The sequence below is a fragment of the Camelus dromedarius genome, chromosome 13 (assembly GCF_036321535.1).
Source record: "Camelus dromedarius isolate mCamDro1 chromosome 13, mCamDro1.pat, whole genome shotgun sequence".
Lineage (NCBI taxonomy): Eukaryota > Metazoa > Chordata > Mammalia > Artiodactyla > Camelidae > Camelus > Camelus dromedarius.
This window is the reverse complement of record NC_087448.1, coordinates 45,308,445-45,380,533: the sequence shown is the minus strand read 5'-3', so window position 1 is coordinate 45,380,533 and position 72,089 is coordinate 45,308,445.

Genomic DNA, 72,089 nt, shown 5'->3' with positions numbered 1-72,089 from the left:
ATGAAACTTTCACTATTTCCTAGAACTTTGAAAACCAGAGAAGAAACAACCAGTATGAAATTTTGGTAATGAAGCCAAGAAGGACATGGCAATGTGTGACAGGCCTTTCGGGCAACATCTGCTTTTGTTTTATAAATTACATTTTCCATGTGAAATTACTCTAGAAGAGGCTACTGGCATCTTTTATTCAAGTAAATTCTATACATAATATAGTTTATGTCTACCATCTGAGGGAAAGGACCACCTAACAGTACCCTCATATCTTTATCAGATCTATCTACTCAGTGGCATGGCCCATCTGTGGGTTGACCCAACAATTTCAGTTGTCAGAGTGAACTGCTGAATCACAAGCATTTAATACGATCCCCTAACTTAGTGGATTGTATTTAATAATATCCGGTGCTTTTTTTTTTTCTTTTTGCATTCCTAACATACAAGATTTAGCCCATTGCTTAGTAATTGAATGGAAGAATAAATCAATTATTATATGATAATTCTGGTGACAGTATTTTGTAATTCAGCAGGATGATGGGGAAATAAGGGACGTCTGTCTTCTTATTTTATTCAAAGTCAATAAAGACAAGATGATGAGTAAAAAGGGCAAAGTTTATTACTATGAACATTCATCAGGTACATTGTAATTTTTACTTCATTCATGGGAATAGGCATATACAGTTGTATTTTGAACTGACCAATGATGTACCATTATGGGTGTAACTATGAGAATGTATTCCATTCTGCATTCTGATTTCATAACATTAGGAAGCTCTTATTTGAATCAGTCCCCACAGCAATTTGGAATGACAACAATCCATTTAAAAACAACCTGTTATCCTCCTCGAAATAACACGATTATGTAATTTTGTTGTGCAGAGCTAGTCCTTTTCTGTCTTAGAAAACGTGAACGTTCTAATTACCCCACTCATCTTGGTTCAAAGCCTATTGTAATTCTTTAAATTGGATTCTTCTACAGAATACAGAGGTTGGGAAATTATTTCCTGATTGAAAAAATGAGAAAAGTCAATTTACCGACTTTACACTCTTTCTTTGATGTCTAAATATTTATAGTAAGTTTGAATGCTTCTCAGTAAAGTACTTAATATTAACAGTGTTTAATAATTCTGTGGAATTCTAGTCATTGTAAAGTGTTTAGAAATTGCAGGTATTTTTTGTACAGCATCGCTCTTAAATAAGTCAATATTCAGGCCCCATCTTTATGCATCCCAGAAAAATAAACCAAATGAGGAAAGCCTGTCAGTGCAGCTTACCATGGTCTATCTTCAAAATGGATATGAATTGCTCCTGCCTTACTAAGTATGTGCAATCTATCCAGATCTTTAAAACTGCTGCAGTTAGCAACACTGACTGATTTGCAAGTTCTGTGATCTTTTTTCCTCCAGTATCTATATAGCATAGCTAAGGTTTCCAAGATAAGATTCTAGAGGTCAGGGGACACCAAAAACACATCATCATGCTCTGGTGTCTTGTGCCAATTCATTCCCAAGTTGTGCCCCCAGAAAATGTAAGTTTAATGAATGAATAAATGTTATTAAGACCATTTTTACATGGAGTGGCCAAAGCAAAATCAGTTCCAGAAGCTCTAATTTAATCTGACAAACCCATCCTGTCCACACCAATCCAGTCTAGGGAAAATCAGAACTTTTAGGCTTGGCTGACATCATTGGCACCATGTTCTGTAAGCCAGTGCGTGTTTATGCTGAAAGCGCTTTCCACTGGAAGAACTGAGCAGATTATAGGAAAAGTATCTCTTCTAATTTCATACCAGTAGCATTTAACGTAGTGCTTCAATAGCCAACACTGAGGGGCCAAGGGATAAGAAACTTTCCCAAATAGTTTTTGCCTAGGATGGCAATTAAGTGACCATAGCCTATAATGACCTGTTCAAGAGTAGAAAAATAAGAAGAAAATAAAGAAAATAATATAAATGAGATGAAATAGAAGGAAGGAGAGAAAAACAGATAAAGGAAGACATGAACTGAATAAAATAATTCTATTATTACATGATTTTGGTAGCATTCTGGTCGCAGGTTAACTACTATACTTTTAAGATATGTTCCACAGAGCCTTGGTGTTCAGAGAACAAACAGAAAGAGGGGGATTTGCCAGATGAGATTTACGGCTCCTTTCCCCACTTCCTCTTTCAAATAAGATTGCTCTACCCTTCTATATAGTTTCATATTTCTACAAGATATTTCATGTGAAGAAGGAGTCCTGATATCTTTCAAAAACGTGTTATCATTACTCTTTTTATAGTCTCTCTGTCTAGGGGAAAAATAATATGTAAGGAGGTAAAGAGGCAATTATCTTCATTCTATACTTGACACAGCGTACATTTCAGTCTGCAATCCACCACCCATTAGCTACTGAAAACAAATCTTCAGGAAGATCTTTTATGGTTCCCATTTTTAGCTGCAAAATCATCTCCTTCTGTGTCCCCTGCTTAACTTAGACTCTTCCTAAGGTAGCAACTTCATTTGTCTCCTGACATGCCCTATGTTTTCTCTCTTCCATAACCTTGTGCATCTATTCTCTCCCCTACCTAAAATACTCTGACACTTTAGCCTGTCTTCATACTTTCAAAGCCCTCCTCAAATGGAAGTATATTTCAATGCCCTATTTACAATTCCTATCTGGATGGGAACTTTTCTTTCTCTGCATTTTATACTCCAAACATGTATTATGCATTATATATTTACTTCTAGTTTCTGTTTGGATCAGATATAAAAGTAGCAGCACAGTATACTGGTGAAGAGAGAATGTTCTGGGATTAGGGTGCTTCAGCCAAGTCTGTTTTGCCACTTTCTAGGCATCTGAACCCAAACTAGTTACTTAAGCACTTCGTGCCTTAGTTTCCTTATATGCAAAATAGGGAAGATAAATGTTTCCCATTTCGTAGGCATTTTGTGAAGTTTAAATAAAACAGGCAAAAATAGTATTTTGTACATAGTAGGTGCTCCATGTAGCTACTTATTAAGATCTTTATTATTTATGAATATGCATTGCTTCCCCAAAAGACTACAGGAACTTTGCACTTGGTTTAATGTTACTTATACATTATAGATTATACCAAGGTGCTTGATATGAAATAGGTAAAAATTACTTTTAACTGAATTGAAATAAATTAAATCAATGTCCCTTTTATAGTTCCTCAATAATAGAATCTGGCTTTTTTTTTTCTCTGTCTCTTTCTCTGTCTTTTTTCTGGGTTTCCTAGTATAGCTCCAACTTTGGTGATTACATTTGGTTTATAACATTCTTGGTGTGCTTTAATTGGAAATGTGCTTCTCTTGTCTCCCAGAAGGGTAGAACAAAGAGGAAACATACAGTAATTTAACCCATAAATGGCAACATTTCACCATGATCTGAAGGAGACTAATTCCTTTTACCCATGCGTTCAAGAGCTCTATGGAGGCACCCTACATATCTTGTAAATGAGGACGCTTCATGAGATGCCTTCATGAAGCACAATGGCTAACATGCATTAGGAGTTTCCTGTGCTCATGTCTGTATGATACATTTCTCAGATGTGTTATATATAAATATATCCCTTCAACAAACCTAAGAGAGTAGTATGATTAGTCCCCTTTATCCACTTAAGACAATGAGTTCAAAATATTTACATGATGTGGTCAAAGTTTCACAGCTAATGAAATGGCATTGACACAACATTGTAAACTAACTATAACTCAATTTAAAAAAAAAAAGAGGAAAAAAAAAAGAGGAGAAAAAAAAGAAAAGAAATGGCAGAATCTGGATCCGAAGACAATTCTGATTCCAGAGAAGGTAGCTTTTTAATAGGTTGATTCTTTAAAAAAAAAATTTATTTTTTTAAATTGAAGTATAGTAAATTTAAAATGTGTTAGTTTCTGGTGTACAGCATAGTGATTCAGTTATACATATATGTACACATATATATGTATATTCCTTTTCATATTCGGTTTTATTATAGGCTATTACAAGACACTGAATATAGTTCTCTATGCTATACCATAGGACCTTGTTGTTTATCTAGTTTATATACAGTAGTTAGTATCTGCAAATCTTGAACTCCCATTTTATTCCTCCCCACCCCCTTTCTTCCCCGTAACCATAAGTTTGTTTGCTATGTCTATGCGTCTGTTTCTGTTTTGTAAATAAGTTTATTTGTGTCATTTTTCTTTTTTTTAGATTCCACATATAAGTGAAATCATATGGTATTTTTCTCTCTTTTTCTGGCTTACTTCACTTAGTCTGATAACCTCTAGGTCCATCCAGGTTGCTGCAAATGGCATTTGTCATTCTTTTTTTATGGCTTAGCAGTATTCCATTATATATATATACACACACACACATATATACACACACACACATATTATGCATTATATATACATGTATATACATATGTATGTATACATTATATATACATATATGTATATACATCAAACTCTTTATCTAATTATCTGTCAGTGGACATTTTGGTTGCTTCCATGTCTTGGCTATTGTAAATAGTACTGCTATGAAAATTGGAGTGCATGAAGCTTTTTGAATTAGGGCTTCCTCCAGATATATGCCCCGGAGTGGGACTGCTGGGTCATATGGTAAGTCTAAGGACTAGACCTTCCAGCATATGGCAAGTTTGTACTGGTTGATGGTTAGAAACTCCGCTGGGACTATTTGGGCAGAAATCTTGATTTTTCTCCATACAATATCTTAATGGGTCTAGATTGCATTTGCAAGATACAGTTTCCTGATACTAGGATTTCTTACCTGAGGGATGGCTTCCACCAAGGATAAAAAGACAACTGCAAAAGTTAACAGGCATTCTTGCATATTCGGCTCAGAAGTTTACAGCATTAGTTCTAAAACAATTTATTGATTACAAATCCAAGGGGAGTGGCTGCACAAGTTCATGACTAGCAATGACTAACAAGATATGGTTGGTTGTGAGTTGTTGGGGCAATAATGGGGCAATGCATATCAAACAGATTGGCATGCCTTTCTGTCATGTAAATCCCCAAACTCTCAGGTATTTTAAAAATGCATCCATTACTTTAATGTTTTTGTTGCCCGAAAAGGGGAAGGGAAAACATCCCAGTTCTTGTCATACCCAAAAGATAAGAATTCAGATGGGGGAAGGAAGCATTGTGTAGCAAAAGATTTTAAAGGTTTTATGAGCAAAGGGAAAACATATCTCCAAGACCAAGAGGTGGGTTGATCCAAGGGCAGATAGCAATGGTCTTTATTTGTCCCCTTCTTTTATACCCTCACTTAGAGTTGGTCTCTTGATTAATTAAAAGCTCTTGCCCATGGAGTGCTTAGTCATGCTTGTCCCCTTCTGTACATGTCCTTACCCATGATGCATATAGAGAAAACCATGGGAGGTGGGGCTAAACCACAATGCTAATTATATCACAATGAGCATTGGGTCCTGTCCAGTTAGTCCTTGTTGCTACCATGAAGTGTGGCTGTTGGGTTCTAATCAGTTTCTTGCTGGCACTCATTTTGGGGAAGTAAAGCCCCTTTATGCTGAAGGCAGACATACTTCCATCTTCCAGACCATTCTCCCTCTATTCCATCTTATCTGCTTGATACCCCACTTATCTAACTACCTAACATTTTCATAACAAAAGATGATGACGTGGAAAGGAATAGATGTTAATCAAATAATCAATAAAATAATTATAAAATGAAAAGAAGAGAGCAAGAAAAAAAAAAAAAAGGTTTCCAAGGAAAGAGAGTAGCCTGTGCAGAGTCCCTTTGGTTATGAGGAAACACGCTAACTACAAAGAAGGCCAATGTGGCTGGAGTGCAGAGACTGAGGAGGGGCAGGATGTGAGGAGAGGCCAGAGAAAGAGATGGGCTTTGTAGGGCCTTTTGGAATGCATTAAGGGAGTTTTCCCTTCATACCAAGAAAAATGAAAACTTGTGTAAGAGTTCTAAGCTTGAAAATTACATAGTAAGATTTCCAATTAAAAAAATTGCTTTGGCTGATACACAAAGAGTTTCTCCATTTATAATATTGGAATAACATCACTTCATAATGCTTAAGTATTCAGCATAGTGTTAAGCACACATTAAACACTCAATAAACATTAGTTCTTATTATTAACTGCTGTTATTATTACTGCTGTCTGTTGTTTCTGGCAGCTTAGAACTTTATTCGTTTTCACAAAAATTAGAGAAGTTTGGCCAGACAGTCAAATGATGGGGATTGTTTGCTGGAAACACAGGAAGGGAGGAGAGCACTTCTAAAGAACTCAGCCAAGTCTGGTGCAAAAACTCAGCTGAAAGACCAATGCCCCGTTTAAAATAATACACACACCCAAGCACTGTGAGTGCTTAAAGAGCAATTAAGGTGGAACCATAGGAGGCCTAAGAGAGCCTGTCAAACAGACCTTTGTGGTGAAGTTCTATCTAGTCAGGATGAAAAGTAAAATCTCGCTAACACATGCTCTCACAGCCAAAATCCAGCCACTCAGCCTCACTGCCCAGGCCTCAACGAGCTCCCAGCATCTCCATTGAGCTCTGAGGAGACAATTCCTCCTGTAACCTCAGCTGCAGATATGCCTTGTTCCTCCAGGAGTTTCACTTTTGAGGACTTAATGGTCTTTTCTTACCATGTGCTTTAGTCAGGAGTCCTTGGTCTGCCTGTCTGGTCTCCCACAGCCAAATGAAGTGACAGTGTGAAGCAGCAGCAGTAGTGAAGGAGGCAGATTTTTATCAGACACTTTATGCCTTGCATTTATTTATAAATTCCTAAAGAGTCATTCATCAAACATTAACAAGAGCCTATTATGTGTCAGGCATTTTTCCATATTCCAACAATCTACAAAAACTGACTCTCAGGAACTTAGGTTCCAATAGCAAGGAACAGAGGTAATAAGGAAATAAATAAATGAGAGGAAAAAATAATTTCCCTAATGATAATTACCAAAACAATAATAAGATAAATTGGTATAGTGGAAAATGACTAGAATAGTGGAGTTGGAGTGTGTATGGCATATGGAGCTATATCAAGGAGCCATGCTTAGCATTCTGGGGGGTTCTAGGAAGAACAAACACTAAGTTCAAAAGTTCTAAAGGCATGAACAGTATTGGGGCATTGGAGGAACAGAAAGAAGGTTAGTGTGGTTGACTATCAATGCTAACAACAGAGAGTGGTAGGGGATGAAGTTGGAGAGGTAGACAAGGGTCATATATTGAGATTCTTATGCTCATGCTAAGGAATTTGAATGTTCTTGAAAGTGCAATGGAAAGCCATGGAAATTAGCAGTGAAAATATATGAAATGATTTATGATATGTAATGATCAGCTTGGGTACTTTGTGTTGCACAGACAAGAAAGACTTTGGGGAAATAATTTAGGATGCTGTTTCAAGAGAAAAAAATGTTGTTGGTTTGGATCATAGTGGTGACACTGAAGATAGAGACATTTGGACATCAGATGCAAAATTCTAACATCTATTAGAATAAATAAGATCTTTGAGTTTATGAATAGTTTTGGAGTGGGAAGTATTACTTGCCAAAAAAATGAAGTTTATGATGGTAAAGCATGTCAGTGCACAGAGAGTAACTGGTAAAGGAGGATGAAATAGTATGTTCACCCTGAGTTTGTGCAGTATCAAATATAGTTTTCCAATGTTTAATAAATGGTTGCTTATTGTGGAGTATCTAAAAATAAAGAAGAGTTTTAGGCATTTATTCCATGTGATTGTAGAACTTGGTCGTCTAATTGTACTCTAATTCCTCAAAAAAAAAAAAAAAACCCCACAGAGTTGCTTTTTGTCTTAAGTCTCATTTAATGTGGAAGAAGTATGGCTGTCAAGGAGGCTTACATGACACCCTGCTAGAAGTGGTGATAACCAGGAGCCCAAAACACATAGACCCTTACTGAAGTTTCCTCTTGGAATATTTGATATGGTAAAAAGTCCATCTTGGTGCAATGATGGATAATTCCTACTATTGTGCTTCTGATGTCCATTAACAGAAAGACGTTAATGAAAATAAAACCAGATTGAGAGTTAACAGATACACCTGGGGTTGGGGGGTGCGATTCACATGCAGGAAATGTTTTTAACCAGTCCTGTGATAAGTCACCTACACTGAGTGCGTCTCATTTCCCAGTTTACAGAGTGATGATGTTCCTTCTCCCTGCAAGATTCAAAGATGATCATACATACATGAAGAAGGTATTCCACCAATAAAAGGTACATTTGAAATACAACCCCTACCTAATAGTACAATCTTTAAATGTGAACTCGAGCCACTAAATGATTCAGAGACTTGCCCTAAGCATTACATTACAGGCTGAGTAGCATAGACTGAGTTTATATATTGAATTCTTATCTTAAAATCCCTCATTCATGCCAGAAGTCAATCTAATTTTTTGAAATTCATATTTTAATAACCAAAACCGAACACTCTAAATATCAAAAAGAGAAGTGCAGGTACTTTTCAAATCTAAGAGTGAATGTGATATTCCTTAAAGATTAGAATATGGGGGAAAACATAAAGTAGTTAATATAAAATTAGAGTAAAATGCATAGCATATGTTTTTCAGATTCACCTCAAATCCTTTAAGTAAGTATCAGATTGACTGAGAATAATTCTTTATTACTAGATGTACAAACTTTGTTCACATTCGAATAACCTGAAGGTAAACTACCCCAAAACAGTAAAATCAAGAATACTTAAGAATTGCTTAAATGTAATGACTGATCTTTCTTATTATCCATTATTAGTGTGTAAGTCATTAAAATGATATATGACCGTCATACACATACACATAATTTCAAACTTCTAGGACTGGTATCAGGTACATTTATTCTTACATTATTATGCAAGATATATTAACGGCCAGTTTTGATCCACTGTGCATCCTGAATCAGTTGTCACACTTCTCCATAGTGATGTATTTGGTTATACTGTGGTGGGTGTTTGTGTGAATATAATTGATGATTTAAGCAACTTGGCTCAGAGGTTCTTTTAATAACTCCTGCTGAAGAAGAGGTAATAATAGTGGACAATACTGTCATCTGTCATACAATACTTCAGAATGTTCCCATTAAGAGAGAACCACTCAGCAGTTTTTCCAGGTGTTACCTATCAGCTACAAATACCTCCTTATTTTCGGCTTCACTCTGTGTCAACATAAATTAATAGTGGTTTTACAAGTTAATTTCTTTTACTATCCAACACTTTCCCTGAGAGCGTGTAATGAATTCATGCACAGCGGTGACACATCTCTCCTATCTATAACAGCACTTTCATTTCATGTGTTTGATTTGTAAGTTAGTGAGAGATAAAATGATATAACCAAAAACAAGTAAAATCTATATAACTGTCCCTGTGCATTAATATTATGCAGAATATTAAAGCACAAGGATATGTAAGTTGATGCAGTGGGTAAGGGGTACTGCTGAAGAGGGAGTTCTTTGGAGTATGAAGGTCCTGGTTGAAATCATTTCTCACCACCACTAGCAGTAGGACCATGGGCATATTATGAACTCCCTCTAAAAATCAGTCTTCACCTTTAAGCTGAGGATCATGTGGTAGCTACCTGAGAGGATACACTATAGATGATATCCTTAATATGACTGGCATATATTAAGCATCTGAAAAATATATATATTATCAATAATGGTATTATTACTGTGATCATTAATATTAGGAATAGAAAGTAAATGACATTTTTATTTGTGATGGTTTTAAGACATACCTGCTAATTGTCTGACAACCCCTCCTACCAAAAGGTGGATTTTGATCCTCTCCCTAGTAACTATGGACTGGCCTTCGTAACTCACTTCTAACAAATAGAATGTGTTGGAAGTTGTTCTATGTCTTCTATGACCTAGTCACACATTGGGATAGAGTTCCCTTCTGGCTCTGGTTCTTTTTGGACACATGCATTTTGAGCTCTGAGTAGCCACATAAGGAAAGAAGTCCTTGAAGCCACCATGCTGTAGAAACCACACAGAGCTTGAGGGGCGGCCAGGGAGGGCCAGCTGTTCCATCCCTCAGCTGTTTGATGTCTCCAGCCCATAGCCACATACAGGATGGTTCCAGCCCCAGCAGGAGTCTGCCTGTCACTGCATGAGAGATCCCAAACATGGTGCTATTGTTCAAGCCTCCATTGGGTGGTAGCTTTCAGGCAGCAGTAGATTCCCAAAACACTATTACTAGGTCATCTCACTCTATCTTTCCGCATTTTTTGTCCTCCCTTTCAACATCTCAGTAATCTGATTGTATTTTTATGAATCATGTAGAAAAGTTTCTTTTCAAATGGTAATACTGTATTCCTCTGTGTGAAAGGAGCTAAGAGATATGGAGAGTGAAAGATGGTGGGTTACTGTCCATTGCATGGGTATGGACATAGGCATGGGTAAAGGTATGTAGGCTTTTATGCAAGAGACAATGGTTTGGTCTCTGTGGGCACACTGGGGGCACTAGACAGCTGCACCATGTCAGGTTTCTTAGGCAGTAGGGCTAGAAAAAGGACATGGATTTAGGAACATTGGACACAGAGCGGCCACCTGCCCAGCCATTGTGTTGCAGTGACAAAGTTCCACTCACAAAGCACTCCTCTCCTAAAAGTGCTCCATAATCATACATGCGGAGACCCCTGATGTCACAGGGGCTCATAATAATGAGAAGACACCTCTGAACAGGAACGACCATCTATTCTTGGGGAATGTGCTACATCATGTAGCTCACAGAACCTTAGAATATTAGATCTGATATGGACACTCTAGGCTTCCCTACAAAATAGCCCAAAGGATAAAAAGGGATGAAAATGGCCAGAACAAAGTAAGCCACTCTCCAAAGCATTATTCATTTCTTCTGATTTCCATCATCGATGTTAAGTCATTTTACTAATTAAAAGATGTAGTACATCGATGAGTTTGTTGTGTTTGTTTCACAGAATAATTATTAAACATGACACTGAATCTCCATCAAAGGACAAGATTTATCCTGCAGTTTTGCTTCAGGAAATGTCATATGAGTGACACCTCTGTAACTTTTCTCGTTCACAATTTGAACACTACCCTCTCTTAAAATCCAGTTCAGTTATGAAGCCATATAAGACTAGAAAATTGTAAGTTTGTGTCAGAAATTTGCCAAAGATGTGTTCTCAGTCTCATGCATGCTTTTTCAATGTGATTATACAGTTTCATGGGTACAGAAAAGGTGAGACACTCTGACTTTCAGGAGGAAGGTTAGTCTCCCATAAACACATGTTGAAATTTGGAGTTAATCTGCATCAAAGAAACGTTACTTTGTAAAGTTAACAGTAAAAAAACAATGACATTTAACATTCTCCTTTACCTCTTTTCTCAGTATCACATTTTCCTCTCCTAGTCTTCAATCTTGGAACTTTCAAGTATTCCCCTCTCTCCCTATTTCATCAATCTGTTTCCCTGGGAGGCAGCTAAGGCAAGAGATTTTCAAGGTTCAACTATGGAGGCGGGAAGGGGACAAAGCAGAATTTTACCTGCTCCCTGAAATATGCGACAAACCCTGCAGGAAATAACACATGTTGCATACCAAACTTTTATTGTCATGTTAATTGCCTCCATCATGACAGAGTTTGGGTTGGAGCAAGTGTCTGGGAACCTACTGGCCCCTCAAGAGCAACACGAGCCAAAAGGAAGCAGGTTTGGAGCTCCCGAAGGGGTCAGCGGAGAGTTGCTGTTATCTGCGCATGCGTGGGACTCATTACCACTGGAGTCACCGTTACATTGGTGGGGGCGTGGCTGTCAGAAAACTTGGTCTCTAAAAACTTATGAAAAATATGCATATGAATAAAACTAAAATAGGATGCAATTATATTTTCCCAGCAGGGAATTTTCACAGAACTGAATTGTCCAGTGGACTATGTTAATGCAACAGGGGGTGAAGGTGGTAGGTGGGGGACTTGAAGATAAAAGCTCAAAATGGTCTTTGAGCTTCCTTTTGTCTGAATGAACACAGTGTGGTCAGAGCAGCACATGGAGACAATCTGAACTGAGTAGACAGTAAGTAACATTTGAAGTTGAAGCAAAATCCAAAAGAAAATATCTCCTCCAACTATCATTAATCTTAAAGTAGCCTTTTTAATTAATATAATTAGAGGTTCTAATTACTGAAAGTCAGGTTAAAGATGAAAAGTACCATGTAATGAAGATGATTATTTTCCTCCTTTAAGCCCCAAAGGAAAACCAAATGTAGCGCTTTCAACTTCAGTGATATTTCCTATATTTAAATAATTATAAGAATTAAGGGAAAGAAGCAGGTTGAACAGAGTATGTGAAAAGTCTGATTAAACACAAAGAAAAGATAGCCTTGATCTCTCTTAGGTCATAAAGGAGTCTCAAAGAATTAGATTTCAATGATATCCTTATTATTATGATCAGGGTGGGATACAAATTAATGCAATCTTTTCATAAAGCAATTTATAAATAAAGGTGCTTCAATATAAAAAACACAGAATAAATTATGACATGTATACATCATGCATTATTGTAAAATGGAAATTTTGGTAAAAAATGTACTGTCTATTATAGGAATAAAGACTATTCTATTGTAATAAAGAGACTCCACATAGAGTATAGACCAGAGAGTTTACACAAAAGTCTGGCTGATAGAGAGAGTGGCATAGCTCCAGGCTGTGAGATTATTTGGAGACTCGGGCTCTTTCCATCTTATTTCAATTCCATCTCCACGTGGAATTTCTTTCTATAGTTGAGTCACTCCCAGTTCTGGCTTCCAGCCTTAGGACAATGGAAAAGAAAGAGCAGGAGCAGTAAGTAATTGCATTTTTAAATTTGGGAGTTTGAGATTTGCAAATGTTAACAACTATATACAAAAATGGATAAAAAACAAATCACTTCTGTGTAGCACAGGGATCTATATTCAATATCTGTAATAATCTTTAATGAAAAAGAATATGAAAATAAATATATGTATATATATATGCATGACTGGGACATTTTGCTATACACCAGAAACTGACACATTGTAACTGACTATACTGCAATTAAAAAAAAAAAAAAAAAGGATGCAGATTTGAAGGTGCATATGCTTTTTCCATTTGAATCTAGTTGGCAAAATGTAATCACCTGGAGATAACTAGCTCCAAGGGATACCAGAAATGTTAGTTTTTTAAGTGGATAGCCATGTACCCATTAAGACTTGGTGGTGCAATGGCTTTAATATTGAAAGGAAGATGCATGCACCCCAGTGTTCACAGAAGCACTACATATAACAGCCAAGACATGGTATTAATCTAAATGTCCATCGACAGATGAGTAGATAAAGAAGTTGTGGTATATTTATACAATGGAATACTACTCAGCCATAAAAAGAATAAAATAATGCCATTTGCAGCAACATGGATGGACCTAGAGATCATCATTCTAAATGAAGTAAGCCATGAAGAGAAAGAAAAATACCATTTGACATCACTCAAATGTGGAATTAAAAAAATAAAAAGGACCCTGTGAACTCATCTACAAAACAGAAACAGACTCGCAGACATAGTAAACAATCTTATGGTTACCGTGGAAAGGGAGTGGGAAAGGATAAATTTGAGAGTGTGAGATTTACAAATGTTTGCCACTATATATAAAAATAGATTTAAAGTGTTTCTTCTGTATAACACAGGGAACTAAGTTCAATATCTTGTAATAATCTTTAATGCAAAATATGAAAAGAAATATGTATGCATACACATTACTGAGACATTGTGCTGTACACCAGAAATTGACACATTGTAATTGACTATACTTCAATTAAAAAAAGAAAAAGGAAGAAAGAGGGAAATATACTGGGATTATAGGAATCCATGTCATCAGGTGTAACAGCAAAGATGTATGTAGGATATTTTGAAGCACTATTTTTATGGAATAGTGTAGCATCAATAAGTGATTTTACCAAAAAATCTGTAGCATTGAAAAACAGTGATGTCACACTTAACACACACACACACACACACAAAACATTATATATTTTACATATATATCCCATGGAATTAAAAGAAAGAAAATGAACTTCTGATTTATAGGATACTGAAGTTAATATAGATTAACCAGATAGCTTTATAGATTACAGCAATTAAGTTTTATTTTTTAATTTTTAAAAATTTGTATAGTTCTTTAAAAATTATTATTATATTTTATTAATGGATGTGGTGGAGATTGAACCCAGGACCTCCTACATGCTAAGTACTCACTCAAGCACTGAGCAATACCCACCCCCATTAAGTTTTATATATTCTGGTTTATTTTGTCCCACATAATTTATTTTGAAAATTGGAGAAATTATGAAGGCTTCATATGTCTTGTTATTTTTCCTTCTGCCTGTTTTATTTCTCATTTGACCAAGCTGCCACTGTGTAATTTGATATATAGATTTTCATAATTACTTTATTATATTTTATAAAGTGCCCTTATTTGTCACCTTTGTTGCTTTTTAGCTGGGAGCAGGTACTTGGAACAATTTTGCTCAACCTTTTCATGATATAAGTTACATGGCTGTGGGTGAGTCATCTTTATACTTCATAGCTTTAGATTTTGCCTCGTAATACAAACCAAAGCTTTTTTTTAATTTCCTTTAATGGATCGGTTATAATCATTCACAAGTATTGATAAGAATATGTTTGATCTTAATTTTAGCATATTATTTTATGTTTATCCATGTTTCAGGTTGTTTTTATTTTCCTTTTCAAATGTATTTTCTTTGTTTGTTTTCTCCCTGTTTGCTGCTTTTTCTAATAGTTATAACATTTCAATGACAGATTACCTTTATATCATGCATTAATAAGATACTACTTAGTTCTGTATTTCTATATATATTAGTTTCATCCTATAAAAAAATAATAAAATTTATTCTGTCCTTTTCCTCTCTTCTCCATCCTTCTCTTATATTCAAAGATTTAACATATGGTGTGTTTTCCCTTAGTGTTCAATTTTGTACAATTAAGTATAATTCCATTATTTGTTTTGCCAGGTTTATGATATGATGTTTTGACTCCTAACTGTGACACAGGAGATAATCCAAGTTCTCAACTTTTCCCCTCATGCCCTTCTCAATATTTTTAGTTGTTTAATCATGTTTGTACTCTATTTTGTCACTCCGGTCTACATTTTCCTTTAGAACTTACTTTTATTGTTCAATATATTTAATGCTCGTTCTTGTGGCTTTGGCTAAATTTTCAACCACCAACTCTTGGCAGACTGAATTCATTCCCTATTAAATTCCTCAGGAGATTCTTGGGGGAAAAAAACTATTTGGAGCTTTTATAATTGAAAGATCTTGGTTGGATATAAAATCTTTGGCTCAACCTTTATCTTCCTAAGAATATTTTAAGCTCAGTGTCTTTTGGAGTTGAATAATTGGGTAGAGTCTCCTGAGGAAAAACTTTCATCTTTTTTGTTCACTTTACAAGTTACTTTTTTTTTTTTTTTTTTTTTGCCTTTACTGCCAAAATGTTTATTTTAAAATTCCAATAACTTTGCTAGGCTGTATCTTAATATTAACCATTGGATTTCATTTCCCCTGGTACACAGGATAACTTTCAATATGTTGATTCAAGGCTTCCTGTTCTAATTATGTTTTGAAACACTTATTCTGTTCCATTGCTGTGACACATTCTCCTTTCACTGTCTTCTAAACCTCTCATTTGTTAGCTTTTCCTTAACTCCTTGATTATTTGTGTGGGTTTGTTTTTTTTTTTTTTTTTTTTTTTTGTAGGGAAGATTTCTCATTTCCATTTTCTGTATTCCTCATTGTGCTCCACATCGTCCCTTGTGCCTCACTCAATTTCATTGGAAATTCTAAAATCGAACGAATTTCACGTTCTCCTTCATTTCCTTCCCCGAATTTTGCTAGTTGACAATCTTGGCAGTTCCCACACTCTGCTTCTCTCAGGTCCAGGCTGTGCCTTCCCTGAGACCTTGTATTTGAGATTTGTCTTCTTTCCTGTGAATAACTCATGGTGGAATCCTTAATTAAAAATTTTCTTCTAATATTTACATATTTACTGACAAGTGTTTTTCTCTCTCCGTATGCTTTGCGGCCCTTCCCCAGAATTTGTATTACAGTCTGCTGGATTCTTTTTAGTTGCTAATAGTTGAAAAAGTTGGGCTTTTCTGAACCAGTTGCTGGTTTAGAAATAAAACTTTTTTTTGTTTTTCTTTTCCCCTAATTTTTATTTTTGGCTGGAGAGGGGCAATGACATCCTAGATTGCCCTCCAGGTTTTCTATCTCAAAGGCTGCCTCTTCTGTTGCCTAGATGAACAACTGTCCTATTAAAATATGGTGCTTCTGTAGGTTCTCATTTTGTCTTTTTGAAGACAGATAGGTTCAGGAATCCTTTTGTCCCTAGCCTGTGCCCCCTATGCTCTCACTAACTCCCATAATCAAACTTTGCTGGACTCCAAGGCAAATGATAATGCACTTAATACATGTAACTTTGCTAAAACTTCTAAGATTTTTCTACCTCTGGACTGCTACCCAATCGCTTCCCCTAGAATCCTACTAGGAACATTCTTTACCTGCCTGCATGCTCTAATATTCCTGGGTAGAAAGTTTCCTGTTCCATCTCCGCCCTCAAACATTTGCAATTCAGGATGGGTAACTGATTTTCAAGAACAGATTTTTGTAAGTTCTTTCTGGGAACTGCTGTTGCTTGGTCCCTCACAGCTCCATCGTAAAACAGCCTCCTATTTCCCTTACAAGGGGCTTTGGTGCCATAGCTCCCTGCATATCTTTGATTATTAACAAGTTCTTTGCCCATGTTGGCATTTATACATTTATTGCTCCAATCAAAGTGTAGTTTGAGGCACCATTTCAACTTCAGTAAGGAAACCAAATCCTTACTGGGTAAATTACACGCTGACATTCCCAGGGCAAGTAGTGCCAGAGAAGGTACTGGAACTCATGTTTTTAGGTTCCATTCTAAATCGCATTTGCTACACTTTATCCCTTCTGTTGCACTACACGTGACTAGGGATCATTAATGTTTTGCTTTTTATACTCAATCTAATGTTAAGGTTTTAGTGATATTACATAAATATTATTAATTTCTTATGATAATAATTGTTAAAAATTCCTTAAATTTAATTCTTTCTTGGTTGTGTTCTAGGCTGGTGGTCAGCTGTTACACACAGGGGAAGTCATACTGCTTGCTGCTTGCAGATAATCATTGTGATTATGCTGCTCTACCAATTATTAAATATGCTAATGGACAATTCATATAATTTGGGTTCAGTTGGGGGTTATCAATACAGTTGTTTATATCAGATATAAGTGTGTATATATATGATGTATATGTATATATATTTGAGATATATATATAATTGATATATAAGTATTTATACACAATTCCTGTGGTTAATGTGATTTAAAATTATTTTCTCAACTCAGAAGGAAGAAGAGAATGAGATCAGTGAGGTGGGACCACTGAGATTTCCAGCAAGGTAGGGGAGACCTTGAATTATAAGTCCTTGTATGCATTTTCCACTTATAAACAAACCCAGAGTTATGGAGAACAAAGGGAAAAATAATAGAGCATACAGACAAATTCCCATCAGATGATATTATCTGGTGCTGCAAGAAGCTTATAGAGATGAAGAAACTACCACAGAATGATTTTTATGATCAGTATTCCAAATACACATTTGCTGTTAAGTATTGCAGGAGACATTGCAGTCATCTTTAATTTCAGAGGTCACAACATCTCTGGAGAATTCAGCCATCTCAACAAATGCTCACAAAAATTATTTCCGAGGCTCTGATACCATAAAGTGAAAAAGATACAAATGATCATGAGCATGAGGTTGAATCCACGGACTTGTGCTTTATCTGTAATAGTTTAACCCACTGGAGTTTTTCATTGCTCAAACCACTTCAGTCAGAGACCGCAAGGATTCTCATTCACTAACCAATCTCTACGAGTGAGTTGCAATCTACGTGTTCGGATTTAAAAAATCTGGTGCTCTAATGAATGTGTGGCAGAAGGCGCATGACAAGATTACTGAGTAGTTCACCCCTCAGTCTCTTTTTCTCTTGGGTTTTTCTTTCCGAATAATAAGGTCTGAGAAAGCTACGTGCCACCTGAGATGGGCAATTTGTCCACAAGCCATGTTTTGCACACTTATTTAATTGGATAGTACGTAGTTTCCAAGCCAGCAAAGAGAATTTAGAAAACATTCCGATGTCTGTATCCAAAGGCTCATTAGCTATTTCCTAGAGCCAGCTCTGTTTATGCAAATAGAGTTTAGGACCAAAGATCTAACACTACGAGAAAAATCTCACTCTTCCCATAACAGAGGAACCCTTTGTGTAATATCCAGTTAATAGGACAAGCTATTTTGAATGCAAGCAGTCACTCGTGCCAAGCAAATTCCTGAAGGAACGATGCGGGCTCTGTCCTCCACAGGCTCGTTGAAGTGGTCACTGGTGTGCCAGTAGTAACGGCCTGAGTCGAATCATCCATTTATGGAAGCCAAAGAAGATCGCGCCTTGTTTCCTCTGGCTGTTTGCTGAGCTATGGCTGCTGCATCTCTAGCATTAGATATAAACAAACCACATCCTCATTTCAAGAATGGCAGAGGATTAGAGAAACACACTTACCCAGAGAGAAGAGGCAAGAGACAGATGAAGCTTCACAAAATAGAGCCGCAAGATTTGAGGTTGGTTGTTCTTACTAAGATATATTTTATTCCCTCTCAAGAAAAGTGGGTCCTCCAGCCATCCATTCACTCATTAGCATCAACAATAACAACAACAAGAAAAATGCCCATTGGCTGGGAACACACAGGTAGAAGATGAAACACAAATAATTCTCTTTGCTCATGTGCGATTCTAACTGGCAAATTTTTAGAGATTGAAGAATAGTTAAGTACTTCAGGAAGGTACCAATGCTGTCTTTCTTCATATGTTAAAAGTCTTGATGTATTGGGAGTGCCATGTATTCTAATTTTACAGATCCCAGAGGCAGCTGATTTATTATTACCCAAAGCATATAAGAGAGATCCCTTTTGCTGTAAGTACTCAGTATTAACTCATAAGACAGCCAACTTCCCACAATAAGAACTTGATTAATCTTAATGAGGTCCACACAGAGACAGGAATCTATGTTCCCAAATTGTATAGTCTAGAGGTTTTCAGAAATCTTATTTTTCTTTTTTTTCTAGACAAATTAGGGTGTTGTAATAGTCTCAGAAGGCTTAAAGTGATTTCTGACTCTCTCATTATTAACCTCTAATATTAGTCGAGTTATGGAATTACCATAATTCCATTTTCTTATCTTCAAGGTGAGACTAATAATCATGACCCTCCCACACTCAAGTGCCTTACAGAGCTCTTTTGATAAAGCAAAAGTTTATATATGAAAAAACTTAAATATAAACTAGCTTTCAAATGTTTCCTGGTTTGATATTGGTGGTGGTTGTACCAACCCTTCTGACCACTTTGAGAGGCTACAGGGAGGAAAAGTGTGAGTCTTGCACTCCTGGTTAGTTCACATATTTCATCACCAGAGGCTAAAACGTCAGACTGGGGGGTTATCATTTGCTCCTTAGACAGTCCCAAAGGATAGACATTGAATTAAATTAGCAAAATGTTTCTTCCGCTCAAATACAATGACACCTAGGATGTGATTCTCCAAAAGGTATCATTTATAAAATAGAAATGTAGATTTGCTTTTTTTTTTGTTCCAGTCTCATCTAAGTCAAGCTAATGCATACTGTCACCTTCGGTAGGCGTAGTATCTATATTTTTCATCAGCTTTCAGAAAGGTACTTGAAATATTCTGTCATCTGTTAGAGATGCCCGGTAAAGGAGCTTGATTTGCATGTGAAGATCCCCTACCCCATGTCCCTACCTCTCATTATGCCATGAAGCATGTAACATGTGGATGTTTTCCATTTGGACATTTTTCCCTGTTGGAACGATATTAGAAATGGAATGTCATTCTTAATTCTAAACAGATGTCCTTAAAATGTGAAGTGAGTTTCCCTTTGAACCCAGAATTATTTTCATACACTGGTTAAGGGACATATTCTCTCTAAAACAGGATAAAGTTTCACACTCCTTTGCCATAACAGCAAGGCAAACCTAGTTGAGAATTTTAAATAACTTCATGATCTTTTGTGCTCACTTCCTTCTCAGGAAACACAGACTGCAGAAGGAAGGGGATGCAGAACTTCCCCCCAAGTCAGCTCTTTCTGTTCTCTTCAAAACTTTCTTGTAAAGCATCTCTATGTTTTAAATGATGATGTCAGAAGAGGGTTTCAGGTTTGGGTCATTTAAACTGACTCAAGATAAAGTAAGAATACAAAATAAGTGGGAAGGAAATAATACCTGTATATAATGACAATCTCTATTTGCAAAAGGCAGGGTGAGTTCAATCCAATTTGTAGACTGTATCTTCCCTCTATATTCTCCCATTCAACAGAGACAGATTATCCTCTGCCCATAGAGGGTGTACAAAAATGCTTGTGGCTTAGATGTTTGGGCAATGAATGATTCTTAAAAAAAAAAAAAAAAAAAAAACTTAGATGTAAAATGTTCTAGCATACCTACAGGTAAAAATCAGCGTTAAAAAAAAAGCAAAGAGAAAAAGGATTTAAAGTTTAATTTTTTAAGATGTAAAACTGAAGGGTTTAAAATTAGAAAGATTATGACAGTAGCAGACTATCATCTAATATCTGACTTAGGGCAAATGTCTGAAATCGAAAATATTTAAAGCATTATTAAGCAGGCATTTGCCATTTTAGGAATGAAAAAGATCCACTGCAGAATGACTGGACCTCTGAAATGAAATTGATTTTCATTGTGTCTGTCAAAATTGAAGACAAGAAAAAAAGTCCGCAAAATAAAATAGCATTTGATACAAATGGTGCTATTATTACATATAAATTGAATATTGAGACGCCATACAATCTTCTTGCAAACTAGATATGCTGACATCTGAAAATGAAATCTGTAATAGGGAAATACAGTGAAATAGTAAAGAAAAGTAAATCTCAGCATTAAAAGCACAGACACCCCAGTGGAATACAAGAGTAAATTATATGAAGTGACTTTCATTCTTAAAGAAGGAAAGTTAGAGTTAATACTGGAATTTTCAACTGGGAAGGAACCTGGATACATTTTAGAATAAGAAAATAGCTTTTCCTCCAAAAGCTAGGGCTTATAACTTACTACAATTATTTCAACAGGTTATTTTAACTTAATTTCAAACCCACATATAATTTAGAGAAAACATAATTTATGCTGTTTAGCTTGGTTTTCTCACAGCTATTGATGTTCAGCAAACCTTTGCATTACCAATATAAGCTTTAAATGATATTGTATGAATAAATACAATTGAATCCCTGGAGTTCCACAATTAGCTCAAAAGTCAGAATCAACCTGGCAGAAAAGCTCTTGACTTTGCCACTCAAAAATGCACTTTCTTATCCCTACTGTAAGTGTGGAGAGCACCAGAATAAAAAGACATGTGCAGGTCACAGCAAAGGAAAAGATAGCGCTGAAACAACCTGAATATTCTTCTCGACGTGTTTAAATGGATTGTGATGTTTCCCTGTAACACGATGTATGCAGTGAAAAGAAAATGTAAAGGCAGTGATTCATGCAGTGAGCAGGGCACCTGTGTCACCAAAGTCGAGGCTAAAATTGCGAGTGGGACTGAATGGTGAAGCCTGACATCATTTGTTAGTCAAATGAACTTTCTGACTAGGTTCCCAGAAAAAGAAGTCAATGAAAAAAAGAGGATAACTGTTGACTTTGCAGAGAGGCAGAAGAAGAAGAAAAATTAAAAAAAAAAAAGACTAGATTAAAGAGTGTATTGCAATATTAATTTAAATGAAATAATAAGAAATATAAAATGATTTAAAGAATAAATTGGAGAGTAAAATCTCTTGTATTTTGTAAACACATATAGCACCATGGTCTGCCCATGACCCTTTGGTTATATTTTTAAAGGGTCGGGTTGGCAACTGTAGCTGAACAGGAATTAGACTGTATTTCTTCACCGTCCTCTTTTCCAAATGCTTTTTGTTCTGTCTTCAACATCTTATTCTCGACCCTTGTCCCAGTGTTTTACAACAGAAAATGAATGCTATATGAGTTGATAGAATTAAAGAATTTTAGAAATTGAAATATATTCCAAAGTCAATCATAAAACCTGGGGACTCAACGACTTGGTGGTAGAACAGGGGTTTGAAATGAGAACTCCACATCACAAGCAGAACTATCTTTGTAATCCCAACTGCTCCATGGAAGTCCTACCCCAGAGCTAGAGACAGAACACAAACACAGAAGGCAATGCGGGCTGTGTCCACCTGCCTGCCTTTGCTTTTATCATTCCTTTTAGAATGGCTCTAACTCTCCCTCTAGACCTGGAGCAATCTGAAACATCTTTCAACATTAACTTACATTTAACTTCCTCTTACTGGTGTCCTTATCTGCAATTGGTTTCCTCCCAAACACTTCTACTACTGGTCTTGTGTCTTACTGTGATTACTGCCATCTCCCTGTTTTATAATTTTTCATGTTCCTGATTAGCTCTTTACTCGGATAGAAACTCCCTGAGGACAGTCACTCTGTCACCACTTATCATTCTATAACCCAGCATAATGCTTTGAATTGTAGCTACTCAATGAATGTCTGTTAAGCACGCGCATGTGCACACACACACACACACACACACACAGGTGATGAAAAAATAGATACTTAGAACTTGTAGCCATTCAGAATATTGCTTCTGAAACGTGGTTGGAGAGCAGTCTGTATCCAAATTGGCAGTAAGACTTGACCTCCCAAATGTAAAACTTTGGGAAGTGGGTCCAGGAATTTGAATTTGTAACAAGACCCTCAATAATACTTGAGTCCCTTAAGATTTATGAAATAATATGTGTGTGGAGGGAATGAGGATGAGAGATTGTCATTGACTTCCACCATGTATACTTGTCTTCAATCACCTGTAATTAGTTATTTCACTACTCCTCTTCTCTGAGTTCTCCATAAACATCTAGCCAACTCCCTGGTTTGGGATGGTCGCCAGGGATCAAAGAATCTGACTTAGAAAGGATGTGTATTAGTTTTCTAATGCTGCTCTAACAGGTTATCCCCAAGTTAGCAGTAAAACAACACTCATTTATTATTTTACAGTTGACATGGGTTGAAAGTCTGGCCACAGCCTGGCTCATTTAGGTCTCTACTGGGGCCTCCCAGAACTGAAACCAGGATGGCAGCCATCTGTGTTCTGGTGTGGAGACTTAGATCTTGCTTCTAAAGTCATTCATGTTGTTGACAGAACCATTTCTTGCGGTTGTAGTACTAAGGCCAATGTTTTGTTGCTGGCTGTCAGATAGACACCTTCCTTGCTCTCTAGAGAACTTTCTCTCTGTATTTGGACATGGACCTGTGGTCTCAGAGCCTTAAAGGACACTTAGAATCCTTCTCAGACTTGAGACCCTCTGAGTCTCATGTCCATCTGCTGCATCCTTTCCACCTCTCTCTTCTCATGCATCTCTCTTTTACTAGAGGTGTATAAAATTCACTGTTTTGTCTTTATGTTAAGTCCTATCAGGTCCACCCTATAATTTCCCTATTTCAAGGTTATGTCTTCAAAGTTCTTTTTGCTTTTTAATATAATACTCAGTTTTCAGGGCTGCGGCATGGGTAGCTTTTGGAGGTCTTTATTTGGACTGCTATAAGATGTAAATAAAGGTCATTAGTTCAAACACCCCCATTGCTAAAGGTCCCCTCTGAAACATTTCCCTAAACTTTCATTCACTCCATGTATGCTCTAGAGGGTACACAGAAGTCAGTGTCAAATGTGATGTTATTTCAGCTTCAATCATTTCTGTGGGTCCTGCCAGAATATATTTTAATGCTGCCTGTAGGGACAGCATCATTTCATGCATCTTTATTAAAATGTAGAATCATATAGGGCTTTATGATATTTACAATTCCTAAGCCCTCTTTGCATATGTAGCCATTCAACCACCACCCCAATGGTCTTTGTATGGATGCAAACATTGGCAGCTAGGGTTTTATTCCAAATTATATATGGCTCCTTGACACTCTGATTCAGCCATGCTATGTACTTGCTCCCTTACCAGTGTCATGTCTTCCTGCCAAAGTTTAGCTTTATTTGTTCAAAGGTCAGTTTTTGAAATAGTAATTGAGAAGCATCAGTAGGTAATTAGTTAATTTTAGCATTTTTAAGAATATAAAATAAAGCCAGCTACTGGTTAAAGTGATAAATGACTATAAAGAATTGAGTCTTTCCTGAAGAGAAAAATCTTTCCAACTTTTGGTACAAAAAAAAAAAAATGAGGATGTCATATTAGTAAACATTGGCCTATTCAGATTGTTGTTGTTTTTATTTGCTTCCCCTTTGTCCATGGAAGAAACAGTTAGGACTGTAGTAGCTGACCACGCTTTAGGAAAGTTGAATTGCCTTTCCTGGTTTCCAGGAACAAGCCTATATTGTTTGTACTATTAACACCATGCTGGAGAAAGAAAAATATGTGAGCCTCAAAGCAAAGAGATTTTCCTGTGAGTCAAGGACTTCTGATATCCAAGAACCATGGAGAATTGTTCAGGATTTCACAGGGTACTAAGAACTTGACAGAATTTAATTCGTCTCATTTCACATATACATTAAAAAAAATTAAAACCTTATTTTAGATAACCAAAGAGGATGCAGTGAGGATGGGAGTTAAATACTATTTTCTGAGATCACACAATTTCTACAGAACTGTGCTTTGTACACTGAGGGTTGCACTTCAAAGCCTGTGATCTCTCTGCTGGCAAACATGATTTCCATGGAAAGCAAAATATTTAAAACTACTCTTATCAAAGCTACAGAGAAAGGTTCAATCTTCACAACCAAAAAGGATGGCAAGATTGGTTCATGAGCTGCAGTGTGTTTTCCATGCTTTAATTTCTGCCTAAAAGTTTTCATTGTTCTTTTTTATTATTATTATTATTGAAGTATAGCCAGTTACAATGTGTCAATTTCTGGTGTACAGCATAATGTCCCAATCATGCATATATATATACATATATTCATTTTCATATTTTTTCATTAAAAGTTATTACAAGATATTGAATATAGTTCCCTGTGCTATACAGAAGAAATTTGTTTTTTATCTATTTTTATATATAGTGGTTAACATCATCATTCTAAGTGAAGTAAGCAAGCAAGAAAGAAAAATACCATATGATATCACTCATTTGTGGAATCTAAAAAAAAAAAGAAAAAGAAATGGGGGCACTAATGGACTCATCTACAAAAGAAATAGACATAGTAAACAACCTTATGGTTATGGGGGAAAGAGGATGGAAAGGGATAAATTTGGGAGTTTGAGATTTGCAAAAGTTCTCATTATTCTTATTACATTTCTTCATTGAAATAGTCAAGAAATGCTAAAAGCATAATAAAGCACTAAACAACACAAGATGGAATAGTGCATAAGATCACTGTCCCTCCTGCCTTCACCCATCAGCTCTCTGTGTCCCATTCTTCAGGGCAACCACTAACATTAAGCTGTTTATTATGCATCCTCTCAGAAATGTACACACTCACACTATCTAAATGTGTATGTTTGTGTGCATGTGTGTACACAGATTCTTTCTGTGTACTTGTAGAAACAGAATTCACAGGGACGTATAACCATTTTTCCAGATGTATGACCTGTTGTCACACATACAAAAGTATCTTCAAGATGATTTTTCAATGTATATGTAAATCTGTTGATGCTATCTTTTTAATATCTACATAGTCTTTCAATATATGCCTCAATGATTAAATCAATCTGCTAGCACTGGAATTTTGTTCTAGTCTTGTAATCACAGACAGTGCAGTAATTTACATATGCATATACGCATCTTTACACACACAGTCTGCAAAATACATTCATCTAAATATAGTTTCCAGGTGAGTGTGTGTGTTTGAATTTCTGTTTCTGCATTACTTTCTAAGAGTTTTTACCTGTTTCCACTCTCATAGACAGCATATGAAATGACTTGTTTCCTCATACTCTTACCTATACAACATTATTACATATTTTTGATCTGTGCCAGTGTGGAAAGTGAAAAATGGTGTCTCATTATTTGTTTAATTTGCATTTAATTATGTGCAAAATTACATTTTCATATGTTTAAAAGCCATTTATCTTTGTTTTTATTTATTACGGTGAACAGCATCTTCATGCTGTGTCTGTTTTTCTCTTGCATTTTGGTCTTTTCTGTTGCTTACTGACTTATAAATATTCTTTTATAGTAAGGAAATTAGGCATTTGCCTATCATTTGCACTGCATTTGCCTTTCCCTCTTTATCTCTTGATGTGACTTATTAATTATTTGTCATTTAAAAAATTTTAAATTATAAGTCAAATTTATCATCAGTTTTTTTCCCTTATTGCTTCTGGCTGCTTGTGCATTATTTTAAAAGTTTGATTTCTTTCCATATTTATTTAAAAGACTATGCTGATGGCTAATTTTGATGATGGACTAACTGCATTTCTTTTTTCTATTCTAATATTTTTTCACATGGAATTTATTTTAGTGACCCAAATAGGAATCCAGTTGTCCCAATACTTTGATTTGAAACATTGAAATTATGATGTTAAATTTTATAGATAGGTGTATAGATAGATTTGGTATTTCTGTTTTGTACTATTAATCTCTCTCTCTCAATTTAAATGGCAACTCCAAATTACCTCAGTTCCAAAGACAATATATTTTAATGACTGACAGGTTAGGGTAGTGTTACTTCAACACAAAGATATATTCTCACTATTTTTTTTCCCAAGTTTAATTTTTCACGTGGAGCTTAGAATCAGCTGGTTTGTTTGTAAAGAAATAGTTGGCTATATTTTAGATATTGTATCACACTGAAAAGTGTTTAAGATTGCTAAAATATCAAGTTAAGCTCTAAAGAACAACGTGTGTCTTTCAGTGTATTTAATTTCTCTTTTTTCCCTCCATGACTGTAAGAGAGTTTTTTTTTTCCTTTTTCCACATAAATCCTAACATTCTTATTAACCTTATTAATAAGTATTTTATTTTTTATTTCCTCATCTTTAGGTGAGCATAACTGTAGGTCTTTTTGTAGATTAAATTGCATACATGCAACAAATCTTATAGCAATGATTAGCTCGTAGTAAACACTCATTGTGTATTAACTATTATTTTTATTACTTATTGACTAATTTATAATAATTTTATAATTCCACATGTTACTAGATTTAAACTATATTACTAGTTTCAATAACTTTATATAATGACAAATTTAGTAATATGTAAATATCTTGTTCACTGAAACAATGATTATTTTGCCTTTTAAAAATTTTACTTCATTTTTATGTTTCATGAAAGTACATTGATTTGTAATTACAGAAAAAATTTAAGCAATACTTGCACATGTTTTTCTGTTCCTGATCTAGTAAAAGTAACCATCTGTTATTTTTAACCAGTTAGGCACTGAGTTTTGGTACACCTTTTTAGACATTGACATTAGTGTTGCATTAGCTATTTACTGCATATTTGACTTTTCTCCTTTTAATTATTTAGATTTCTTGACATTAAATATCTTTGAATATCTGAGTTAATTCTTGTTTTTGATTTTTTAATTTTATTGTTGGACTCTACTTATATGCTGTTTAGAACTTTTTCATAAGTATTTCTGAATTAAATTGTTTTGGTTTTCTTTGTTATATGCTACAGTATCTGCATGTTTCGGGTGTATACATAGTATTATACTTGCTTTATATAAGTTTTAAAGGTGCTTCTTATTATTGTGTGCTCTAGAATTTTAAATATAATTGGATTTATCTGTTCCTTGAATGTTTAAAGGCTTCTGTTTCTATGTAATTTGTGTGTGTGTGGGATTGGGAGTTGTGAGTTCTTATGGTGAAGAGGTAGATAAGAGGGGAGTTTTATAACATTTCTTACCCTTAGCTATGGTAATTGTTTTGTAAAAAGAAGTTCTATTCCTCCCAAAGTGAGATTTTCAGCTCTTTTGATATAGAATTGATTGTATCATGCTTTTAGAATTTATTCAGTTACTTTTGTATTTGTAGTTATTTATTCAGTTTCATTTTGGAACTTTTAATTTGTCTTTTTTCTGTATTTTTGCTGTTGACTAGATGCTGAGTAATGTGTTTTATTATTGTTCTTTCAGAGACTTCTCTTGAAATTATGAGTTCTAACTTTTGTGTTTTCTCTAATTTCTTATGTTTGCTATTTACTACACCATTTTTTTTCATTTTGTCCTTATATTAGTGTTGATTTATTTTTTAATTTCCTGAGTGAATTCTTAATTAATTAATTGATGATGTCCTTTACTTAAGGCAACTCATAGTAAATGTCAATCATATATTCAAAATACTTTAACAGTAACCCCTAGATTAGGATTGTATTGAATAGCTGGCTACTATAACCCAGCCAAGCTAATGTATAAAACTAACCATCACAATGAGGGAACTCACCTAAAAAATGGAAGTCATTTCCATCACAAATGTGTCTTATTTACTTCTTCTGTTTCCTGCAGGGAAACTTTCATCATCTCACTGCTCCCCAGATTCTAATCATCTGTCTGTCCCTCAACAGATTACTTGGGGTGGTAAGGTCACCTAAACAAGTTATCAGGCTGGAATGTCACATCAAAATTTACCTGAGACACTTGATAGTCCTCCCTTTCTTAGATAATAGAGGCAGTATTACCCTAAGCAAATTATGGGGGATGGGAGGAAGGTGACAAGAGCAAAATTATGATACTGTCCATATTTTATCCCACTTACACAGTGTTGCTTAGCTTTCTTCTAACTAGCCTATAATTTCCTCCATTCAGGGCTCTTAGGTTACTCAGGGATTTTTAGAGTTTCTGCATTCATTCTTTAGACTGTTCCATTTTCCTCTCAGCATCTTTGGCTTCTTCATAGTTGAGTTGCTTAAATTAGCCAGAGAAGTAAACAATAGATTTTTTTAATGTTAAGTAATGTTTGCTTATGGACAAATATTATGGTAAAGATAATTTTTTAATCAGATAATAAAATAAGCAAAATTAAATAGATAAATATAAATCATAAAATCTTGAAAAAATTGAGGGCTTAATCATTCAGAAACAAATTATGAGTGAGGGCTTAATCATTCAGAAACAAATTATCACGTTTGTTGTTGCTACTGATCCAACATATCTGAGTCATATAATACACCTACAGTAGCATGACTCAAAAACAGGGATTTTCACTGTTTAGTATGGGAAGGTAGACATGTTAGAATCTGGTGAAGGAGAGTTTGTGACTGGAAAGCGTTCTTTAGGTGATTTTGACATACCTCTTTCAGATTACAGGCCAATTTTTCCTCAACTGGATAATCGTTTCTCTAAATTGAAAGTAGCTCATAACATTTAAATGTAGACCTACATAATAAGGAGAAATATTAGCTTCTAGCTGTTTTTTTTAAGCCTGAATTTTAACAGTACAGCATATCTTGGGTATAATATATTATGTTGAATTGATATGGAATGTATGACTCATTATAATATCTTTGGGACATTATACATCAAAAATTACCTTATATCTTTCTGGCCTATGTCTGCCTCTCTCTCTCTCTTTCTCTTTTTCTCTGAATGTCTTTCAACAAATAGATTAATTCTCAAACATATATAGTAAATCTATACATTTTGCAACATTAGCTGTGTATCGTCCACTTTTAACTCGAGAGGCATCGTGTTCAAATGAACCATTAGAATTCCTCTAGTCCACTGGTCATGGTTATGGCAGAATAATATTTAAACAGTTCCCATTTTTACAGTTTTTCATGTTTCCACTCTACTCATTTTACTCAGTTCAATAGGCACTTACATTTTACTTTTTACCATTTTTTCCACTCATTCAGTGATTTACACTGATGATGTTAAGCGCCATTTAAAACAGAAGAACCAGCAGCATATTTTTGTTTTGCTTTGTAACAGTCTGTCTTACAGTGCAGGTTCCTTTTTGCAATTTTTGGACAAGTGGAAATACCTAATTGTTCCAATTTGTCCTGTGTGAATGTCAATCAAAATAAAAATAATGCAATAACAATGGATAACGTATTTGATAGCACTCTATGCAGACTAGATTTTTTTAAAAAGTGAACATTTTCCTATGAGCCATAATAACAATTATGATTAGTTTCCTGTTGCCTTGATTTCATTCTCCATCCCCAAATCTTCACTATTTATTAGAGGAAAAGAGTCTTGGCAAGATCATTTAATCATTTTCCAGAATTTTAAATGAAAAAATCTGGAGAGGAAAACACACATATGTAGTTGGCAGAAATCTTGGGTTCTTCAGGAGGTACTAAAATGATTAATTTGGATGAATATGACATCATTAGGGAAAGTGAAGACCAACCTGATAAAGTGAACACCTCTACCACTATTATTACTAACACTGACAACAGCAACTGAAACTAATATTGTAAAATCACTATACTGGGCTCTCTTCTCTACATTAGGTATATGCATCTTATTCATTAAAGTCCTCATTTGATATATGAGACAATATCACTGTCCACATTTTATGGACAAGCTACTTCTATAGTATTGAACAATCTAAGTTCATGTAATTAGTATATCTGGGATATGAAACCAGGTCTCTTGGGTTAAAAATGGAATTTCCCCCACAATTCTAAATTACTTCCAATTCTCATCTTTTCTTCCTTTTTTGGAGGTATTATTTACCTCACTTGCACTTTAAGTTATAAGAACACCACTTTCAAATGCCTGTTTTTCACATGTACTCATAGTACCACCCAGAAGAATATTACCAGTTTTAATAATGATGGTCTCTCCCTCCCCTTAGAGTTCAGAAGCAGAGGCAGAAGATGTCAGCATCTTTACATGTGCTTTTGAATGAGAAATATTGGGAGAAAAGCACTAGGCACTGGAAGTTTGACTCTACTCTGATTTGGTTTATTATTTGGTCTTTTCCACCAGCACCATCAACAGAGCAATGGCTTTGTCTGGTTTTGTAGCATGTGACTGTGCACAGCTCCTTCTGGAACTGACACCCTCTCTGAATGAAATCGTATGAGCAGACCTCACAACCTCATAGTGGAAGTGAGAGAGCAATAGCTCTGGAAGGAGAATCCCTGCTTCATTTCTCATGATGCCCAGTGAATTACCTTCTCTTGTGTTCTAACCACCTACTCTTGTGTATTTCACAGGATACACCACTTGTTAGATTGCCTATAGTTAATTTTAATATTTTCAACACAGGCAACTTGATATTTACGTACACGTATATACAAAATGTAATCTCTATGTCTTAGGGGAGGCTGGTTTATTTTGAAGTACTCTCACATGGAATCAGCAATCTAGGAATGGTTAGTTAATGTCTGAAGAACACTAACCAGGATCCACACTCTGGAAGTGACCAGTACAGTTGTTTCAACTGACCCTAACTCCACTTCATGAGGAGTTCAATACTTAGCATAAGGGATGTTAGAAAGAATTTTTCATTAATAAAATGAGCAACATGCAAATTTGTAAATTAGATAGACATATTTTACAGGCACTACCACAATTGGATGATTGATGTCTAAGAATCAACCCAGTGAGCACAGTCAACCAGCAGTCTTCAGAGTAGCACCCCAGGCTCCACTTTAAGAATTCGTTCAGTCCTTTGTTTTGCCAAATTACAGCAGAGTATGTCCCCTGACTCACTAAGTAAATAGTTGATGTTATAACTGGAATATCATTACATCTGCTTCTGGTGAACCTTAGTACAAGATATACGTTGCAGTGCCTGGAAGGCTGTGTTCTTGGACTTCACCAAACTTACCGGAAAGGGTTCCATGCCCATTTCTGCATGAATGAAGAGGTGTTTTTGTAGGTGGGAGCTAACTTAGCATGAGACTTTCTTTTGGTATTAAGTTTGTTTTGGCATTTCTAGATCTCTCACCTATCATTCATCCTAAGAGCTAGTAACTGACAGCTGTTTAAAAACAACTATAAAGTCAGATTGTCATAGGTCAGCTTGAAATCCCTATCTGCCACATCCCAATAACATTTGCTTTGTTTTTTCTTAAATTATAATAAGCCCCGTTGTTTATTATTAGACTTTGCCTAATACAAGTCCTTATGATAAGGTGATGCTCACAGAGTCTTCATACACTGTGTATCCCTTGCCATTGTTCCTTGACAGTGCACATCCTTCTTTTTACTGCCATTCTCGTTCTGCAGCACTTCCACAGCAGCTTCTCAGGTTCATAGCCCAATTCCCACAGAGAATTCTTAAGTCACATGGAAAGGATGGTTTTATCCACTCCCCTTAGCTGGGAACCAGTTTCAGGTTCATAGGGGCCAGTGTTCACTTCTAAGGTTAATGTCCATCCTTTCAGGCTCAAGCATTGGCAATCCCTAAAGTGCAACAAAATCTTTCAGAATCATAGGGTGGAGTCTGAAAATACTTTGTAGAATGACTAGATTTCTAAATAAAAGACTTTTGAAGTTCCATGTTCTTTGGGTTAACAACGTGCTCATGATCTTATCCAAGAGCATACCATGGTAGGTTCGGCTTCTTTTCTCTCTTCTCTGTGTTCTGTCCAACTATGGTTCATCAAATGAAAATCACTCTCTTTACTCCTCCTATAATTCTTGATCAAAACTTTAACTGCCACTAGTCCCTTTGATATGACTTGGTTATGTCTGGAAAATATCTTCTCTTAGAAGGAAAAGGTGAAGAGGGGTATCACTAGCCAGGAAGAGGTTATGTTTGCACAGAATCTGTGGTGACTCAACGAAAAAGGGCTTGGTACAAATTAACATGCTGGAATATTTCACAAGAAAATATATTCTTATAATTTATTTCTGTTCAATACTCAATTAACATATGATATAGCTGGCTATTCTCCTAATTAGATTATGTTTACTTTATGGGGATAATCAATACGTTTACTTCTCTAATCAATATATTTTAAGCATTGCTTAAAGTTTCTATTTTCTAACACTTCCCAGAGGTATAATTATATATATGTAAAGTATTTTCTGCAGCCTGGGTCATACAATCATTTACAGTACTTGAGTAATACAGTGAACTGCATTAAAGTCAACAAAGTAATAAATAAGAGCATGACCAGCAGGCCATGCATAAGAAAAAAACAGGAATAAACAGTAACTTTAGTGAAAAAGTTTTATTTCCAAATTATCAATTACGAGCTAGGTGTCCTTGGGCATCTGACCATTCATTGAAGGTTATTGTGAAAATTAAAGAAAAATAATAGGAAAAGACAAGTAATTCTTTTTATAGAATGTAGTGAATTTTTACAAATGTATCCTACCCTCTTGTGTTATTGGGGCTTATTTATTGAAAGACATAACAATCTAAAAAATGTGCTTCACTATTAAAGAATTTCCTCTAAGAATGCAAATTCTCAGAGAAAATTCTGGTTTGTTGACGGCTATGAATAGAAAAACCAATTGAGTGCCTAGAAAAATAGGACTATCAAATATATGGTATTTGTAGTATGAAAAACCTTGGTGTGAACACAGTAAAAAGAAGCACGTTTTTAAACAGAGCAAAACTAGTTTCCTGGAGGAAAGAATTACCTCAAAATGAATAGATCCTGACAGCAAAAAATTAAGAGCAATTTTTTAAAATGACAAAGGCACAAAAGCTAAAATATGAACCATGTCTGATGGGAATGATTAATTTTAGGAAAAATTCACCCCAGATTTGAGTTAAAATAACTTCTCACTACTTAATAAGAATTAAGAATGCTCTCTTTTTCCACAGTAAATCTAGTGTTCTATTTTCAATTGAGTCATAATATACAGAGAAGTTTTTATTCAAATATTAGGTCATTTCAAACCTCACTGTCCCCATAGTTTAATGCACAGGAATTTTGAAAATGTTCAAATTCAACTTTTTATGTAGGATTTGGGACAATAGTAAAGAAATGTCAGCAGCTCTTCTGACTCCAAAATACACTGCGAGGGCTATAGTTTATTGTATTATATGTTGATTAAAATTGTTAAGTATATGCAAGGAAAGGTCCACAGATTTTTCCTTGACTTCTCAACATGAGGGTTGATCAAGAAACTTCATGTAGTTTGACTAAACTTTAGGCAGATTTCTTCCTGATTCTATCCTCCCTACTTATCTCACCTCCCTTTTGTTAGAGCATTTACTTTAGAACACATGTCGTGGTAAATTACTTCTCTGCCCCTTTGAGATGTAAATATATATATATATTTTAATTGAAGCATAGTCCATTACAATGTGTCAATTTCTGTACAGCATAATGTTTCAGTCGTACACATACATACATACATTTGTTCCATATTCTTTTTCATTATAGGTTACTACAAGATATTGAATATAGTTCTTTGTGCTCTACAGAGGAAACTTACTGTTTCTCTAAATCTGTTAAAATGTCTCTTCTCAGTTTTATAACCCAGCATGCCTTTCTCAAGGACCTGGAACCTACTTTAGAAATGCAAAGATGAAGAGAGGTAGCACCCCTATCTTCCAGTTCTATGGGAGACTAAGTTTGGAAGACACTTTGCTCCAACTTGTGAAACTACTCGGTGTCACAAAGATATGAGTTTGCTTTCCCTTTGGGTAAGGACAATTAGCCAACACTGATGGCCAAGACTGCACCCTCACCCCAGTGCTTAATAGCCCCTCCTCTTTTGTGTCAGAGGAGTTGAGTTCAGCCTGAGCTCTGGCTTCTCCTCTAAAGCAATATCTTGCAAAAAAGTCTTCCTTGCCAGTTTAATTTTGTCCAGTGCAGTTTTTTTCTTTGACAGTGTTAGTATGAAAAACAAAAATAAAGCTGTATAAGGAGACAGAGAAAAAATGCACTATTTTTATGTAGGATATTCAAACATGTCCCCTCTGATAACAAAATATCTGAAGAGATACCCGAAGGAAAGGAGAGATAGGTATATGTGGATTACTTAGAAACTGAGTATATGGATATATGATTGATTAGATGAATATATGGATTACATAGCAATGAAAAAATAGTAAGTGTGAAAAATCCTGGATGTGTCACTGGGCTTGGAATGTCTGTGGAACATCAGGAGATGCTTTTCTCCATGGAACTTCACTATGCAGGAGGTCTTTTAAAAGTCAATCTCCTTGTTGTGTGGATGAGAAATCTGAGGCTCAGAAATACTTGATGACTTATGTAGATGAAGAAGGTTTTGTCTATTAGGAAAGCAATTCAGTAGTCAGTCACTGTGATTTATTTTGTTGAGTTTTGTTTTTCTTTAATAAAAAAAATGCTAAGGAATTATCAACTGGAAAAATCCAATCAGTTCACATCAGAAAATGCAATCATTATTAAGAAATGGGAAAATTTATGAAAATTATTCAGTGGTGAATTGTACTACAAAGAAATCTTTAGTAATGAAAAATTGGAAACAAACTTGAGATATAAATTCTAAGCATTTTGAAAATGAAGCTTCAATTATTGACCAAGGTACCTTAGCAAAAAACCAGTTCACGAAGTATCTCCTTGAAAATTCCTTCAATAATATTGATTATAAAATACTTATAAAATAGAGGAGGTATCCAAACAGTAATAAAAGACTACATACTTCAAATATAGTAATTGTAGGGGGTAGTATAGAATTCTAATATTGCCACTTGGCACGTAAGTAACTTTGGGCAAGTTTTAAATTCTTTAAGCTATAATTTCATCATTTATAAAATAAGGATATTGGTATATACCTCACAGGGGTGTTAGAGGATTAAATGAAATAATGCATGCAAACTTCTTGGTGTAGCACATAGTGTTCAAAAATGTCAATGATTATCATCATTAGTATTTTTATATTGTTACTAAATTGACTGCAAAACTCTTGGTTTTAACCTAGGTTTTAGTACCTTTTTTTAATACTGAAAGTTTAAAGAGCATTCAAAGATTGAGAAAATATTGTAATAAACAACTGTGTGGTTCTATATTTCAAACCCTAACTTTTCTCTCCCCAGCAATGGATTATTAGCAAATAAATTTCAGTCATCCTATCATTTTATCCATAAAATCCACAGGTATTTTATAATAAATTTCTAAATATTTTAGAATATATTTCTAAAAGATCAGGACTTTTAGAAAAATAACATATTCTACATATCATTCTCATAGCTAAAACACTAACAATGATTCCTTAATGTCAAATGTAGTCAATGTTCACTTTTCCCTGATGGTCTCAAAATTTGTTTCAATTTGCTTGTTTCAGAATCAAGATGTAAATAATATTCCAACATTGAAACTGGTTATGTCTTTTTAATCCATGGTAATCTATAATCTCTCTCTCACACACAGTTTTATGTAAGAATTCAGGTCATTTTTCATTTGAATCCAAGACTAAATAGCATTAGCACTCTATCCTGTTCCACCCATTGCAAGTGCAGGCAAGATGCTTCTTGGTAAGGGAAATAAGTAATTAATTGGTCACCAGGCTTTGATGGAAATGGGAAAGGTGGAAAATGACTTCCAGTTCAATAGATGAGAAGCGCTCAACAGAGGGGGCGTGGTCCTGACAAGGCAGTTTGGAGCCAGAGTGAAGCAGTCAGTCAGACTTAGCAGTAAAATCAATAAAGGCAAATTGTTTGCAGCTGCTCACAGAGTTCTTCTTGATAAACAAGATTTTACCATTAGAGATTACAGAATAAGAGGCTGCTGCAAAATGGTCTACGGTTCTCACCAGATAATCCCAAATGAAGTAATCATTTCACTTGTACCCTCTGATCCTATCGTGCTAAATGTTTAAGAAGAATTTCCTGGTATACAGCAATGATAGAAGTCACTTTCCAATACTTCTCACATATATTGCACAATACCTGTCTTTTTTTTTTTTTTTGAAGTAATAAAGCAATAGAAATAAAATCAATGCGGAAGGAATGACGATGTTTGTGTACAGATGTTAATTGAAAGAACTGTGAAAAGTAAATATTCCAATCTGTGGGAAAGTAATTGTACAAACACATCCTTTTCAGAAGACCACTTTGGATGGCTGGGAGAACTCAGCCAATTAAGGGAGAATTATTAAATTTAGCCAGAATACTAATAGTTCAAGGAAGAAGGCAGTAATGTGCTGATTGTAAATTGAGAATTTCTAGTAAGTTAACGTGCATGGATCAACCTGAGTTCCCAACACCCAGATGACCAAGTGATCCTGAGGTGTAAAGTTGTGAAGGAATTAGAAGGGTGGTGAAAGTCTGAAGGGGCAGCAGGAGGAAGAGCAGTGGCAAAAGCCAGAAGACAAACAATTCACCCAAGGAGGGTACAACTGCGAGCTATGGGCTAAATATATCATAGAGAGATCAGAGTGCATCTGGCTCTGAAATGACTGTTGTGTGTACTTGGGCAAATTATTTGCTTTCTCTAAGCCAAGCATTCATTTCTCCCTCGGTAAAATGAAGGGGGAAGAATATCTACCTGGAAGAGGTGTTTTTAAGAGTAAATTATAAAACACATGTAAACGATCTATCACTATGCTTGTCCCTTAGTGATGTTACAAAAGACTGACAAGTATTCTTCACATACAATATTAGACTCTTCAGATTGTAAGGTACTTAAGGCTCAGCGGTTTTAATAACCACGCTTGAAATCTGAAAATGGAAGCCATCATTAAAATTACTATTATTCTTAAACCTCTGTGACTTCTCTGCCAAGGATTCATTCAGTTGATAATTAGATGCTTCTAATGATGGAGAGTCCATTTCCTCTTGAGTTTCACCAAAGTGCTTTCAAATACACACAGTCACTTCTTGTGAAATTGGAATTTTGCTTCTGTTTTAATCTGAGTTGGGAGCTGCTTTTGCTTTCCTGCTAAACACACATAATTAGAATACAAGTCATTGCTATCTGGTCTGCTGAATAGTGTATTTATATTGAAGGAGGTAGTGACAAGTACATTTAAAAACCATGACCAGCACAGTGTCCAGTAGATGTCTTCCTTAAGTGTTTGCTATTGGTGATAATGATAATAATGAATCTATTTCTGATCCTTGTGCTTCCAGAAATCATTTTGAAGCTACTTCAAAGTTTTGTATAAAACTCTTCTCCTGTTGTCTCTTCAAAACATACAGCTGGCTGCCATTATCTCAAACATGCCTCTGCACCCTGTGTGTTTTGTATTATTGCTCATTTGTTTCTTTCTCTGCCTACTCGTCTTGTTTTCCTGGCTGTGACTTTTAGCCTCCTCATTTGTCTAAGTAAGTATTGTCCTTTGGCTGTTTCCCTTCCATCATTTCAATTGTTTCTTGATTTCTGGTCACTTTGTTTGATGGCATCTGTGCAAGATTCACACTCATTAATATCCTCCACGAGTTGCTTAATAATAAAGAAACCCTCTTGAGTCTGCACAGTCAAGAAAGAAACCTGTCCAGCTTTTGATAAAAGCCTGTACACAGATTGTTCTTAGGAAATTGTCAGAAGTTAATGACAGGGAAATAAAGGCAGATGCAACTACTCAGTAATTTCTTTGAAATGCACTGTGTGTGTGTGTGTGTGTGTGTGTGTGTGTGTATGTGTGTGTGTGTGAGTGAGACAGAGAGAGACAGAGACAGAGAGAGATTTAACTTTCACTGAAGAAAAAGTGTGTACATTGACAAAATATGCTATGAGAAATGGATCATCCAACTGTTACACTTAGAAGTATTTTGTTAAAACATGCCAATGATAACTATTATTGGAGAAAAATGTTTAAATAAGCTTAATTATGCAAAATGCCTAGTCTCTTGTATATTGTATGTGTGTATAATATATTTCAAATCAAATATCTCTCATTATTTTGCAACACATGTAACTACTCTGACTACTTCGATGATGATAAGAATGTTCTAAAATAGACATTTATGTCTTTCCCAATGCTTAGTTCTCATAAGGGAGGAAAATGGTAAATCAGTGTGACATTGTTCAAGATGGCCAACTTATCTAATCACTCTTTGACCTCAAAGTCTATTTTTTCCTCTGATGCAGGCCAGCTATTTCCTCTTTGTGTGTCAATAGCTGCTGTTGGCTTTTTTATTCTAGAATTTTCTGTGGGAGAGGCTATTTAAAAGCAAGTGCTCACGTACTACGGAGTTTCTGCAAAGTTATAACTTGTGGAATAAAAAGCTATAAAAGATCATTTACAGTTCAACCCAGGTTTATGTTAATGCAGTGGCTGTTAGGTGCATGAAGAACATGTCAGCTAATATTAAGAATGACATAAAGAGTGTGTTCACCCAAAACTTGAAGTCAGAGCACAAAAGAGAACATAAAATCCTTTCATATGGAAATGAAACTCCACAATGGGAACCCTGGCGGGAGGCCTGGGGTCTTACTGAACCCACCGCTTCCCTGGGGTGAACTGAAGTGTGAAAGGAGCTCTAGGTCCCCTCTGGTTTTCCTCCTCCCAAAATGGAAGCTGTTCTCTAAGTCTTCAAATGTCTTTCTTGTTCAGACAAGAACAAGAATTTAATTTTCTTAAAATTCCTATCTTGAAAGCATGTCTGGTTGCTTTGAAAATCCTACGTAGTTCTTTCTATCTGTCTGTCTCCTTTTTTTTTAGACTTTTCACTTTTTTATCTAACTTTGTTTTTTCAATTGTGTTAGGTAATAGTAAAACAGACTTTTTAGGTACCTCAAATGATAAGAATATTTACAAACTATATTTTGTTGTGGAAATAACGAAAGTAGTTTCCAACATATCTTCGTTATTCCCAAACACACAAACACACCTATGTATTTACCACAGACTCGTTGGGTACCAATGTCTAGACAAGTGAACTTTATCCCAAGGAAACTACTTACATTTCATTTGGGACTGGTTGCCTAGGAACCGACTCTCTCTCCTGGACCCTAGGAGTGCTTGTCCTACTAACAGTGATTGAAGCTTATTAATTCCATTAATTCTAATCTCTTGAGTTTGTGCCCGGGGACAGAGGGAGATACTGTATTTCTAAACCTTGGCTTGTCACTGGCAAAGATCACATACAACATGTACTGGACACTTATTCTGTAGATTTGCTACAAATCAGCTAATCTGCTCAGGAAGATGTTTATACAGAGGTCTTTTATCTTAATTGGCCAAAATTGGATTTTTTTTTTTTTTTTGGTTATTATCATCCCAGTTGAGTGTGAAGGGAAAACAGATAACATTAAAAATAAGTTAAATGTATATGTTTTCAAAGAGTAATCAAATGATTTAAGCAAGTATTCATATGCCAGACAAGAAAAAGGCAATAGGCTAAAGAGAATGCCTGGACTGCCAGTAATTTCCTGCAAATGTATCCCATCTTCTCTCCCTTTCACACCTCTGTATTATATCATTTAATCAAAAATACGCCAGATCTGGGAAGCTGTCTGAGATTTGGTCAGGGAGAGGTCCCGTTCAGGTTGATTTTACCCTGGAGTCTGATGTAGAAAATATCTTTATTTCTATTGGAATTTCAATTTCACAGATAAAAACATCAGCACAAAACTTTCCTGGAGACTCTCAGCAGCCCAACGACTATGAAGCCATATAAATGAGACTGTTCTCCCAAGCTTTCAAAAGGCTCCAGGAGCTAGTAGGTAGACTGTCTTTTCTTGTTTTAATCCATTATGCATCATCAATAAATTCCCAGAGCTTTACAGAATCACACGTGTTTGAGGATACCAAATGCTGGAAAACAGTTTACATTGGCACTGCTCTTGGGGGTCTCGGAAGGAGAAAAGACGTGCCCATCTGTAGACCTATATCAGGGCTTCTTCCTTTGGGGACAATGGACTGGATTCAAGAATCCATGCACCTGCAGAATTGCATGGCAGTGTGCATTATTCTTCAATGTTTTTCTTTTTTTCTGAAGTATGTTTTTATTATTTCCTAAAAATAAATATTATTTTCAAATGTCCCAACCAATATTTGCACTGTCACATTCAGGAACTAATGTTTGTGATTGAAAGCTCTATGTACACACTGGGATATGGGAAAATATAGTAGATATTTTAGGTACGTGTTATATGTTGTGCAAAATAGATGTGTATGTTTCCATTTTATTTTCATATGGTGAATTTAGTAGGTTTTTAATGAGTTTATAATGGCTAAAACCTACTTGACTTTCATATATAATTAGCCATAATAACTTTATAGTGATCAGTCCCAAAATGAAATAAATAATAAACTTTGATGGACATAAAAATATCAATATAAGGTAATACTTATTTCTGTGAGGCAGACACAAGATATATTTACTCAGAAAATTAGTAATATTTGCAGAAAGGATTCTTTGCATTGCATAAAATGTGAACTTTATAATGTAGTATAGTTACTCTGCTTTCTTCATCAGAAGGAAAAAGTTGATTATTAGTGTGGACATTAATTTCTAGAGTGTGAGGCTGTTCACTGAACTCTCCTCTATCTAATCAGTACGAATCATTTACATTCATTGCTTAAGACTTCCTGTTGCACAGTCTTGAAATGAGATGCAAGAGAAATAGCCTGAGTCATAATGAACATTGCCATCCAATCACGAGATATGATGTTCATCTCTGCCATGAAATATTGAGGCCACAGAACATGCATTAATCATAAGTCACTTTTATGTGCCTTTATTATGTGTTTATCCTAAAAGGTTATGGAAACAAAAATATTTACAGAAATAATGTCTTCCCAATAAACCACCTGAGAGAACAATGTTTAGAAAGTGAAATGATGGTGAATATTAGATTTAAATAGAAATCTAGCTTTAGAACTGCCAAGTAAAGCTGTGGTCTCAGTTCTTAGGGATCAAGATACATGTAAAGAGGTGCAAATGTTCAAAATAAATCTAGAAATGTAGCTGAGGCAACTACTTTCATAAAATAGTAAAACAGTTAAACCACTGGTGAGTCAATGCCAGATAAATACAAGGTATTACGTGGTCATTTGGATATGTCTAGAAAAGAAGCATCTTCATTTTCATAAGTTTTGAAATAATTATTAAATATGCATTGACCCAAGACACCAGGAATTCATGGAGAAATGGTTGATCTAGGGCTGAAACAGGGAGAATACTAAATAGTTCTGGACCGATTCATAGCACTTAGAAAGTAAAGAAATATTCAAAACTAAGAGTAGAGACTTGTCAAAGGGACATAGAAGCCAATCAAAAGGAATTCCTGATGGCCAAAGCTGGGACAATTTGATCAACAAAATCAATGTTATATTACTGGTTCAGAAATCAAAGTATGAGCAATGGTGAAATCTAGCAGATGCTACCTTAACCAAGTGATGGAAGTCACATCATCGGGGATACCATGTGGATGTCATGATACTATGTGATGAGAAGTGTACTTCATCTCTGTGGTCTGATGTCTAAACTCTGAAAACTCCGGTTGAATCACAAAACAAACATCAGACAAAACAAATGTGAGGGATGCTCTTGACCAATACTCTTCAAAACTCTCAAAATCATTTAAAAAAATTAATAATAGTAATAATCAAGGAAAGGCTGAGAAACTCTCACAGACCAGCAGAGCCTAAAGAGACATGTTATGCTGTACACCAGAAATTGACACATTGTAACTGAATATACTCCAATTTAAAAAAGCCTCAAAAAATAAAATAAAGAGACATGATAATTAAATGCAATGTGGATCCTGAAACAGAAAAAAAGACATTAATGGGATACCTGGTGAAATTTGAATAAATTCTGCAGGTTAGTTAATTGTAATGTTCTATTATTGGTTTCTTAATCTTGACAAATGAACCAACCTAATGGAAGATGATAACTTTAGAGGAAATTGAAATTGGGTGAGAGGTATACAGAAAAATCTCCATAAAATCCTTGCAACTTTCCTGTAAATCTAATATTTTTCCCAAATGAGAAATTTCTTGAAATACTTGTTGACCAACCTTCTGAAATTAATAACATGATGAATGTCATTAATGGAGTTTTCCTTTCTTGTTTTCCTCCATAGTTTCTCTTTGTTGTACTCTTAGTTATCTTATAGTTAGATATTATTTTCAATATTGTATACTCAAGGAAATAGGGTCTGTAAATATGATTCAACTACCTTTATTTATTCATTCCTTAAAAGAAATCTTGTGCTTAATGCTTACATTTCATGATGATAAATATAGCAAATGTTGGCCAAAGCTTTATTACAGTTTTATATAGTGAATGACATACCAGGAGATCATGAATGATATAGAATAGAATTTAGATATTTCTGATAATATTACAAATTGATAATATAGATAAAATCAATGAAGATAAAAAAGATAAAATCAAGTGAAGAAGTATTATCCATCAGCTACATATTTATATTGACATAAAATGGGAAGGAAAACCTAGAGGGTAACAAACAAAAAATTCAATGTGTAAGTTTGTTTCACATGCACACAGAGCTGTATATTGTTTTCCCTTAAATACAGAGAAAGTCATGCTGTGCATTTGGATCAGAAACACAAGGTATGCGCTATAGCAAATGACCTCTTCTCTTCAGTTGCTCTATGTGTAAAAGTTACTCAAAAGAAGTTCTTGAAATGATGAGATTCTGAGATAGCTTGTTTTGAGCTAAACCCTTTTGGTCTGGTTCCATTATATTCCAGGATTCCCAGCCTTGTTATGAGCACACAATTACAACTCCACATAAATAGATATCATAGCCTCATAAGAACTGCAGAATTGAATTCAATATCCAATTGCCAGACTGTCCCTCTGAAAAAAGGAAAAGGACCTAAAAATGGACTCCAAGTTTTCATGTAAGAGGATTTTCTGTTTCCTTTTTCCAAATCACAGTCAAAATTTTGCTCCTATATTTTCCCTGATTTCTTTTTAGAGGAAAAAAATCAAAGAAAGAAATATTTTTATGAAGATTAGCATATTTATTTTTCTTGCTGTCATGTGGACTGCAAACTTTTCTGTCACCAGATGAGTTCTAGATTCAAGGGCAAAATAAGGAAGAACACAATACAACCCACTTACTTCCTTTTTGATATGAGATTCCTTTGCATATGAATAAAATATATTTTATTATATATATTTTATATACATCAGGTATTATATGCATTTTACTATATCCACTATGTCCATATATATGGCTCAAAGAAGAATTAGAACATATTTGAAAGACAATTTATGATAAATTCTGCTTATTGTTTACCCCAAATATTTTCTGTTAGTGCTCTTTATGGTCCTTAATGGATTACAGTTAAAAAAAAAATTGTTACAATGACTTGTGCCATGACACTATTTCCCCTACCTCTGCAATTCCTTCTGTTCTGATAATTTCTTCTACCTACTAGCCTTGCAGTTTGAAGGGAGTAAGTGAATACCAAGGAAACCTGAGCGAGTACTGAAGTCAAACTCCTCTTCACTCTATATCAGCTTCCCCTTGCCAGAAAAGTCCTTCTCATGTTACTGCCTTCCATACATATATTGTGCAGCTTTAAGACAAAACTGTTTTCTCTCTGTGAAGTACATACTTAACAAAACCAATGATAGACTTCTCCCTGTTCTCACTGTGTATATACACAACTCTATTTTAGTGTGTACTATATAGTTGTAAGTACATGATTATGTGCTTCTCTCTCCTGTTAGAAAGTGGGATGATTGACTCCAGGACTCCATGTCATTAATCTTGCTTTTCTACCGGAGCTTAAAAAATGCTCCGTATGATTATTTATGGTCTTTGAATAAATGACACTTAGAAAATGCATATGTTTCTTCTTATTGGTCTCCACATGCAAAGAAAAATCGGTCATTTCTGACAATTATGTACATGAAATACTGTTGCTATTTTGTATCTGAAGTACTCAGAAGGGTGTTTTGCCTTCCAGAAAGTTTTCAGTTGCACAATTGCCACATTTAAAAATCCAGAGTCAAGTGTCGATTACCTGCCATTTGGCTGAGCATGGCAGTTACAGAAAGAAAATGTTTGCAGAGTGAAACTGTGAAATGATGAAAGGATTTTTACTTGGAGCATTTTTTTTCTCTAACAAAGACAAATAAATACGCTGTTGTGATTACTAAACACAGACAGTACACGGTTTCTATTCAGTGTAACTACCTCTCCACTCCACAACATTTAGAAGTGAAACTTGGGAGCATGGGATTGAAAACTGTACTTGCTTAAGACAGGTAAAGTAGGAGTTGTCACATTCATACCTCTGGGTGCACCAGAAGGTGCAAAGTTTATTGTTCCACCACATGCTGCTGACTTTATTATTTCTAGAGTGAAATCTACAAACATAATGAAATTGAATTGAATATCTAAAGGTTCATGTGTGCCTTGAGTATACTTCAAAAATTCTCACACTGAGGGAACAAAGAGAAAGCATATAAGGAACAGACAGAAAAAAAATACATGTATATATATATAAAACCTAAATTGGAACCTACTGAGAAGGATAAGAAATAATAAGATTGGAGAATTGATGGATTAATGAACTGGGAATTCCTTCTCTATTCTGTACCCAAAGCAAAGGATTTGATGTGCATATTTCTTGGCTGAACAAAGTAATTTGAGTCTTATTATAAAAGCAAAAATGTTACATAGTCATCAACTTTACAAGTAGCACATATGTAGAAAAGACATCCCAATCCATATCAAAATAATTAGCATCAACCCTAAATGTGCAATTTAGCTGTGAGCTTCTTTCTCTTAACAATTTTGTATTTTGGTCTGAATGATGCAGATAGTTTTGAATCTTCCACATTTTTTTCCCCCTGACTGACAGTACATAAATGCAAATAGAAATTCTCTATTCTCGTTAAATGCAAGAGAACTTTAGGAGGAATTTGAAAAATAAGTAACATAGTTGAAATCTGTGTTTGTGTGGGGATGTGAGCACCCCATTTTCAAAAGAGCATGTATAGCTGAACAGGACATGTTATTTAGCCAATTGCTAACAAATGGTCATTTAGCCCCATTTTGGACATATACTGGTTATTACTTGAAGGAGGGTTTATCTACCAGGTCTGCTTATAAATCATTTTCAGTCTAGATATTTTCTAGGTAACCTTGTATTATTTTTAATCTCTATACTCAGTTATCACCTATGTGTTCCTATGAAAATTTTTACTCTTCTGTGATTCCCATTGACTTTGTATTAAGATCCATCAGATAGAAGCACAGCAGAGGTAGGTATAATGAGACAATAGGACAGTGTCATGATAGAGTTCTTTATTTCAGAGAGGAAATGGTCTATTGATGTGATGTTCTCAAAGGCCTGAAGAAAATGTGTGACAATTCTTCTACTGGCATTTGAAATGTAGGTATAATATTAACTGAGATAAAATTTCAAAGAAAGACCACCACTTTGCCTGGAATTGTTCATATGATGTAAGAAGACAATATTCTCAGAGGATCAATGAATTGTCATTCACGATACTATATTTTCTATGCCTATGAGGAATGGGTGGCCTGAAAAATATTTCAGAAAGACAGAGTTGGTGAATAATCAAAGATAAATATGTGTTAACTTGGTGTGAGAATCATCCATGACATTGAATTATGTGTCAAAAGATAAAAAATGAGTAATTAATACAAATAGGAAAAATATAGTATGAATTTCCAGTGATAGGAAAGTGAACAATAGTGATATAATAAAATTGTGGTGCCAAGTATTGGGCATATTCTATCTTCTTTCCAGAAAGTTAAAAATCAACAGAGTCAGATAGATTTAACTAAATAGCTTAGAAAACAGTGGGCAAATTATATAAAATGTCTTCTTAATTAAACCCAAGTATATAAAGCTGACCCTGTCACAAATTTGTAAACTAGAATGCTTTCCTCAATTTTCTGTAATCCTACACTAATTCCAACATTTTAATCTTCTTACAGTACCTAAAATCAATACTAAAAAGGCTGAAAAACCACTTCCCACTATATGATGGATTTTCACATTTCTTGGATAGTATCTTTTTAAGAGAATCCTCTGAAGAGAGTCATATCAATCCCAAAGGAATGAATCTCTAATAATAGACTGGCAGGTATTATGACAAATGAAGAAGAAAACTATTTTTAAGATATCACTTTTTTGAGAAAATTCAAACTCTAAAATTTTATTTCACTTAAACATTTTTTTGAGTTCTCAGGTACTCGGTTAGGTAGCAAACAAAGAGGAAAAAAGTCTCCTTGAGCAAGGATCTTTTCCACTGACTTGAAACATCAACACACACACACACACTTCACAAACAGATTAACAAACAATTCTTACTTCAAGAACTGTGGTTTTAAAATCATGAACCAATATGGGAGTTACTTTTAATGCATTATCTTAGCAAGAAGCAAAAATATTGCTTAAGTGTAATTGAAGATTTTGATTTAGTAGCTTGATTTGAAAGAACCATTCAATTCCTTTTACTGTTAGATTTTTACCATTTTTGATTAATTTATGGCTTCTAATCCCACGCCAAGGCTCCAGTTTCTCCAACAACTGAACTAGGACCTTGTTTTCTTGTATGCTGTTAGAGTAGAAGAATTTGGCTTTTCATTTATACTCAGAGAACAAGCTGCAAAATGCCGACATTGATTTACACTTTCCTGTTCTGGAATCATGCAGTCTTAACTGTCCATTGAGCTTTTATTGAGCCTTCTTGAGCAGTTTACCAAGTATTCAAGAAAAGTGATTATCTTAAGTCATTGTTCTATTTAAAGAGAAAGTCTCAGGGTAGGGATGGGTTTATTTATTTTAATATTAATCTATAAAACCAGATTTAACTTAAGGAAATAAGTATTATTACCCACACAGCTGATTCGTTCTTTAAAATATCTGTATAGTAAGTATAGAATAAAATATGTGTACATTTTAACACATTGGAGAACTGAAGATAAGTGTGCATATACATTCACATATATTATATATTATTTATATATATAATTACATATGATTTCTCAAACTAGAGATAACCAGTAATATCATGTTGGTGAATGACTATAAGTACAGAAAAACATACACACACACATAACTCATTCACCAACACACATGGATATAATGATACAGATATAGATAATAATTTGGTCATAGAAATTCTGTAACTTATTATGGCCTACATAATGAGCTCCAAAGAGAGAAGAAAACACACTTAATACATTATTAAAATAGTTGGTGTTTTTCTGCTTGACAGTTTTCATCTGCATTTGTTTCACAGCCTTAAGTTATTATTTTGAAAAGGCTAGTCTTCAGGGAGGGATGGAGAGCCTGTTTTCTAGGGGAAGATTTTTATCATTATTGACCTGCTCATGGAGAAAGACCAGCCAAAGAAAAAGAAGTGCAAGGTGCTATATGGCATGCTTTGGCTTTTACTTTGCCTATAAGAACTTTTTTATTCCTGGGCATCAGTGTTTGCACTTTGTAGAATTATGACTTGCATGTTGCCTTTTCAATATGGGTGAGGCAATCAATGTTAACATTGCTATTGCTTCCACCCTACTGTTGTCTAAGGTTGCCATGACCGTACACTCTTTAATTTTCAAATTGAATTTGGATTCGTTCCGGAGACTCCTTAAAGAAATTGATTTTTTGACTGTAAATGGCTTAACATTGTGCCTGCTCTTTGGAACTGATGTTGTGGCAACCACAGACAGTTGAAGTAAAAACCTCATGTTACCTTTGCCAGATGTTAACTGTCAGGGTAAAAAAGTCTGTTTGTCCTTTAATGAGGTTTATAATTTCCCTTTTTTAATCCTAATTTTCAACTAACTGATTTTAATAAATTAAGAATTGTTGATCATGAACTTTGCTTACAACAGGTACTTTTCAATTTTTTTCTGTTTCTTATTTTATATTCTTAGATACTACTTGGCTTCTTTTTCTGTGTAAATGGAGTTTGGCAAGCTATTTACTAACAATAGGCAATTAGAAACTGAAGAAACTTTGAAATTATAATCAGTTACTCTTGCAAAAATATATCATTTACCCAGAATGATAGATTCTTTCTAAGTAGATATTTTAGTTAATATATATTTATTCTTTTGAGAATTGTTTTATTATAAAATGACAAATAGGGTGGGGGTGGGAAGGGACAGACTAGGATTTCAAAATGTAGAATAGATAAACAAGATTATACTGTACAGCACAGGGAAATATATACAAGACCTTATGGTAGCTCACAGCAAAAAAAAAATGTGACAATGAATATATGCATGTTCATGTATAACTGAAAAATTGTGCTCTACACTAGAATTTGACATAACATTGTAAAATGATTATTACTCAATAAAAAATGTTTAAAAAAGAAAAAAAATAAAATGACAAATAAATCTATTTACTAGTCCATAACTGAAAATATAAATAGTATTTCTGAATTTTGTGGTATCTTGGGTTATCAAAGAGCCATTGATCATCTTTCAGCAATTTCTAAATAGGTTGAAAGTAATAGATATGGTTTTGAATTTCACCTGATTCTGTGATACTCTGGATATACTTTTTTCCCAAAATGAACTTTCTTTGCTGAAAAAAATTGGAAAATTAAAATCAACGTATGGTACAAAAATACATTTAAACAATATTTAATGCACGGTCACACACATTTCTGTTAAGACTATAAACTAATACATATTAACCTTTGGGGACGCACATTAGCAACGTGAAAAAACATTAAAGTGGTCATAGTTTTGACATTTATTTTTGATTCTATACATTACCCTAGTGAAATAATCCAAAACTCAGTAAAATTTTGTATGATACAGGCATTTATAAAAGTGAAATCAATGAAAAGTAAAATATGGAAGTAGCCTAAATATTCAAAAGAGAGGGACTAAGTTAAGGAAAACTTGATAACAAGCTTAAAACATGAGACCTGTCATGAGAATAATGGTTCTGAAGATAAAAAGATATGCATGAATACATTAAGTTAAAAATCAAGATATACATATATGCATGTGAATATATAAGAATACATAGATAAATTTCCATATATACATGCACATGTATGTCTATTATGCTCACAACTATGAAAAGAAAACAGTAGGAAACATTCTTTAGAACATAATGGAAAAATTCCTGTATGATATTAATTATTGAGTTAGATTGGGTTACAGTTATAAGTTTATTCATTAACACAGTTTTTATTTTTCTAATACAATAATTATATCTCATTACCTTTGTATATATTATGTATAATATAAACTCTATCTACATATAAAATATACAATCAAAGTCAACTTAGCTTTAAACTGAAATAAAATACACTAAATGCATTACAGCAAGGTTCCAATGTGTTGTTTTATCTTTTAATTCATGTTATTTTGTTTGTTTTTCTATTCATTGATGGCACTAACAATTGGAGTCAAGCAAAGCAATGATTCCCCATGTCTAAACTACTTAATGGTAGTTAATTCTACATAAATATGTGTGAGAGTGAAGGCATGTCTAAGAGAGGAAAACAGAAAAGCTATTAAACACTGTAAGTCTTTCAGACCACTGAGCCCAAAAGTGCCTACACAATTACCCAATTACTTGGAAGTGACTGGGCCATTGTAGGCAATAGACACCCATCTGTTCTAATCCTATTATTTTCAGTGAATCATTCTTCTTTTTACTTAGGTGTTATAACTTACACTTCAAACCCACAATGTTAAAACTCCTATCCTTTGATCTTTCTTTTTTTCCCTAATTGGTAAGGAATACATTTTCTTTAACCTCTATTTATAAATTCCTTCATGTTTAATTGGCTGCTTACCCTATCATTATAAGGAACAAGTCAATCAACTAACATTTTTTAAGATTTATTTTTCAATTACAGGAAAAGTAAAAATGGAAAAACTAAGTAGAAACAGTATTTTTATCATAGCTTAAAATAGCCATTGTTAGTGGGATAGTCTATATTAATAAGAGAAATAAAAAGATTAACTCTTAGTTATCTAAGCACAGATTATCTCTATTAAAAATAATTTTATAATTATTTACAGCTAAAGTCATTCTCAATTGTTTTATTTTGGCTGAGCAGCAGTTTTCTTAGTCTTCTTTCTTCCTAACCCTAGGTAAGTGTCTATATTTGTTAAGAAAATAATGGTTTTTAAACCTCACTGAAGAGAGGAATTAGAAGTGATTAAGAATTAATAAGGTAGCGGCTTGTGAGAATTGCATAAATTCTCAGGGAAACAAGCCTCAGGTTCTGATACACAGGTTGCTCTCTAATGACGTTTAAAGGTCATTAGGTCCTGGAACTTTCAGTGACTTTTTAGTGATTGCCCTTTAATAACATAACAAAGAATTCATCAAGGCTCCCTGCTGATGAGCCATCAACTCCTGGCAGACAATGGGCTCTTACTCCGGGCAGAGATTCTTAGGTATTGGTATTTGCTGACTTTCCTTTTCATCTGCCTAGGCTTGTTCCCTAGGAAGGGCCATAAAATGACTCTGTCTGTGACGTGGCTGATGCTCTTTCTACTTTTTATTCTTATTTTTTATTGAAGTATAGTCAATTTACAATGTTAGCTTCAGGTATACAGCAAAGTGATTCAGTTATACATATACATACATATACATATTTTTTTTTTCAGTTTCTTTTCCATTACAGCTCATTACAAGAAACTGAATATAGTTCCCTGTGCTATACAGTCGGTCCTTGTTGTTTATCTGCTTTATGTATAATAGTGTATCTCTGCTAGTTCCAAACTCCTAATCTATCCCTACTTCATTTGCCCTTGGTAATCACAGTTTGTTTTCTATGTCTGTGAGCCTATTTCTGGTTTGTAAATAAAACTGGCTTTTTTTTTTTTTTTTTTTTTTTTTTTAGATTCCACATATAAGCAACATTGTATAATTTTTGTCTTTCTCTGGCTTATTTCATTTAATATGATAATCTCAGGAGCTAAGCTACATGTACTTTTTGACCCTTTCACTGCATTCTACCAACATCATTGTCCACACAGCATTCCATAATTTTGTATTAGAACTTACTTCAACATTTTTTCTTTCTTTTTATTTATTTATTTTTTTGATCCAGCAATTCCACATTTTTCTAATAGGAAAATGCATGTCCATTTTTCTAAAGTTCCATTATTGCCATGAGGCCAAATCAAGACACTTTTTCTTCCATTTGCTCCACTCCTTTCTTTTACAGATATTTCTCTCCCACAAAAAAATCCAATTCTAATTTCCTTTATTATGTAGAAAAAGATGTTGAGTTCCTTATCAAAGTAAGATTTCAAACCCATCATTTTCAAGAGATCTCTTAAAATTTATCAATATCTGGTTACAGTAAAAGTGGACGTTTTAAAAAAGAAATAGAAGCAATAAAAAGTATAAAGTATTCCATATTTTTACATATACATCTCCTCATTCATTCATCAGGTATATACTGTATGCCTACTATATGCAAGGACTGGCTATGTTTTAAAGATGAAGCAATAGAAATGACAAAATACCTGTCCAAAAGGCACTTACATGTATAAAGGAGAAGATAAACAAGAAAACAAATGGAAAACTAAATGGATAAAAATAATAATATAACCAAGGTAGTTATGCCAGAAACATAAACAAAGTCTGCCTAAGTTCACATTAATAAAAATTAACTGAAGGGCAATATTTGGTCAGTGTCTTGATGAAATTACCTTATTTTCTATAATTCCATATGACCTGGGTAATATCTACCGAGATAAGAAAACAGATTCAGGAAAAGTAAATTCACCCAGGACCATGTAGCTAGAGTGTATTGTATCTCAGAGTCAAACCAATGTCAATCTAATTCTAGAGTCTATTCTTACTCTAAAATCCAACAACAATTAATTTTGAGTCTAGAAAGATGAGTAGACATTCAACAGTCAAACAAAGTAAGGGAGGAATGCTGATTCTAATCCACTAAAATGTGTTCAAATAATACTTTGTAATCCCATAAAACAGAAGTGTTTATTTCTCTTCTAAGATCGGTGGTGGTGATACTAAGATCAAACACTTAAATGTATAGTCCTGTTCTAACAACCATGTAAATGAAATCATTTATTTCTCATTAACAGTAGCATGAGGGCATAAGACTCACTTCATTTTACACTGAAAGAAACAGGGAGGTTAAATACTGTGTTTAGAGACACATATCTGGTAAGCATTAAAGCTGAAATGTGCAACAGACACTATGCCATCCAAGTCCATAGTCATAAGTGATATACAATCCTGCTTCTGTCTCAAAGTTACAGGCTGTGTAGACAGTCATGTTAGGTAGTTAGATAAGTGGGGGCACCAGGCAGATAAGGTGGAGAGAGGGAGGATGGTCTGGAGATGGCGGTATGCCACCTCCAGCATAAAGGGGCTTTACTTCCTCTAAATGAGAGCCAGCAAGAAACTGGTTAGACTCCGACAGCCACGACTGCACAGTAGTGACAGAGACTTAACCAGACATGATTCAGTGCTCATTGTAATATAATGCTATTATGACTTAGGCCCTACCATGGGTTTAGGCCCTTACATCACGGGTGACAACATGTACAGAGGGGCTAAACAAGACTAAGCACTCCAGGGGCAAGAGCCATCAATCAATAAAAAGACCGCCTCTAAGCAAGGGTATAAGAGAAAGAGCAAAGACCACTGCTGTTCCCCCTTGGATCAGCCTGCCTCCTTTTCTTGAAGGTGTACTTTCCTCTTTCTAAATCAATACTTGGAAATATTTTATTACACACCACTCTCCATATCCTGTCTGCAATCTTATCTTTCGGGTAAGACAAGGACTGGAGTCTTCTCCCTTTTCCTTTTTGGGTAACAGTTTGAGGTTTAAGCAGTATGTGAACCATTAGAGAATTCAGTTCAAAATAGAGATTTCTTTTTCTCCTTGTGAATGGAAACCGGAATTATCAAGAATGGACCATCTCTTATACCCTGAAAGCACCCCCTGTGTTTATCTAAAATGACATTTATCAGGCTCCTAGATAATTACATGTTTATTTTACTGTGGCTTCTTCCTCTACCACATTTCCCACTTTTCAGGCTCTAGCTCCTTGATGGCAAGTACGCTGCTTTATTTGTTATTGGATCCGCAGCATATGGTATGTCCTTACAGGCAAAAGACAAGGTGAGGATGAGAAGAAATGGGAATCTTTGTGCACTGTTGGTAGGAATGTAGCTCAGTGCAGTCACTATGCAGCACAGTATGGAGTTTCCTCAAAAAGTTAAAAACAGAGCTAATCATATGATGTACCAATCCCACTTCTCATTAATCCAAAGGGATGAAAGCAGGACCTCCTCAAAGTAATATATGCAGTCCATACTCATTACAGCATTATTCACAATAGCCACGGTGTGAAAAGATTCTAAGTGTGCATTGAAGAGTGAATATATAAATGTGTAGCTGTGTGTATATATGTGTATGTGTAAATATATACATATATATATATATATTTGTGTGTGTGTATATATATAATGGATTGTTTTACAGCCTTCAAAAAGAAAAGAACTCTTGCTATTTGAGACAACATGGATGAAACTGGAGGGCATAATGCCAAGTGAAATAAGCCAGCAGAGAAAGATAAACACTGCATGTATCACTTACAGATGGTAACTTATAATGAAAAAGAATATAAAAAATGAATATACGTATGTATATATATGACTGAAACATTTTGCTGTACCTCAGAAATTGACACACCATTGGAAACTGACAATATTTCCATGAAAAATAAATAAATAAATACATACATACATAAATACATAAATAAATCACTTATAGGTGGAATCTTAAAAAAAAAAAATCAAACTCATAGAAATAGAAAGTAGAATAGTGGTTGCCCAAGATTGGGAGGTGAAGAATATAAGGAAAGTTTAGCCAAAAGGTACAAATTTTCCATTATAAGATGAATAAAATCTGATTATCTAATGTATAACATGGTGATTACTGTTGATAACGCTACGTTGTATACTTGAAATTTGCTAAGAGGATGGAATTTAAATGTTCTTATGAAAAAAGAAGAAAATGTAAATATATGAGGTAATGGATGTGTTAATTAGCTTGATGGTGAAATCTTTTCACAATGTATACATTTATCAAAATCACCTGTTTGTACACTTTTAATATATAATAATTTTGTCAATTATGCCTCAGTAAAGCTGAAAAAAGCGACATTGTAAAGCAGGTACAAGTCAGTTTCTAATATGAATTTAGGTGTTTTTTTAGGATTTGTGGCACACACACAAAAATGGCCACTTAAGGGTTTCTTGGATTACTTGGAAAGAATGGAAGAATTAAATTGAAAAACTGGCAAATGTTTGTGAAAATTGCTCCTTCTGGGTCTCACCAAAGTGAACAATTCAATCACATCTCTTACATGGTCAAAGGAATGCATTCCTTGATTTTAAAACTTTAGCTAATGACAATTCACTGTGATGCAAGCCATCTATTTTTTTCCCCTTTTCCTGCAGCTCCTGACTGCAAGCTTAAAAAGGACTTAGGCTACAGTAAAGAGTCAGCCAATACATTACCAGTCTCTCTCTTTGAACTAGTTTCTTTCAGTATTTTATTTCAATTTTCCCAGAGCATATTTTCAGATAAAGAGGGGTCTTCTTCATTGTGTGTGTGTGTGCACGCATGTGCGCATGTGTGACCCTCAAGGCAACTGACCCTTCCAATCTTGTGTTCCAATTTCCATTGTCTAAGTGTGACTTCCTGTTATTCAGCCTCATGCTGGCTTTTCCATCCCAGGGGAAATTGTGAACTAGAACCTCCAGGGAAGATTTCTCATTTACAGTAATCACATCAGCACCTTAGAATGACTTTCTGAGAATGCATTCTTCGCCTTTCTGGCTACTCTGGTCACAATTTCTAATTTTTATCCCTACATCTGAAGTCACTTATCACTGCTTCATTTTTGTTTAGTAGCCCTTATCACTTTCAAGCCTACTATGTATTTATTTGTTAATTATCTGTCTGTCTGTCTGTCTATCTATACACCTACCTATCTATCTACCTGTTTATATTTATTCCCCTGACTGGAAGGTGTTGTTTTGTTTTGTTTCTGTTTTGTTTCTTGCTTTGTCCCTAATATCAAGGAGACTTCTAGAAACATAGTGAGACTTCAATACATATATTCTTACTGTGGTTAGAGGTTCTGTGAAGATTATTCTGCTCCTGATAAGGAAAATCTTATCAAAAAAGTAGCACACATTTCTGCTTCTGTCTGGTCTTTAAAAGCAGACGAAAGCCAGGGCCCACACACAATCCCTTAGCCCTGTGCGCTTGGCCACTGGAGGGCCTCCACTCACACTGGACATTGCGGGAATCACCTTGTCTCTGTTAGATTACGCTTACTTAGCTTGCCGTCACCCTTTGCTGTTGAATTATTTGATTAAGACAGCTTAATGAATAAAAATGGAGTTTTCAGAGGACAGCTAAACTGCTCAGACTAGTTCAGAAAAAAAAGGACTACTGTAGTTCATTCAGATAATAAAATATGCATGATTCCCTCTTCCCACTAGTTTATGCCCTCTGGGTGACCTGCTTTCTCCGGTAATTTCAGGTTTCCTCCAATAATTTCAGGTTTCCTCCGAGGAAAACACAAGGCCACGGCAGGACACCTTTCACATCTCTGGAGGTCTATGACATCTTTGGCTTTGCTTGGTGGAGAAATATTTCTCATGTTTGCAAACGTCATCTCCACCTGGTCCAGGCTTTGTTCACTTCAGAATGCCTCAACGTTTATCCTAGACTTTTTTTTTTTTTTCTTTACATTGTAAATGGGTAGAACGTCTCCTTTCTGGGAAGTAGAGAAGGAAAGCACCCTACAGTTTTTAAAACTTCTTCTCTGATTTAGGCATTTCGCAGTAGTACCAATAGCTTGATCCTTTAGAAAGATGCAAGAAAACTACGTCCTTGGCTGGGAGAGAGCTATTGCTTGCTGGAGTGAAAGCAGCTATCGCATCTTCTGATCTCCTCATTAGCAATAAAACTGGTAACCCACTTCTGCCAATTGGCAGATTGAGTAGGGAGTCTGAGCAACAAAGTGGCAGGCTTCCCTTTATCTGTGTTCCGGAGTTAAGAGCAGTTTCAGCTTTCTTTTCAGTATTGCTGTGGTGCAGCACTGAGAAATCATAATAGAGAGAAAAAAATAAAAGAAAAAGAAAAAGACAGGTAGGTAATGATGAAAAAGTCTCTCTGAAGTTACAACAGAGGTGAGCCTATGCTACACCTGGGGAAGCATCTGGGGCTGGTTAGAGAGGCTCCCCAAAAGTGCAAAAGGAAAACACCCGTAATTTTTTGGTCATCTGTTACTATTATCTTCCAAGTATGATTCTTCTTAAAAATATCAATCAATCAATAGATTAATCTCTGACCTTAATATTTCAAGCATCCTGAGAATACATCAATAAGGTTTCTTTTTAAACATTTTATCCTCCTCTCAGTGTTTCATTCAACTGTCATCATATTGAACAGGAGGGAAAAAGTAAAAGCATAAGAAAGGTAGTTTAAAAAAAAAAGCGCAGAAATTCAATCTAGTCAACTTTTCACTTGTCTCTTTTACAATGATGTCCAAATAAGTGAATTTTTACTATAGTGTTTACTCCCACTTTGGGGGGTCAACTAAAATGAAAACACTTGTCTACCTCTTGCCAAGTTCAGAATACACATAAAAGGATTTGTCAACACACAATGTTAACGATCAGCACAGATATGAGACAGCAGCTTCCCAACTCTTTCCATCACTTTGAGGTAGACTTTGCACATCCCAGATGGCTACCCTGCTTCAGGCTTTGCATCTGTGTATCATTCTTCTGCTATGCAGACATCAATTTCAGCATTCGGGAAGGTCTTTTTAAATTTTTTTTTTCTCACGTTTACTCCTAGGAATGAAAGATAAGAATTTCTTTGTCATGTGTTAGAAGTACATGGAACCTAAGTCACTGCTCCGGTAAGTTGATAGGCTGAAATAAAATCACCGCACACTAGTCAGAATGGCCATTATTCGAAAGTCCACAAATGGTAAATGCTAGAGAGGCTGTGGAGAAAAGGGAACCCTCCTGCACTGCTGGTGGGAATATAGTTTGTTGCAACCATTATGGAAAACAGCACGGAGATTCCTCAAAAAACTAAAAATAGACTTACCATATGACCCAGCAATCCCTCTCCTGGGTATATACCCAGAGAATGCTCTAATTCAAAAATATACATGCACCCCAATGTTCATAGCAGCGCTATATACAATAGCCAAGACATGGAAGCAACCTAAATGCCTATTGACAGATGACTGGATAAAGAAGCTGTGGTATATTTATACAATGGAATGCCACTCAGCCATAAAAAAAGAATAATATAATACCATTCACAGCAACATGGATGGACCTAAGATCATCATTCTACATGAATTAGGCCAGAAAGAGAAGGAAAAATACCATATGATATCACTCATATGTGGAATCTAAAAAAAGAAGAAAAGAAGACACTAATGAACTCATCTACAAAACAGAGACTTGCAGACATAGTAAACAATCTTAATGGGTACCATAGAGGAAATTGGGTTTGAGATTTGCAAATATTAACTACTATAGATAAAATAGATAAAAAACAAATTTCTTCTATATAGCTCAGGGAACTATATTCAATATTTTGTAGTAACCTATAACGAAAATATAAAAATGAATATATGTATATATGTATATGACTGAATCACTATGCTCTATACCAGAAATTGACATATTGTAACTGACTATACTTTAGTTAAAAAAAAAAAAACTTTACAAAAGCAAATCAAATCTAGTTGTTTCTCTTAATATAATAGAATGTAGCATCTGGACCAGCATCTCAGTAATAACACTTGCTTCACCCTGTTCCACACACCGTGGCCCCTCTCAACCCCTCCCACTTCATCATCCTCTCTTCTCCTCTTCACTCCCTCAGCTTCAGCTGTGTGCGTTCTCCACTGCCACCTGGGACATGGCAAGGCCATTTTTGTCTCAAGATCTTTGCATTTGCTTTTCCCTCATGTGTAAGGCTTCTCTCAGATCTTTACGTGGCTGCTCCCACATTTTAGGTGAGGGTTCAGAAATTTTACCTTTCCTGAGCACATCAGCTAAACGAGCCCTTGGTTGCAGGCACACTCTCACATTATTTTGTTGTATTTCCTTAGTGGTCCTGGTTCCAATGATCCTGCAATGTGCACCTATTTGCATTTGTATTCTTGATGGTTTCTCTTTATTAGAGACGAGAAACGTTCTATTTGTAAACCAGAATAGACCCACTGGCTGGAAGAGTTTAGGCATATTAGGACATAATTTTGAATTAATTCATTGATTTAAATATAGTAGAGCCAAATAAAAAACCAAAGTTGGTATCTGTACATCCTGAACTCCCAATTTATCCCTCCACATCCCCTTTCAGATACTAACTACTATATATAAAATTGATAAACAACAAGTCCCTACTGAAGAGCACAGGGAACTAAATTCAATACCTTGTAATAGAATCTAATGAAAAAGAATATGAAAAGGAATATATACATAAAACTGAATATCTATGTTGTGCACCAGAAATTAACGCAACATTGTAAACCAACTGTACTTCAATTTAAAAAAAAAACCAGTTGGATCAGACTACCAATAATTACCAAACGATAAAGCATAATCACTTTATTTTAAATATAAAGTCATAAGTGGCTGAAAAGAATCAATACAAATTATAAGTTTATAAAAGCAATCTGATGATCTTTTCAATAAGATAGCTGATCAGACTTCAGGGCTTACTAACTTTGTTTACTAGTTGAATACCTTAAAGCCTTCATCCTAGTACGTATCAGAGATAGAGGCGCCAGGATCTGTTTATACATTACTTGGTAAATAAGCCGCTATTATATGTCTCCTCTGGATTTTTTCCTTCAATTGAGAAAACTAATGAGGATATAGCTTGATTTCATGTTTTTTTTGTTTGTTTGTTTGTTTTTTAACCTCTGATCTGTGTCATGTTAGTTATACAAGATTTTGGCTTCTATAACTGAAGGTTTTTCTTAATAAAAGTAAAAATTTCAGAGTACGCTTTTAAATAATCATGAATGGTACATTCTATTATGCAATGTTTTATCTTATTAAAAAATTAATAGAACATTTTATTAGTGGTATCTTATTTTATTGAAGAAATAGAAGACAGTAATACAGAGACAAAAGCATTTCTACATTCACAAAAGTGAGTCCGTGGTGGCTAATGGGTACACACAATCCAAGCATCGCTTTGCCAAGTCTAGTACGCATCCTGCACTGCTAGGTAATAATGATATTGGAAAAAGCACAAGTCAGAGCAGAAATGATGGTGGCTTCTAATTCAGCTTTGGCTGATGAGCTAAATGAACTGGCAGCATTTATAGGACAGGGACCAGGAGGAGTAGCAATAGCCAATTTTCTGTGCAGACTGATACAACATTTTCTTTAGCAGAGGAAATTGGTTAAAAGTTCTCTCCATTGTCAGATGCCTTTTGTTCACTTCTTCGTAAGTGCAATTTGCCATAGTATATTTCTATTTGCTGGAAAGTTTTAATAATTTGGAAGGGCCCTAGAAAAATTGCAATAGTTTTCTCGGCATTGAAGAGGGTTTGATGAGCACTGGGAGCATTTTGATCCCTTGTACCAATGATTTGACAATTTCCAAAGGTTCCTGGTAAAAGGCCTGACAGGTCAGCCTGTGTGCCTAGGTCAGTCAATTCTAACTCAGGTTCTGCAAGGTACCTGCAGCGCAGGGATGGGAAATTGAACATAAGAATAAGGTAGTGAAGACTGAGTATTTGATCCCATTTAACTTCTGGTTAATTTACCAGGAACCAGTACTAGCCAAAGGAAAGGGCAAGATTTTTTTGAATTCCCTCCCCCCGGACTAGAAGTAGGCACACATTTGGGCATGCATTTTTAATGGTTTATATTTTTTATAGTATTTTTTTCTTTTTACAGTAAACAACATCGCCACATTTTATTATTCTTTTAAAGAAGACTTACTACTCTGACAAATTTCTAACTAATGATATAATTACTTCATTAGGTAGCATAATTAGAAATTACTTGAAATATGAAGAGTGCCTGGTAAAGAAATGCTTAATTTACTAAATAATTTTGATTTAAATGATTATTAAGTTAAGATCAGAAGTTGCTGAAAACCTCAAGTAATGGTTTTTTACCAGTGCCACCTGATAAAGTAATTGCTCAATTAGCAATTAGTTACAAACAGCAGTGCCCTTTATTTTTACTTAAAATAAGTAAGCTGATTTCTACTCTTCAGAAATGAATATTAATTAGAAGGAAAGATAAAAAAAAAAACAAAACACACCTTGTTAGTAGAGCCTTCAATGATACAGAAGCCCTGTCTGTTCATATGAATTGGGTATGGAAATAAACAAAGAAATTTTACTTTTTATCCTTTTCTCCAGAAGCATAGGAGAGAGGGAGAAATTCTGATTTAAGGTTGATTTTTCTGACTGCCTTTACTAAAGTGAACTAAATGATTTTTTTCTTACTTTGAAAATAGACGGGTTACTGCCTATGTCTTTTAATCTTTTAATTTTTAATCTTTGTGAATACAGATGATTATGTAATAATTAAAAATACACCTTAAGATATTAGGTAATCATGCTTACCCTTTTACACTGAGGCACTCATAATTCAGCTTTTTCTCCTTCTTCTTGGCATTAGTTTACATAATGCATAGGAAAGTTAAGACATAGTCTATACTGTAGCGCCATAATATTATTTTTTCTTTTTTGCAACTCACTTGTTGTGTGTTTTAATTATTACATTTGCAGATGCTTTTTGTGGTTTTTGTCCATTTATGTTGTTTGAAAGGTAATAAACATTGTGGCTAGAATAGGGCTTTGTAGGCAGTAGGTGTGGACTTCATTCATTCAATTCATGGTTCTGTTCCTTATTAGCTGAGACATATAGAACAATTAAACTATTGCAGATCAATTTCTCATTTCAGAAATGGGGATCATGATGGCTCCCTCTTAGGGATGCAGAGAGATGAAATAAAATAATGTATGATATGCTATCACACGGACAGCATTCAATGCGTGCCACTCCCTCTCTGTTCCAACCATAACTTTCCAACTACTGAGAGGGGTCAAGCAGGTATGGGATGATCATAAAACTGAAACCCTGTAGAAGGTTTTCTTGAATTGGGGAAAAGGTTTGTTCTAATGTTGTATAAAATTTCTTCTATCTCTAGCTTCTGTGTTCTGAGTGAAACCAAATTAACTCTAGAGATAATATTTGCATGTTGAGACCAAGGCAAGTAAATACTTTTTTCCTAACAGTAGAAAATATAACAGAAGGCAAATGTGTAAACTAAGCAAAGTTCTTTATTATAATAATGGTCTTCAGACTTGGGGCAAGGTAAATCCAGAAAGAACTGAATGGTGCCTCCAAGTCACTGTTGTGAAATCAAATGTGATTCTTTGGATGGTCATGTAGAGCCACAAGGATTCTTTATTAGCTAGTATTTTTGATAGCACAGCCCAACTGTGTTCTTCACCCACATCTATGATGGGTTGGACTGTGTTCCCGAAAACGGTATATTGAAGTTCTAACCCTGGAACCTCAGAAAGTGACTATTTGAAAATAGGGTCATTGCAAATATAATTAAGATGAGATTATACTGCAGAAAGATGGGCCCCTCCTAATTCATTATGATAAATGTCCTTATAAGAAAAGTAGAGAGCGGCACAGGGAGGAAACTTCACTTGGCAGCTGAGGCAGGGTTTGAAGAGCGATGCATTAGAACACCAAGAATTAACTACTACCACCAGAAGTTAGACAGAGGCAAGGAAGGATTCTGCCAGAGTCTCAGAGGGAGTGTGGCTCTGCTGATGCCTTTATTCTGGGCATCTAGCCTCTAGAATTTTGAGAGAATATACGTCTGTTTTTTTAAGCCATTCAGTTTGATTCCAAGAGCCCCAGGAAATAAATCCAACGTCACATTAGAAAAAAAAATCAAAGGGGTTATATGAAGTCACTCATTAAAATCAGTCAGAATGACATCAAGAGGAGGAACAAACAGATTCAAGAAGCTGGATGAATGACAGGAAAAATTAAACAAACAATAGAAATGTGTATTGGTTTATAGTTATGTTATTAATTTAAAATCAGAGTATGTCTGAAGTGACAACCAAGTTATCATTACTAGTGCATGATCTTCTCAAGCTTCTCAAGGACTATGTATTATTTACTGTATATCCTTGGGCCATTGACCAATGCTTGTCATATAGCAGGTGTTTAGTGAAGGAAACAAGGAAGAACTGAAGGAGGAAAAGACAAAAAGGAGGGGGGAAGAGAAAGGGAAGGAAGGAAGACTCAGGAAAGGAGAAGTGAAAAGGAAAAGAGGAGAACATAAACTGTTTTTAGTCTTCTATGCACAATTTAGAAAGAATTCATCAAAGCTAGAGACTAAATTTTAGTTATTGAAAAGAATACTGATGCATCATTCCCTAAAGAAGCCAACTCAGTAAAACATTGCTCTGTTTTCTCCAAGCCTATCCTAAGCTTTGAATTATTATTACAAAAAAATATGGCATTGACATTTATATCTTATTAATAGATAAAATTTTGCACTAAAATTAAATGCATTCTTTATAAGAATTAACTTCAATATTGGAAACAAATAGTATAATAGATAATGTATATGCCAAGATATTTGTACATTGAGGTTGCTATGGGGATATTTAAGTCAATTTGTATTACCTTCTGTCACTACTAACTGGTTTACTGACTGCTCAGAACCTTGAGAATCAAGTTTATTAATATCAGTTAGTTAAATATGTGAATACATTTCTTCAGCCTTGAAACTAGGTATTTTTTAAAGAAACAGTATGATGTCTATTCCTGACATTCTGCTTTAAGAAAAAATGTATCTACCTGCTTTTATAGAATGCCATAAATGGAAGGTAAAAAGTATAAATTTCACTATTTATAATGTCTTCTGTATGTTTGCTTAACTACTCTGATAAAATAAGAAAGCATGTCAAGTATTTTTATAAACATTTAACTTGATTTCCTTTATAAAAACTATCTCACTTTTCAATTTGTCCTGCTTATTTTTAATTACTTTTGATTTACTGAGTTAAGGTAATTTTCACATTTGTTTGAGAGGTTGTTGGGTGCCAACAGGTAGAGTGTCTAGTTAGACACACATAGCATAGAGGGAGGTCCCTAAATTGCTCATGGACTTCATTTCAACAAATGAAATATGCAAGTAAGTTTCATTTAATATTACAGGCTAACTTCAGGGCAGCAACAAAGGCTGAGACTGTCTCTGACAGTGGGAAGAGACTCCAGTGCAGAAACAAGTGGTACAAATGGAAACAATAACAACATACCGAACACACCAGCTCAAATGAGTCCGTTTTGTAGTTTGTGTTTATTTGAATTTTGTTGCATCAGCATGTAAAGTCTCAAGATTATCCTCCATATTCTAAAATGTATTATATGCAGATCACAAAACCGGTGATAACATTTGAAGAGTTTTGAGTTTCTCTCTTAGTCACTTAATTAGAATTAATCCATCATCCTCCAGCCTCAGTCCATCCTACGGGATTTCTAGAGTTTCAAAATAACAACCACCACCACCAAAAATAGTGCCAGGTATTTTATATACAGTATAAAAATCTTCATTTAAACCCTGCAAGGAAGTTAAAACGCTTTCTGTTTATGTGTGAGGAAGCTGGTAGTTTGTCAGTGCTTGAAGTGGGTAAGATTTTTCAACTGCCCATTCATATACTCCACTTGGTTAGTGATTCAAGTAATCTAAACTCAGTGCAAGAAATTTCACAATGAGCAGCCACTATTCTCCAAAGATGGGGCTGGGTGCTGGCAAGAAAGACGTGATTCAGAACTGCACATATTTTCCACATGCAGTTTATAGCAGAATTATTTAGTTGCCTGAAATAGATTTGAGGATGCTAAATTACAGCAGTAAGATGCATCTTAATAATTATAACCCTAAATATCAACTTTTTAAAGATTACTTTTTAACGCAAGTGCTTACGCATCAAATACCTCATGCTATGTACTGTTCTAAGTGCCTAGAAGGTTTACTCTTTAGTGCTTGTAAGTAAATCTGTAAGGATGGGACAATTACCTTTTACCGAAGGGAAAACATACACACCAAGAGATTATTAAGCTTGTTCAAAGTCATACAGCTAGAACATGCCATCAGACATTTGCAGTCAGGCAGCCTGACTCCAGAGGCTCTCCTTAACCACTATCCTACACTGCCACTATTGGGCTGGGGCATCTCCCACGTAAAAGTTTATCCTCTCGAGATAATCTGTATAATTACCCCAAAATGACTATACTGAGGACACCAGCTATTGAAAATACTACACCCCTTTCATTCACTCCTCACCACCCCACCCCTGCATCCTCCTTATTTGAAGTCCCTTTCTCCAGGGATCCTTTGCCTCGCGCATGTTTGTGTAAATGAAGTCTCCTTCGAAACATGAAAGAGCAAAGGCAGTAACTCTAAAGGGCATATTTAAATAGGGTATTAAACACCAGTGTGACTTTTAAAAGCAGGCAACCCCTACAGATAAACAGGCACACTCCTTAAGTATGTACATTATTTATGAGTTTACATATATTTTCAGAGAAGTGAAAGAGATGTGTATCAGAAATAAAGAGGTTGAAAAGCAGACTAGTCTTTCAAGGAAAACGTTCCCTCCCTCCTAGTCAGCCTGCCTGCTTTTTTACTACATACGCACTCTGATGTGCCCTAGTTTATGCTGAGGGAAGGGTAAATTATCTAATATTTATTGAATGCTTGCTTTGTGCAGACACTTTCACATGTGGCTTCTAATTTTAATAATGCTTCATAGTATTAGTATTCTTGTTTTATATCTTAAGAAATTGAGACGTACAAAGGTTAAGTGACTCACCCAAAGTTGTGCAGTTGGTTAACAGTAGAGAGAGGATTCTAGCCCAGGTTGTCCTACCCTGGTGAGCTAGATTTGCCTTTAAAAAGAAGGCAACATGAATGTAATTGATTCAGGGATGAATATCTGAAGCTGCTTATTACCTTTTATTTTTCTTTTAATTATATTTATATTATTTTATTATATTTATATTTATTTATTATTTAAAAAATTTCCTAGGCAATGTCTTGTGACTAACATTCAGTGTTTTCTTACCTACCAGCTCATAATACGCATTCTTACCTTTTATGACTGAGCTCAATCTGAGGGTTTTTTTCACCTTGTCTTCTGAAATCTGTGCCTTATGAAAGAAACAAATGGATCTAGCAACATCCATGGTGTTCTAAACACCTGTTGTCTGTTCTTAGGGTCCGTGTTTAGATCTCACAGATGCTCCTTCTCTGGGGATGGCCTGCAGTGAAAGGAAGTGGTCTTGCGGCCACCACATTGGTACTCTATGGTCTTTTCTCTTGACCATGATTGAACGATCTAAAGGGGTACAACTGGTCCAACATGGCTCAGTCAGGAGTTTGAACCTTTTGATATGAGAGGCATAGATACTGAGAGTTCTTAGAGCCCAGATCACATTCACTGGAGTACCCTTGTTGTCCCTACGTCCCCACTGCAGAGTTCTCCAGAGTAGCCCTAGTTCCTGTTTTCCATTTGCTTGATTTGAAAGCTCTTTTTTGGTTTCCATGAGACTTGCATTTTTTTTTCTAATTCATTTTAATTTTGGATCTCATATATTAGGGTTTTCTATTGCTTGCCATTAAAAACATGTTTACTCAAATCAAAAGTACAATGAAGTATTACCTCACACCAGTCAGAATGGCCATGATTCAAAAGTCCATGGACGATAAATGCAGGAGAGGGTGTGGAGAAAATTGAATACTCCTACACTGTGGTGGGACTGTAGTTTCTTGCAGCCATTATGGAAAACAGTATGGAGATTCCTCAAAAAACCAAAAGTAGATCTACCGTATGATCCAGCAATCCTACTTCTGGGTATCTATGTGGGGGGAACTATAATTTGAAAAGATACATGCACCCCAATGTTCATAGCAGCACTATATACAATAGCCAAGACATGGAAGCAACATAAATGTCCATAGACAGATGACTGGATAAAGAAGCTGTGCTATATTTATGCAATGGAATACTACTAAGCCATAAAAAAGAATAAAATAATGCCATTCACAGCAACATGGATGGACCTGGAGATCATCATTCTAAGTGAAGTAAGTCAGAAGGGGAAAGAAAAAAACCATATGATATCACTAATGGGAAATCATTAAAAGAAAAAAAATGGGTACTGTGAACTCATCTACAAAACAGAAACAGACTTGCAGACTTAGAAAACACTCTTATGGTTACAGGGGAAAGCAGGTGGGAAAGGATAAATTTGGGAGTTTGAGATTTACAAAAAAAAAAAAGTGTTTACTCATATATAGCCCTAATTTTATAGATTCTCAAAAGCCCATGAGAAAAAGATAAACTCCCCAAAGGAGAAGCATCCATAATAGAAAGGATGGTCCACTTGTAAATTCATTACTCACACATTTTGTGAAAATACTTTCATTAAACATTATCTGTATTATTTCCTATTGCTGCTGCAACAAATTACCACACATTTAGTGACTTAAGCAATGCAAATTATTGTTCTTTACACTTGTGGGGTCAGAAAACCAAGAGCTCAGCAGAGCTATGTTCCCTCTGGAGGCTTTGGGGATAGCAATCTATTTTCTTACCTTTTTCCAGCATTTAGTCAGCCTGCATTCCTTAGATAGTGATCATTTCTTCCATCTACAAAGTGCATCATTCCAACTGATGGTTTCATCTTTATGTCAATTCTGTTTTCTGATTATGATCTTCTTGCCTCCTTTTTAGAAGAAACTTCATGATTACATTGGACCCACAGGGATAATTCAGGATACTCTCCCCTACCTCAAGTTCCTTCACTTAATCATATCTGCAGTGTTCCTTTGACCTTGCAGGGCAACACGTTCACAGGTTCCAGAGGGAAGGACATGGGTGTCATTTGGAGCCATGTAGATTACTTGGGGGCCATTTTCAGCCAACCACACTATAAAGTATAGATTATTATGGTGCTGGTTAAAAAAAAGCAAAAACAAAAACAAAAAAAAAACTGCTGGGAGCCACAGTTTTGCATCACCTGCTCTCAAGATATCAGCAAACAGCACCAAATAAGTAGGGCTTCCTAAGACTCCACAAACCAGAAGAGGTTCTGACTTCTGTACATTATCGTGAATTTTAACAGGGAACCAATTAAGAATAACATAAATTTTATGATGTTTCTACTGCTTCATACGACAAAATATCTTCTCTTTCTGGTTTCATTTAAAGAACATTTTGGAAAGACCAAGGAGGGTAAGAGCTCTAGCCGCTGGAATACATACATATATGCCTTAAGTTAATGAACCTGTCCAAGATGATGTGTCAGTGTGTCTGCATTTTTAATTGACAATCAGTATTTTGAAAGAAAAGCTGGATTTCAAGAAGGCGGAATAAGTGAAGAAGTATCATCAAGTTAGAAATCAGTCCACATGATTTTACATGCCAGTTGATTGTGTCTGCTCTTGTGTAAACACCATTTTAATAGAATTTTTACAGTATTTTTTATTGTTCTCCTAAGGCCAGATACACTCAAGACAAATCCAACATTACTCATATTATAAAAGGCTTCTATAACGTTGAAGGATCAATATTAACCTGTGAGTTGATACAATAGAGGAAATATAATATTCCTTGGCTTTAATAAACACAGCTTGTAGTTAAAGGTTATTTTTTAAAAGGAAAACCTATTTTAGATCTTTGAAAGAAAATGAGTAGCGAACGTCACTGAAGTTTGTTAAACACAAGTAATTAAGGCCCAGGTGCTCTATGTGACCCTCTGCCTGTCCACTGTCAGCCCGAATTGTCAACATTTGTTTATGGCAGTTCTGATCAGAGAGCCGCTTAACCCCAGGTTCCTAATATCTACGACTGTCAGTCACTACAAACAGGGACTCAACATCAGTGACCCTTGTGAAGCAGGATTAGCTTTGATAGATTTGATAATAGTAAAGCATCCCAGGGCAAGCCACAATCACTACTATGAGCACTCACTTTTTAACTGCCAAAATACTGTTAAATACAGAAGCAGTGCCTCTCTCACATTTTTCCTTCCCTGGAAGAGTGAAGCAAGACTTTGGCAGTCATGCTCTGATTCAGAGGCAAAACTTAACTTTTTAACCATCCCAATACTATGTATGCTGATCAAGTAAAGCATTTCTTTCAACGGGCAACTTTATGTGAAGCAGTGGAAAAAAGCACAAGATTTATAATAAGACACAATGAATTCAAGTCCTTTTCCATCTGCTTTTTGAGCCTGTGTTCGCAGGCCACTTAACTTTCTGAGTTCCAGATGCCAATGGCAGATTTAAGAAAAGTACTTAATTGGTAGTATTTTTTGAGCACTTCTTCAAAATAGATGTCGTTTCAACAGCATTAACTAATAATCCTCAAAACAATCTTATGAGGTAGACACTATTATTATCAACATTTATCAACAAAGAAAATGAAGCTTAGGTTAAGTAAATTGCCCATGGTTTTATTAACAGAAAGATAATAACACTAATTTCAAGAAACTTAGATCCAACTAGGATTCAAGATACTGACTTTAATAATCTTTCACATTCAAAAGTGGATAGTAAATGAATTTTGTAGATGTAATTTCTTCTGTATAGCACAGGGAACTATATTCAATATCTTGTAATAACCTTTAATGAAAATAATATGAAAATGAATATGTGTGTGTGTGTGTGTGTATACACATGACTGGGACATTGTGCTGTACACCAGAAATTGACACATTGTAACTGATTGTAATTAAAAAAAAAAAAGTGGATGGTAAGATTTGAAGAAATGTAACATAATACACAGCACCCTTCATGTGATTATGCATGAGGTGATTTTCAGTTCACTGTGCCAACTACTGTGGCTATGGTCCTAGATAAATTATTTCACCTCAGTTATTATCACTACACCCATCTATAAAATGGAAATAAATACGATAAGATTTCTCATGTGACTTAAATGAGTCAACACGTGTGAAAACTGATAAGGTGCACACAAAGGAAGAGCAAATAAATGATCATTTCCATTTCTTTCCTCCCCTCCCTTTTTTTTTTTTCTTCCCAGATAGTAAGAGAGAATGTCAATGCCAAAGACTAGGAAAGCAAAGAGATAATACTGCAAATTTCATCTCCACTTTTTAATAATTCAGTGGAGAAGTTATTTAATGCTGTTATGTCATCACAGTATGGTGACCATGATATGGGCTGTGGAAGCTATTAAACAAGGCAAAATTTATAAGGCACTAGCTCAGTAGTTGACATGGATAAAATGTGCTATAAATAGAACAAATTATCTTTTCTCTCTTTCAAAGTAACACCTATATCCTCCTGTACAAGGACTGCTTGGTTGAGAGGGAAACAAAGGATCTGCAGATGCAAAAATGGATTAGAAATATTTACTCCTTAATTTGAAGAACATGTGCTGAGTACCTATTATATGCAATCATGGTGCTCTGAAAAGACAGTCTGTAGTGAACAGGACAGACGAGGTTCACAGAACTTACTTCCATAGTTGAGAGAAAAAGCAATAAATATGAAGATAATTAATGTGTTGAGCACTAAGAAGAAAAGCAAACAGAAAATTGGCTTAGTGTGACCCTTAAAAATGGTTGTTTGGAGGGAAGAGAGCCAACCATGCAAAGCAGGGAAGAGTGTTCCCACCTGGAGAGTGCCAGAAAAGCAAGTTCCATGTAGCAAAAATCCCTTAGGGGGTGAATTTTGTTTCTTTTGAAATTGTCTTTCTCAAAAAAAAAAAAAAATTAGAGAAAAAAATCACTAATTTTACATGTATGATTTGATAACATTGACAATATATTTTGCTTCCAGAAATTTTTCTTTTAATTCTGAAAAATTCTAGTTTTACTTTTATTGAAAAGTTTCTTGCCCTTTCACATAAATGAATAAATGTGTTATTTTAAAATCCATCTTATTGCCCTTTTGTCCCATTTTTTAAAAAATTTTTGCCTTTTCTCTTCCCATTATTTCTTCCCTTCACCATAATTTGCCTTGATAATATAACGTGTTCTTCAATATTTTATTTCTGTTTTCTACAGTCTTATATAAATAAACACATATGTTTATTTTCTAGGGTTTTGCCACTATAAAAATTTTCCTAAATCACACAAGTGCTCGCAAGCACACGTGTGAGCACACATTTTAGATCTGGGTTAAAGTTCTGTGGGGGAAAATGATCCTTATCTAATTGTGTAATCAAACATCTTTTATTATTTTATTAATAGCTGTTGCCAGGTTGCTTTTTTTAAATGGTTGCAACAGCTCATGTTTCTAGCAGTAATGAATGAACGCCTTCTCTTTTCTGCATCTCTTGTGGTGACCGAGATAAACCTTTTAGACCTAAAATTTACCATAGGGTTTCTTTGATTTTATTTCCTTAATTACCACTGAGTTTGAGCATCTCTTCATATTTTTAGCAATTTGGGTTCACCCTTCTATGAAATGTCTGTTCTGTTAATGTTTTTCCTTCATTGCTAATTTTATATTATTAAATTCTTTATTATCAGTCTTTAAATTCTTCTATTTTCCATGCTACATATTGCCAATATTTTCCCTAAATCTGTTGTTTCTCTGTTGACCTAATTTATGATACTTCTCCATGCAATTTCAATTTTTATATTATGAATATAGGTTTTGAGACTTCCCTACCTAATTTTACATTTATTTAACTAGGTTTTTCCATATTGTTATGCCTATAATTTTTACACTGGTAGTGTTAACGCTTTTTATTTTTTACATTTGTACTATTATGATTTTTACATATAAATATTTAATTCATCTGGAATTTACATTGTATATAGTATAGGATAGGGCCTGATCTTGCTTTCTTCCAGATGCCTATCCATTTGGGTTAGTATTATTAAATAATGAATCTTATTGCTCCTGACTGGAAGCAGCATTATGTATGACATCCCCATGTATGCAAGAATCCATTTCTAGATTCTCTTTGAAGCCTGGTCTGAGAAGACGTGAGTAAGTCTATTTGTCAGGACCATAGTGAGAAGGAAGACAGTAGCATTAAGTGAATTTCAATAAGAAGATAAAATTGGATCACATAGTGCCTTGTAGATCCTTCTAAAATAAATTAAAAGTAAGGAAGTTAATTCCATTAAAAAAATAATGT